Source organism: Erythranthe guttata, chromosome 1 (genome assembly GCF_056151865.1).
Source record: "Erythranthe guttata isolate IM_541 chromosome 1, IM_541, whole genome shotgun sequence".
NCBI lineage: Eukaryota > Viridiplantae > Streptophyta > Magnoliopsida > Lamiales > Phrymaceae > Erythranthe > Erythranthe guttata.
The window spans coordinates 9385360-9440963 of NC_142533.1; the positions used below are offsets into that span (position 1 = coordinate 9385360).

General features: G+C 33.3%; 3 protein-coding genes and 1 long non-coding RNA gene across 4 annotated transcripts; 2 read left to right on the plus strand and 2 right to left on the minus strand.

The window, feature by feature from the left end:
* Positions 1 to 3947: 3947 nt before the first annotated feature.
* LOC148772800 (uncharacterized) lies at positions 3948 to 4910 on the minus strand. Its single transcript, XM_088819710.1, has 2 exons — positions 4747 to 4910; positions 3948 to 4653 (listed from the first exon to the last, which is right to left on the minus strand). The coding sequence occupies exon 2, from the start codon at positions 4630 to 4632 to the stop codon at positions 4234 to 4236; it is 399 nt and encodes a 132-aa protein (XP_088675836.1). The 5' UTR covers positions 4633 to 4653; positions 4747 to 4910; the 3' UTR covers positions 3948 to 4233.
* Positions 4911 to 14978: 10068 nt separating this feature from the next.
* Positions 14979 to 19358, minus strand: LOC105978099 (putative lysophospholipase BODYGUARD 1). Its single transcript, XM_013003517.2, has 4 exons — positions 18224 to 19358; positions 17817 to 18148; positions 16734 to 16933; positions 14979 to 15475 (listed from the first exon to the last, which is right to left on the minus strand). The coding sequence occupies exons 1-4, from the start codon at positions 18891 to 18893 to the stop codon at positions 15151 to 15153; spliced, it is 1527 nt and encodes a 508-aa protein (XP_012858971.2). The 5' UTR covers positions 18894 to 19358; the 3' UTR covers positions 14979 to 15150.
* Positions 19359 to 25577: 6219 nt separating this feature from the next.
* LOC105978040 (GDSL-like Lipase/Acylhydrolase superfamily protein) lies at positions 25578 to 27559 on the plus strand. Its single transcript, XM_088819726.1, has 5 exons — positions 25578 to 25916; positions 26199 to 26329; positions 26490 to 26717; positions 26835 to 27093; positions 27207 to 27559. Exons 1-5 carry the CDS (start codon positions 25667 to 25669, stop codon positions 27464 to 27466), a joined length of 1128 nt encoding a protein of 375 aa, XP_088675852.1. The 5' UTR covers positions 25578 to 25666; the 3' UTR covers positions 27467 to 27559.
* A 6281-nt stretch (positions 27560 to 33840) lies between these two features.
* Positions 33841 to 36196, plus strand: LOC105948913 (uncharacterized). The gene is made up of 4 exons (XR_001172049.2): positions 33841 to 34145; positions 35119 to 35179; positions 35258 to 35362; positions 35961 to 36196. It is a non-coding gene; the product is annotated as an uncharacterized LOC105948913 (long non-coding RNA).
* The last annotated feature ends 19408 nt before the right edge of the window (positions 36197 to 55604 follow it).

The following is a 55604-nucleotide window of genomic DNA, read 5'->3' on the forward strand; positions in this document are numbered from 1 at the left end:
ATAATTCTCAAGGAAAAAATCTTGAAAACTTTGAACCATCTCGGCATTCTACGTGGTATTAATATTGCTTGTAATTTCATAATGTTCTTCCAAAATTGTTGTAATATTTATTTTTCAAATTGTAATAATATTTTGCATATTATTGTATTGTTAAAATATATTGTATTGTTTAGCAATTAAATTAAAATGTGTCCGTTCCGGCCGCGACACAGCCGCGACGTTGCAGCGGAACTGAAACGACAGTGTCCGCGACAATGCATGGTTCCGTTCCGGCAAACCATAGTTGGTGGTGGTTGAATTGACACCCCCCCCCCCCCCCCCCCCCGGCACTTGCACTGCACAAGAAAAAAATTTAAAACAAAGAAATACCCATATTCTCTACATAAATACATATGCATGAATATGTCTTTTCTTCCATACATTCAATAATCTCTCTTTCTCCGATATATAGATACAGTTTATATATTGTCATCATCGTATGTCACCACATGACTTACTAGTTTTACTATAAACTATTTGCTATAAAAAATGTGACAATTTGCTTTCTTTCTTAAATAAAATTCCACAAGCCAACTTTAATTACTTGGTATTAGGGCTTCTCCAACCCTGACTTTTTACGTTATATATCTCACTTTGTTAATTTATCATTAACATTACACTATAGTTTGACAAATCAAACTTTTTCTTCGTTGAAATTACGAAGCGTCAGTACTCAACAAGATTTTGTTTTTTTTTTGGTGCTAATACTACTAGTATTTCTTCCCGTGCGATGCACGGGATAGTATTTCAAAAGTAAAAAAAAAAAAAATTAAATGACCAATTTAATACGTGACTATAGCAATAATATTATAACAAAGTTTGAATCATTAATTCATACTTTAAAGTTATATAGTCTTCAAAGGGAAGAAGACACACACACATCCCTTTTTCCTCAAGATTACCACGAACACAGGAAGAAAATAATCAGTATTAGTCATGAGAAGTAAGAAGAACGTGAGAATGAGAAGAAAACGCTTTTAAAACAGTGGAAGAAAAGCCAAAACATGCAAACAACAAAAAGAAGAAAAGCGAAAAACATCAATATACAAAATGCATTGCTAATATCAATAGATGGAGAAAACAGATTTACTGCACAAAGGAAAAGGTGGAAATGTAGTAATCTAAGAGGGATGGAGAAAAGAAAACTACCTTGCCAATTAGAAAACATTTGTTATTAATCATTATAGTATGATACCAAGTTGTCTCGTCCTCATGTTCGATTCATCAACAACTAATTCATGTGAGCAGTCCGGAGATTGAATCTTCTTGCTTTTGATTTCTTTCTTGCCATCCACAATTCTCAAGATAGCAGCAATCTTCCAGGATATTTATAAAACACCTCCAAATACAAAACTAATAAAACTCTAAAGCAAAACTGTTAAAAGAAGCAAATGGATATTCTCATCACCAGAACCAAACCTGTAAAAAACAGAGAAAAACAATATTAATATATTTGTTGTGAGATTTCTTATTTTCTGATTATTGCATATATCAGATATTAGAGAAAATAGTAAAACTTTGTTTTTTTTTTTTTGCTGAAAATAATGAGTGTATGGCCATGGTGTGGTGTACCAAAAAGAAATGTTACAGTAACAACAAAATAAAATAGCAACAACTTCAAACATTCTGATTCCTTTTCTTATAGAAAGAACAAATAACTACTCATCAATTGATTCCTCAAATGTCACAGTTGATTCCCCAAATATCATCAACATTTAAAAAAATGAAATTGCTAAAAAGTTGTCTTAAGAAACTTACTAAACAAAACTAATAATTAACCGTTTTCATAGAACACTCCATGGGAATTTGAAGAATTATACAACTACTTTAATAATTATAGCATGTAAGACTGACTGCTGATAAACATCGTTGTTAAAATGAAATTTCAACAAAATAAGAAAGAAATTATATTCCAAACCTATTATTAAGTGTAACTTTCATAAAAGTTCCTAAGATGAAAGATCACTAACCATTTCTTCATTGCAATTAGGTAGTATTAAAATTGCAGGCAACAGTGACAGCGGCGAAGAAATATAAAGAGAATAGGAAAACCGATTATATGAGTGGAAACGCGGGGAGTTATTCTAAGATTTACATATCTGCCGATAATGGCGAGAAATGAGGAAGAATGGGAATTGAAATTGGCGGTTTTAATATCGTGGGATATATATTTTGTCGTAATTTTTCTTTAATATGTAATCTTCTAGTGTAATCTACAAATTGTCCAAAAATATATTTTTTTAATAATAATAACTTTCAAGTAAACGGACAAAAATACCCTTAGAGCAACAAATATTTCACTAAAATGGGATTAGGGTTTCGGGAAAAACCTTTCTTTAATATATAAAGATATTTCAAAAAAAAAACGATGGAGTAATTGTTGTTAGTTATTTATAAAAGCAATGTAAAATTCACACAAATGTATGTATTTACTTTTTTTTTTTTATTATTATTAATAAAAAAATGGCATATATATAATTGTGATAAAGCTAGTGGAACCATTCGCTCGGATTACCCCAAGGTAGCAAAACAACATTAAAAATGAATGTAGACAATTAAAAACAATTTTGCATTTATTATTAGTAGCTTTATTAAGCCACACGACTTCGATCCATAAGGTGCCAGCCAACCTCTCTCAAGTCTGAACACCGTCGTCGTCGTCACCCATTCTTATTAAATATGCTTTGTTCTGATTTCATGATTTACTTTTAACAACAAAATTGTTCTTAATCTAGCAACATATTGGGATAGTGGGTTCCACTTCCGACAAAGCAAAAACAAAATGACATAAAAAACCATCCTTGTTAGACGTTACTATCGCTTATTAATTACATATAACTGATTACCCAGTAGGCAGATTATTAATTTGGGGACTTAAGATATAGATCTCTATTGACAAAACTTATTAGAATTAAATGGCAAGCTAAACTAAACATTTACTACACATTATTTATAAATTTCTTCCAAAATTCTCCATCTACTCACAAATTCAAAATTTGCATTAAGTAAAATTCAAATTACATTTATCATTTTTCAGTCTGCATTTAGTATTTTCATTTTTCCATCCAATATTTAAAAAAAAAGTTTTCTTTTTAAATGAAAACACATTTGTCTTTCTTCATATTAACATTTTTACACTTATAAAAAAAAATTATTTTCCCTTCTTTTTTTCTACATATTATTGAAAATTAAAAAAAAAACATGTTTTTCGTTTTTTTTAATTCAATTTGCATATTCTTTATTTTATTTGTTGTCAATATTATAATAGTACGTGGTATACTATTAGGGGCCTTTTGCTTTTGTTGATAGGATTAAACAACCCATGATTGATAAACATAGATTACACTGTTGGGATTAAGTTAAAAGCTATCAATATGCCATTATGTTTCTTGGATTGTGTCTCTGGATAAGTTTTTAATTCTACCAATCCCATGTTAGGATTTCTATATTAATGGTAGTTCATACATGCCATTACCTTGCTTTTGTTGTGAAAATACGATAATACCCATATTTGTTCATTATATTTTTTGTTAGGCTATTTATTATTATTATTATTATTATTATTATTATTATTATTATTATTATTATTATTATTATTATTATTATTATTATTATTATTATTATTATTATTATTATTATTAATGTTAATGTTACGTTTTTTATTATTATTATTATTGTTACCATTATTATAATAATAATTATTGTATCAACATTATTATTATCACTTCTATTTTTATTATTATTAATACAAAACTCAGAATGTTGTTTTTATTATTTTGATTATTGTTGATTCAATCAGTTATTACTATGTTTATTATTATCTTATGTTTAATACAAGGTCAGTAATAGACCATAACATAGTCATGCAGATCATCATTCCAAACATTACATGCATATAGTATATGAACTGTGGCAAAAAAAGTTGCAGGCAGACAATTGCATATTAACTTAAAGTCAATAACTAATAGTGGTACATTTCAATCCCAATGGTTTGAAAAACAAGCAAAATTACCACATCTATTACCATACTTGATAATAATTAGGACCCACTACAACTCACAAAATGAAACTCGAAAACCACATAAAAACATGAACAACATAGACAATAATGAAACATAGATTACATAGGTCTTAAACAGTAATTTCCCATAACCCAACTCAAACTTCGGCTAACAACACAACAGACATAGATACTCAAACTTGGGTGATATCCGATTCTGCGTCGGACCCCAGGGCAGCACCCTCCTCCGGCTCCCCATCATTTTCATTGGGAACGCCATCATCCCCGACAACAACATCATTAGGTTCGTTAGGAGCGTCCCACCGAGCCGCGGCCGCGTCCCAATCAACTTCCCAAGGGTTCTCATTGGGGAACTGATTGGCCATGAAATTATCGTACGCAAATTGCTCATCATTATACGACTCGTCGGTGGAAGTATCATCAGACAAGTACCCCGCATCAACGAGTATAGGATCTAAGACATGGTTTCCTTGTCCTCCACCGAAATCAATTGGGCCGGCTTCCTTCTCATCAAATATGAGCTCGCAAGTGTCGAAGTACGGAAAACCATTTGCCCGAAAATAGTTGTTCATGAGTTGTTTTCGAGGTTTCTTCTGCATTACAAACAATATAAATAGTAAAAATATGGATTATTAAATACTTATTTCATCCAAAGCGTTGTTATATAAATATAATTTAAATTGTACCCGGTGACTGAGGGGATCATCGAACAATGTCTCAACGGTCACCCGGTTGGTTCTTCGGTTGTACGAGTCTCCCGGCAAGTGTAGAAAATCAACGAAAGCTCGATACCGATTACGTATTATTTGAGTGCGACGCTTAATCTCCTCGTTTGTGAAAACCCGACCATAAGTTCGGGTATTTTAAGTTTCAAACTATAATGTCTAACACCACCGTGAGGTTTCTTACGGCGGCTACGTGTAATTAATTGTACAAATACAGCGTACATTGACATCAACGATTTCATTTGCTCAGATATGTGAGTAACTAGAACTACTATGGCTTCCTCGTTTTCCGTATTGTCTTCCATAGATTGGAAAGCTGTATGTTTGAATTTGTTTTAAAAAATATTGAAATGTTATCTTTAGAAGAAAACAAATGACTATCTACTGTAAATAATTGATACCTACTGGTAAAGGAAAAAAAATTTCACATAGTGCCAAAAAATCAGAGAAACTAAACAACTCAATTATTGTTGTTGTAAAAAAAATCAAATTTAAATGTGGAATTAAAGGCAGTAAACACATACTTAGAAGATTGAATTAATTATATTACATGCGACATTAAACGAGATTACGTTCACATTGCAAACAAAAACTAATTAACAGCATTAACAAAATTGAAAAAATGGACTGAAAATTGACATGAGTAAAACCAGAAAAAGAGAAAAAACAATACAACACCATTACAAATATAACACACACAAGAAGGGGAAAAAAACACTGCATCCCACAAGTCACACAACAACGTAGATCCAAAATCGAAAAACATATATAACTGACTTCGGAGAATCGTACCTTAGAGGATTATGATACACAATAACTGCTTCACACTGAAACCCACAGCTCCGTCTTCGACCAACGACCGCCGAACTAGTACATCCAAAAAACACAATGAACTGCGAGGGACTCCGTCCTCGATTACGAGCAGCTGAACATGACCCATAAATAACAACAGTCAATTAAACAAAGAGAAGGAAGAAAGAGTGGAGAAAATTATGTGGTACCAAACTGCAACTACTAAATTATGTTGACCCACTATTAAGTATTAATAAGTAATTGTTGGTCCAATGTGCAATTATAACACATAAACCAAATTATTACGATTGTTTATTAAAAAAAATCCAGCAACACACAACAATGTTGTAGAATATAAAATTGCTAGACAGCTAGTTCACTATCAGAAGGCATATAAGCCAAATCTATTCACCATTTCACACACAATAATGACCCATTTATACACCACTATATAGATATAAGGTTGAATGACCCACCTTTGCAGTAGTTACGCTAGAATTTGTTTTTACCGTCAACCACATCCTCCTCACTGACCGGCGACAAGAACGCCCTAAGTGAGAAGCTTGAGCGAACGAAAGATGTTGGGGCCGCGTATACAGCTTCAACGATGAACGAGTACAAATAATGGAGCTCTTTTTTATTTAGGGGATGGCGGAGAAATTTTGCAGATGACGATTAGGGCAGAAGATTGGATTTGGGGAAAAAAAAGTCCTATTAATACCTGGTTTTCTTTGTAATTTCAAATAATTGATGAGGACAAAGTCGAAATTTCACATTGGGATGAATCACACAAAAAAACGGGACTACATAATCGCAGGGTAGGAGGTGGGATGGAATTGTCCTTGAATTCGAGGATTGTAACCCGGGCCGTTAATCAGTGACGGGCCTACATCCTATAAACCTAACTACTGATTATGTGGGACTATTTAGTCAATCCTCCCTTTTCATTCAAAGCAAAAGAGCCCTTATAGTCTATGGTATACTATCGGGTATTAAGATATACTACGATGTACTATGGTTTACTACAGCGTACTATATTCCAAATTCTAGCAGAAAAAACTTTTAGTCGTCGCCAAAACCCTAGTAGCTAACAACTCACAGCCACCGTCAACTCCTATCCACCAAATTCTAGCGGCCACCAAAACCTTGTTGCCGTAAAAAAACTCTAGGTTGTTGCAACCGCATCCCACCGTCAATCTAACATCACACCGGCCACCGTCTCCAATGGCCATCTACTACCATAACCATCCCCTCCATAACCATGATCACCAACGCCATCGCCTCCCTCTACCGCCAATTTTGGATAATAATAGGTAGGGCTGAGACTGAGTTGGGTCGGTCGATTACCACCGTAAAAACTGACTCATTTGTCAAACCATTTCAGCTCAAAATTGAAAACCGTTGCCGACCCAACCTTTGTGGGTCGGTTGATGGCTGACAACCAAAGATTTGGTTCCGTAATGGCTCGGTTGATGGTTTATACTCGCAACCCAATTCACTTAAAAAAATTCATGTTTTGGAGTAAAAATATCCAGATTCTGCGTAATGCCACAGTGCGATCATCATTTATCAGTTCAAAATAATTAATAACAATTTAACGAAAAAATATAATTAGGAAATTCAAAGTAATTTCAAACATGCACAAGAAATTTAGTTGAGTTTTGTGGGATTTTTGTTTAGGCTTGGGCATAAAAAAACAGGTGGAAGATTTAGGTCAATTTTTTTGTCTTTGTTAATTGTTTTTAAAATTTAAAATACTAATTATTTTGATAATTTCAATAACCACTTAAGAAAACCTGGCCTTTATTTTATATTTTTGGATGTCCGATAATTATCGGTCAACAAACTTTTGATAATATTGGAAACCACCAATCGAACCATTATAGATGGGCTGGTTGAAATTTTCGACCCGATCCAATGGGTCGGTTAAAAATAGATTATCCGGTTAAACATATGGTCGGTAATGGGTCAATTGGAGGATAAAAACCAACTCAGTCCCAGCCCTAATAATAGGGATGTACGCCATAGTCACCACCACTTCGGAATAAGCTAATAAGTCCATCAATGGATACTTACTCATAAAGGGGTCCAGACAAAATTTGTTTTTACAAAAAAGTCCACACAATAATTGTTACTGTAATATTACTATATTAATCTCTAGCACAGTAATATTAACACAACAAAAATCATTATTATTGTGTAATAGAGTAATATAATATGTTGACCGTTCAACCACAGTAATATTGTTGTGCATACAGTAATATTACAATAATAGAAAATAATATTATTATGTTATTCCGTCAATAACTTAAACAAAACAAAAAAAAATATTGATGTGGTTGACAGTAATATTATTGTATTTACACTTATTTTACTGTCAACGACAGTAATATAATTACGTAGACTTGTCAAAAAATCAAACAAAATGAAAAAAAAATAACCATTATATTGTCGTTGACTCTAATTGTACTGTCAACGACAGTACAATTACGTAAATGTACTGTCAACGACATTACAATTGCGTTAATGTACTGTAAAAGATAGTATAATTACGTTAATTTACTGTCAGTGACAATATAATTACTATTAATGACAGCACAATTACGGTCAACGTTTAGAGACTGGCGTAAAAAAAAAACAATTAAAAAAAGTCAACGCCAGAGACCAGCGGCAGAAAAAACAGACTAAAAAAAAAATCGAAGAGTCAACGCCGGAGTTCGGAAGCAAAAAGATATTCTGAATTGTTTTTTTAAAAGTCAAAATTGGATTTTTATGGTCAAAATTGATTAAATTGGGGTTACAATTAAGAATTATGTGTAAATGGTTTGGGGTAATTAATTGTCATATAAATTATTTTTTCCTTTATTTATAATCTTATATATAAAAGAAAGAAACGATGGACAACCCTAAAAACCCTAATGGTATTTCTGTAATTATTTATTTTTAATATTTTTTCTCTACTAATTTCTAACTATAATTTTTAACAATTATCAAAATTAAAACTAATCCATGAAGAATCCTACCTTATTGCTACTAATTTAATTATTTATTTTTAATATTTTTTCTTGTACTAATTTATTAATTATAATTTTCAACAATTATTGGTCTCCTAATTTTCATCAATATATCTCAAATCTTAAGAGATAAAACTAGAAATTCAATATGAATAATACTACATTATTAAATTTTATTATATTAGTGTACTATATTTTCTTATTGTGTATTAAATTGATTATTTGTTTTCACTATTTAAATAATATCCCGTGCATCGCAAGGGGGGGGGGGGGGGGGGGGGGGGGGGGGATGCTAGTATATACCTAAGGAATAAAATTATTATCGAAAGAGATATAGCCCTGAACCTACAATAATAAAAATGGTTTATGAGAGACTATGCACAAAAAAACCCCTATTTGTAATGGAACCTAAACATAATAATAGATAAGATTAATTAATATTCAAATTTCAAGTGTTTTTTTTATTTTGAACAAGGAGACCATTACATAAGTAATGAAAAAAAAAAAAAAACAAACTCAATAGTTTAAAAGAAAACGTAGAAAAACGCATTAAATTGAAAATTGTTTCAATTGTCACAACAAAATCAAAGAACAAAATAATGTGAGCATGTATGAACGAATATATCAAAATATATTTTAGTTATTTGGTTCTTCTTTTTACATTCCTATTCATTTCAGTTTTTAAAACAAATGTATTTCATCGTTTATAGATGCATAATCAGAACATTATATTATTTGTTGTACTTTCTTGATTTTATTTAATTTTTATTTATTTTTAAATCTTATATCTAAATTTAATGTCAAATTTATATAATAAGTAAAATCATATGTTATCACATGCAATACACGTGGTGCTTGCGGGTCTAAAATAATATTGGAATAGAGTTTGTTTACATCATATATCACTCATCAGTTTTATTGTTCTTTTCGGTACGGTGGTCATGTTTTCATGTTTGTTGAATTCGAATTAATATATCTGTAGCTGCATAATTTCTTAAGGCTGATAAATTTACCACCAATACAAAAAATGTGTGCATTATATTAGGAGGTTGAGAGTGTTGGAAATGAATAAGCTAGATTCATTAATCAAGTTCAAAGTATTAAAGGTTCTAGAATTCATGAATGTGGAAGAATACATGAATGTGTCTTTTGGAGAGATTCATGTATAATGCTATGGAGGAAGAATATTATTAATTATGTGTTCATGTATTTGTTTAGATACATGCTAGGAAAATCCTATAAATAGTCTATGTAGTTTTTCATTTGTAGCAAGTCAAAAAACAAGAAGAAGTATTTTAGAGAGAATCAAAAGAGAGTTCTTGAGTGAGTTTATATATTCGTGTTGATTGAGTGAGTAACATAATTTTATCTCCTCTCCACTACTCCTCCTCTCTATTTTAAGTTATTCCGCTGCGTGTTTTCGATCTATATTATTAAATCGATCCAACAAAGTGGCATCAGAGCCACGTCTTAATAGAAAAGATCGATGGCAACCACAAATGGAGCTTTCCCATTTCAAAAGCTTGCAAAAGAGAACTATGATCGATGGAGCATACAAATGAAAACTTTCCTTGGTGGACAAGACGTTTGGGAAGCCGTTGAAGAAGAGTATATTGAACCGGAGAATTTGGCTTCATTAAGCCAAGCCCAAAGGAAGACATCCAAAGAAGCCAAGGTGAAAGATCAAAGAGCGCTATCCATCATCCAACTCGGTGTAGATGATAGTAACTTTGAGAAAATTTCTCAAGCTACTACGGCGAAGCAAGCATGGGATATTCTTAGCGATGCTTTCAAAGGCATTGATAAGGTGAAGAAGGTACGACTCCAATCACTTTGTGGAGAGTTCGAGTCATTGAAGATGAAAGACTCCGAAGATGTTTCCGACTACGTCTCAAGGGTGGTTTCGATCGTCAACCAACTTGAAAGAAATGGTGAAACAATGGAAGAGAGAAGAGTGGTCGAAAAAATACTTCGATCCCTTGATCCTAAGTTCGACTATATTGTCGTGGCAATTGAAGAGTCAAACGACGTTGAGAGTCTTAAAGTGAACGAGGTATTGGGCAAGTTACAAGTCCATGAGGAGAAGATCAAGAGGCGAAACAAAGGGCCCGAAGTTGAACAAGCCCTTCAAGCAAAGACGAACCTTGCCGACCAACCGAAATATGATGGTGCTCGATTTCGTGGCAGAGGTAGAGGCCGTGGTCGTGGACGCGGTCGTGGTCATGGAAGAGGTCGTGAAGGACAATCCTCGTACGGCAATGATGATACGAAGCAAGAGAATAGACCAACAAGAGGTCGTGGACGAGGAGGATTCAATCGGCGTCAAGACAAGAAAGATGTTGAATGTTACAATTGTCACAAATACGGACACTATGCTTGGGAGTGTCGAAATGAGTCAAATGATGAAAAGACTCATTACGTTGAAGCGACGGAAAAACAAGTTGCCGAGCTATCCCTAATGGCGTGTAAAGAATCGACGGAGGAGAAAGATTGCTCGTGGTACCTTGATTCGGGAGCGAGCAACCACATGTGCGGGAACAAACACATGTTCGTAGAGATCGATGAGACCGTGACGGGAAGTATCTCATTTGGAGATATGTCGAAGATTACCATCAAAGGTAAAGGGAGAATACTCTTCAAATTGAAAAGTGGAGCACACCAATTCATCGAGAATGTTTACTATGTGCCGGGAATGAAGACAAACATCCTAAGTATTGGCCAGCTGCTAGAGAAAGGATACGACGTCCATATGAAGGGTCGTAACCTATACTTAAAGAATAGCCAAGGTACGTTGATAGCTACTATTCCAATGACAAGCAATCGGATGTTCTTATTGAATATCTATCACGATATGGCGAAGTGCTTAAAGGCGTGTTACGAGGATCCATCTTGGCTATGGCATTTGAGGCTAGGCCATATCAACTTTGGTGGACTAAAGATGATGTCAAAGAAGACGGTGGTGAAGGGACTACCATCAATTGATCATCCCGATCAAGTATGTCAAGGATGTATTGCCGGAAAACAATCTCGACTAAGTTTTCCAAAGGAGTCTTTGTCAAGAGCAACGCAACCGTTGGAGCTGATCCATACGGATATATGCGGTCCGATTGAACCTACATCACTAGGGGAGAATCGCTATTTTCTGACTTTCATTGATGATTACAGTCGAAAAACATGGGTTTATTTTTTGAAGCAAAAATCGGAGGCATTCTCAACCTTCAAAAGGTTCAAAGCTCTTGTCGAGAAGCAAAGCGGCTATCACATTAAGGCGATGAGATCCGACCGTGGAGGTGAATTCACTTCAAGTGAGTTCAAGAAGTTTTGTGATTAGCACGGTATTCGTAGACCTCTCACTGTTGCCTACTCACCCCAGCAAAACGGTGTCGCAGAGAGGAAGAATCGATCCATTATGAACATGGTTCGATGCATGTTGAAGTCCAAACAATTGCCGAAGGAGTTTTGGGCAGAAGCCGTTGATTGTGCTGTTTATCTATCAAATCGGAGTTCGACGAGGAGTGTTTTTGAGAAAACACCACAAGAGGCTTGGAGTGGATTCAAGCCTAGCATAGCACATTTGAGAGTGTTTGGGAGTATTGCCCATATGCATGTTCCGGACCAACAACGAAAGAAACTTGACGACAAAAGCCAAAAGTATATTTTTGTGGGCTATGATCAAGCTGCGAAAGGATACAAGTTGTATGATCCTGTTGAGAAGAAGAGTAAAATCAGTCGAGACGTTGTGTTCGATGAGAAGAGTTCGTGGGATTGGAATGCTCAAGAAAAGGAGCATTACACATTCTACCCGTTTGAGGCAGCAACTTAAGGAAGTTGAAGAGGAGCCCGTAGATGAAGTAACTCCACCATCATCACCTGCATCTTCTTCCGAGGGTGAAAGTTCGAGTAGTGAAGGACCTCGAAAGACAAGGCCTCTACATGAGATTTATGATCAACTCAATCAGAATTCAAACTTATTCTGTTTGTTTGTTGATACGGAGCCTATCAATTTTGAGGAGGCATCAAAAATCAAGAAGTGGAGAAAGGCCATGAATGAAGAGATTGAAGCTATCAAGAAGAATGATACTTGGGAACTCACTTCCTTACCATCGGGGCATAAACCTATCGGAGTCAAATGGGTTTACAAGGTGAAAAAGAATTCAAAAGGCGAGGTGGAAAGATACAAGGCGAGGCTTGTTGTCAAAGGGTACAAGCAAAAGGCGGGAATTGACTATGACGAAGTCTTTGCTCCCGTTGCCCGATTGGAGACCATTAGATTGCTAATCTCATTAGCAGCTCAAAAGAAGTGGAACATCTATCAAATGGATGTGAAATCGGCATTTTTAAATGGAGTGCTTGAAGAAGAGGTGTACGTTGACCAACCCGAAGGTTACTTGGTTCGTGGTCAAGAAAATAAAGTGCTAAAATTGAAAAAAGCACTTTATGGGTTAAAGCAAGCACCAAGGGCGTGGAACAGCCGCATTGATCAATATTTTTTGGAAAAGGGATTCAAAAAATGCCCACATGAGCATGCGCTATATATGAAGGTCGATAAAGGTGATATGCTAATTGTATGCTTGTATGTTGATGATTTAATATTTACAGGGAACAATGTGAAATTGTTTGATGAGTTCAAAAAGGAGATGGCCAAGGAGTTCGAAATGACAGACATTGGGTTGATGTCTTATTATCTTGGCATTGAAGTGAAGCAACAAGATGATGGCATTTTCATCTCACAAGAAGGCTATGCAAAAGATGTGCTAAAGAAATTCAAAATGGAGAAATGCAAGGAAATTAGCACTCCAATTGACATTGGAGACAAATTGTCGAAACACGTTGAAGGAGAGCCCGTTGATCCAACCTTATTCAAAAGCTTGGTTGGAAGTTTGAGGTATCTTACATGCACAAGACCCGATATTCTATTTGCAGTAGGTCTTGTTAGCCGATACATGGAAGATCCAAAGGACTACCATTTCAAAGTAGCAAAGAGGATACTCCGCTACATCAAAAGAACTACTAATTTGGGTATGTTCTACCCAACAAATGGAGATTTGAAGCTAGCCGGATATAGCGACAGCGATTGGGCCGGAGATCCCGATGATCGAAAGAGTACAAGTGGTTTTGTATTCTACTTTGGAGATTCAGCATTCACTTGGGTATCGAAGAAGCAACCAATAGTTACTCTATCAACTTGTGAAGCTGAATATGTGGCAGCGACATCGAGTGTATGTCATGCAATATGGCTAAGGAGCTTATTAAAGGAGCTCAATTTTGCTCAAGAAGATTCGACACAAGTTTTTGTCGATAACAAATCAGCGATTGCACTAGCGAAAAATCCAGTGTTTCATGATCGAAGCAAACACATTGATACTCGATATCATTTCATCCGAGAGTGCATTGCAAAGAAAGAAGTTCAAGTGAAGTTCGTGAAGTCCGAAGATCAAATTGCCGATATCTTCACGAAACCCCTCAAGAGAGAATCGTTCGAGAAGTTGAGGAGTCAACTTGGAATGCGTGAATCAAGCTTAGGGGGGCGTGTTGGAAATGAATAAGCTAGATTCATTAATCAAGTTCAAAGTATTAAAGGTTCTAGAATTCATGAATGTGGAAGAATACATGAATGTGTCTTTTGGAGAGATTCATGTATAATGCTATGGAGGAAGAATATTATTAATTATGTGTTCATGTATTTGTTTAGATACATGCTAGGAAAATCCTATAAATAGTCTATGTAGTTTTTCATTTGTAACAACTCAAAAAACAAGAAGAAGTATTTTAGAGAGAATCAAAAGAGAGTTCTTGAGTGAGTTTATATATTCGTGTTGATTGAGTGAGTAACATAATTTTATCTCCTCTCCACTACTCCTCCTCTCTATTTTAAGTTATTCCGCTGCGTGTTTTTGATCTATATTATTAAATCGATCCAACAGAGAGAAGCCCAATTGTTGAGGCTGACATGAAATGCAGTACTTTTAACATGACAAATATTTATTATTTATTGCAATTTGGCAGAGGTGTGTTGCCATTGTAGTTGAAAGAATTATAAGTAGTACTGTACCTAGTCAAACCAAAGAAATAATTACTGTACCTGCTGCAACTTCATTTGACCAGACAATAATAAGAGATAATAAGTATCGTGTAGTTTTATGTCAAGTCATTGCACAAATAATATTATTAATGGAAGAAAGGTGCATGCATGGTAAAAAAGTTTTTAACTTATATTGTAAACTGCTATAGGAGTATATATATTCATTACTTGTGTAATTTTCACAACTTCCCATGATGGATGTAGTTTCAGAAATAAATACTTTTAACACCTCAACATTAACAATATATAGTTGATGATATATATTTGAACAACTCCTAGCTAACAAAACAAACAAATTAAAGAAATTTTAAAGAAGAAGATGCAAATATTAATTAATACTCAAATTTTTTCATGTACCCTAATCTTGATTTTCATAGAGTTTTTTTTTTCTTTTTTTTTTTTTTGAGAGAGGAATGCTATTGATTAACATTTATTTATATGATTATGGGATCGGATATACAACGCGTAGTCGATCAATTAGCCACTAGCATTGTCCCAAATAGCCTCAAGCTCCCGAGCGAAAGCCTCCTTCCGTCCGACAACAATAGTAATGTGATCTTTGTTCTGGACAACCTTAACTTTTGCTCTAGGAATTTTTGACTGCATATTGTAACTGCATTCAACAGGGATTAGTTCATCATCTTCCCCATGAAATATGGTGACGTCACACTTGGATCTATTCTTCAACTCCTCCAAATACTCTTCCATTTTTGCAGCTGTCCCACATATTATATTGTGCAGTGTATGCCACGCAGAGTTGTGCGTGTGTTGGAAAAAACCCTCCATCAAATATGTTCTCATCCTATATCCAAAATTAAATGTAAAATGAATATTATTCTTTCAACAAAAATCAGTGAATTTAAGATTGTAAAATAGATTTACTGAAAACAATAAAGACTCCAACTATATTTGATCACTTTATAAAGCAAAGCAATAAATGAATAATTTCCAACATTGGGTTATATTGTGGGTCCTACTAATAATAATGTGGTATTATATCATAGCCAAAATAATAGGTGCAAACGTAGTTTTCAGTGATTAATGAATGTTATAACGTTATATATTTCAAAAAGAATAAACTGTAAAAAGAACAATTAATGTTACTTTCAACAACTTTATAGAGTAGATGCAGCAGTTACACCATTAATTAATTAATTAAACAAGCTAATTAAGTGTGATAAAATTTCATTATTTATTTCTACCGCTTTTTCCATCAAAACTAGGACACATACCAGAATTCATGGTATATATATATTCCACCAAGTCATACGTACCCTTATTTTCTGGTTTTGTCGAAAAAAAAATCGTAACAAAATTTTTAGAGGACGATATACTCGAATCCCCAAAAAATTAAGGCTACATGTAACAAATACTTGCTAAGATTTTTGCACTCACCACTATCTTAAATATATCGGGTCCAATATCAAATATACTAGCTAAAAACAAGATAGATGTTCAATATACTCCCTTTGTCCCATATTATATGTCGTTATTCGTGCTTACGCGTATATTAAGATATTCAATAAATATGCGTAAATTATACAAAATATAACATTGTAAATACTAAAATACCATTGTCATTAGTTATTTTTTAATTAACTAATTAATAATGATAAGGGGTAAAATTGATAAAAATACAATCAATACTTTATTGAAACTTTAAAATGATAAATAATTTGGGAAAAAAAACACCTAAAAAAGATATATAATAAGGAACAGTATAATATTATATAATATTATTAGATTACTCGGTACTTTTCAACTTCAGTATTGTTAAGGTTACACTTATATGGATCTTAAAAATAAATATAAAATAACTAAAATATTTTTAGTAATTATGTCTATTCAATAAATTATTACTTTTTTGTTTGTTTGAGGTGTCAATGTTTACAATAATTTACGACTAAAACGTTAAAATATTATTTTATTTGTTTTTTAATTAAAACCAATTATCAGTTTTTCCAACATAAAATTAAGAAAATGTCATGCAATAATTGGAAGAGATCGAAAAACGTTACTGAAAAACAAGTATTAATAATTAGAAATGGAGTAAAAGAGACCTGTTTCTGATGAGTAATTTGGTGAGAAATTCCCAGAAGCGGTGGTTCTTGCATATCACTAAGCAGAGGGTCCGGCCGATGTGCTCATACCAGCAAGCTACTGACGCGCCAAATGCCATTGGTGGCCACACGCGCCGTGGGGCAACTCTTCTCATCATATACTGTGTCGCTTGTTCCCCCCTTGGTGCTGGAAAATATGGCTGTCCATTTTTTCTTTTTTTTATTAAACTTTATTTATTTCTTTTTAATAAACTTTTTTACCTAAACAAACCAAATTTCTGTACCACTTTCAAAATGATGAATGTTTGTTTTTTTTTCCTGTACTTGGTAAATTTATCATGCCAAAATTATGCAATATATTATTCACTGGTCCCCAATTACTTTATGAATTTAGTTCTTAATTTTCACAATAATACAATTTATATCCAGACTTATATTTTCTAAAAACAATGATAATTTTAAAGGCTTCAAAAAAGTTCGAGGAATACTTTTATTTTGTTAAAGAGTGAATTGTAAAAAATAAAATCCCTAAGTCATTTCAAGTCGTTAAAAAATCTCGTGTTATTAATATTAACAGTACTAATTACTGCATTTTTAGTAGTTAAATAGAATTAAATTCATAATGCATAGAATTGAATAACCCATTTTTAGACATAGTAGCATTTTTTAGTAGTTCAAGAAAATTAAATTCATAGAGAGCGAAAATCCAAGTGTAGATCTTGATTGTAAAATGACAAATTGGACCCTGTTCATAAATGGGTGCGGAACTAATTAATACTCCATCCGTTCTATAATATTTGTCCCTTTAGAGAATTTTTTCTATTTCATATTATCTGTCACTATAAATTTCCAACACTTCATTAATTACTTAATTTCCAGTATATACCCTTATTTACTCTTTTCACTACTCTTTTTTAAACTAATTTATCTCTCTTATTAATTATAAGTCAAGGTCATTTTAGTCTAAATGCATACATTTTCCTAAAATCAAGACACATTTAATACAATTCTTAATTTTTGTGCAAAGCTAAAAAACGACAGTTAAAGCGAAACGGAGGGAGTACTAAAACATGAACTACTTACAGGTGCAAGTAACGTCAAGGACTTAACGGAGTCGGGATACTTAACGGCAAGAGCAAGAGCCAAAATGCAGCCAAGAGAATGCGCGACTATGTGGAATGATTTCACTTTGTATGCATCCATAATAGATTTTTCAATCATCTCCAAATGGTCCGTCAGTGTGTAGAGTGAATCTATTGGTTTAGGGCTTCTCCCAAATCCAAGCAGATCAACCGCAAGTAATCTGTACTTTGATTTGCATGCTTCAGACATGTTCGGATAAATTGTTTCCGTCCAAAATGCCGACGACGAAATGAACCCGTGTATGAACAACACATCTTCTTTCACGTCATCGTCTGCTTCAGGAACAAAATTATCTTATTTAATTGAATAATATATAGTATAATTTTGTCTTTTTGTTAATTACGTACCTTTAGCTCCATCAGCTTTGACGAAGAGCGTTTCTTTGGAAGAAGAGCAAGTCCATGCGGTGCAAGTCTCGCAATCGCACTCCGACCACCTCGGAATCGGCAGAGTACTTGTTTGCTGTTGTCGTCCCTTTATTTTGCCTTGCAGCATTTCGACTATTGTTGGATTAACTGTGAACGTGGGACGTCGTTGGATTATTTTGGTGGCGGTTGCCGTTGATTTGGACACCTCAGACACGAAAGAAGGGCGCGTGTACAGAGTGTCCGAGATTTCTTCGAGCTGCAGTACTTTATTACTGCAGCTTAACCGGACAATCTTCTTCTTATTGGAATATTCTCCATGCTCGGAAACTAGGATATCGCCGCTGCATGAGCTGGTGATTAGTGCTTCTTCTTTTGCCGACGAAGAACAATAACATGGCTTCCACTCTGCTTCGACACAAAAATCGGCGATTTTGTACGAATAGCAGAGAATGAAATCGAGGATATCTAACAGGGTGAAAACAAAGAAACTCAAGATATGGTTGAGGAATCTCCCTGCCATTGTTAGAATACATACAATCTGATCTTTATAAACTGCCATTCTTTTTTGTGAGAAAAAACAAACTGCCCGGAAAAAAACACCACCGGAGTTTGGTTGGCAGCAAAAATGGGGAGAAGTGACGAAATTCATTAATCTCAACACAAAGGGCTAATATAATTATGATTTAGTTATGAGAGGGTTTGTCTTTATATAATAATATAATATTGAATGGGAGAATGGAGTTTTCAGTATCTTTTTTCCTTAAGCAATGCTTTTGACTGCTTGATGTTTATTTTTGGAAAGGGGTATGAAAATGTGAGAGATTTTCTTGTAATTAATTAAGATTGATCAAAGAGAGAGAAAGAAGAGAGAGAGAGAGAGAAAGGGGAAAGGGAGATCGATGAAAACAGGTAAGAGATAAATGAATTAATTGTGACATTAAAATCGGTTAGCTGGACAAGGCAGAAAAAGGGTTGGTGGTGGTTGAATTGAACCCCCTCCCCTGCACTTGCACTTTTGCACTGCACAAGAAAAAAAAATTATAAGAATTAAATACCCATATTCTCTACATACATACATATACATATGCATGAATATGTCTTTTCTTCCATACATCCAATAATCTCTCTTTCTACGATATATCAATACAGTTTATATATTGTCATCATCGTATGTCATTACATGACTTGCTAGTTTTACGATAAACTATTTGCCATAAAAAATGTGACAATTTGCTTTCTTTCTTAAATAAAATTCCATGCACAAGCCAACTTTAATTGCTTGGTATTAGGGCTTTTCCAACCGTCAATTTTTACGTTATATTTCTCACTTCGTTAATTTATCATTAACATTACCCTATAGTTTGACAAATTAAATCAAACTTTTTCTACGTTGAAATTACGAAGCATCAGTACTCAACATGATTTTTTTTTTCTAATACGATATTTCAAAAAAAGAAACGGATGGAGTAATTGTTGTTACTTATTCAAAAAAACAATGTAAAATTAACACAAATATATGTATTTACTACTTTTTTTTTATAAATATAAAAATGGCATGTATAATTGTGATAAAGCTAGTGGAACCATTATATTCGCTCAGATTACCCAATGGTAGTAGCAAAACAACATTAATAATGAATGTAGACAATTAAAAACAATTTTGGATTTATTATTAGTAGATTTAGAAGGCACATGACTTCCATAAGGTGCCAGCCAACCTCTCTCAAGTCTCAACACCGTCGTCGTCGTCACCCATTCTTATTTAATAAGCTCTGATTTCATGATTCTGTTTTAAGTTTAACAGCAAAATTGTTCTTAATCTAGCAACATATTAGGTTAATGGGTTCCGACAAATAAAAAGCAAATGACATAAAAAACATCCTTGTTAGACGTTACTATCGCTTATTAATCAGAGATAACTGATTAGTGATTACCCATTTGGCAAATTATTAATTTTCAGGGACTTCAAATATAAATCCGTGGTAACAAAACTTATTAGAACTAAATGACAAGTTCAACTAAATATTTGTTATACATCATTATAAATTTCATTCCAAAAATATCCTTCACAAACAAAAAATGAAATTTCCACCAAGTAATATTTAAACTGTAATTATAATTTTTCATTATGCATTTAACATTTCATTTTAAATCAAGCATTCTTGTTATTATTATTTTTTTATGTAGAACATGTGTTTTTACTTATTTATTTATTTTAGTATTTTTTCGTTATTATGAAAATCTATTTTTTTCCTTTTTTTGTTCTACATAATATTTAGTATTATGAATTTTCTTCGGCCGTATCTACTATAGACACCCATACGAAACTGTAGTAATTTGTATCCTCCTACAGTCATCTGCGGTTACATATTCTTGAAACCCTAACTCTTTATTTGAAATCTAGCCTTCAGACACCAATAATCACTCACACACATCTGTACCATCAAATCGAAAAATCTTAAATTTGCCCCATCAAACCCTAGATCCGCCCCACCAAATTCTAGATCTGCGACGTCAAGCCCACCGACTCCCACGATGCTAAGAATGCCACCCACCCCGCCGCCATCGCCATCTCCTTCCCCCCACATCACCGCGCCGCCAGCGCTATCCCTCAACCCCCAAGCACCGCCATCCGACCAGCCGCATCCTCCATATTGCCACCTCCTGCTTCCTTATCTTCATAACTACCCTCCGTTTACCGCCGTCTCCATCACCATAACCACCTTCCTCAACCATGGGGTAGAGTAGTGGAGAGAGAATAACTACCCTCCGTTTACCGCCGTCTCCATCGCCATAACCACCTTCCTTAACCATGGGGTAGAGTAGCAGTAGAGAGAGAGAGAGAGAGAGAGAGAGAGAGAGAGAGAGAGAGAGAGAGAGAGAGAGAGAGAGAGAGAGAGAGAGAGAGAGAGAGAGAGAGAGAGAGAGAGAGAGAGAGAGACTTTCTTTCTTCTTCCTTCTTTCTCTCCATTTCTCCCCCATCTTATTTTTTTGTTCATCGAAACTTGAATAGTTGGGATTCCATTTAGAATACCGGAATCTCGATCTTAATCTGGATATCGATATAGTTAACTGGTGAAAAAATGATAGTTGACTATCGAATTTTTATAATTAACATCTGAAAATTATAGTTGAGTACCAAATTTTTACAGCTGAAAATGAAAATTTGTGTGTGTTTATGCGATATTACTTCTCTGATCTGAGGCATAACTTTGGAACTAGTGATCGAAATTTGATGGTTCAAACAACGCACCCCGATTTCTTGTTTGTCTTCCATTGTTGGTTTTCTTCCAGTAAGGTTGGTGTTTTTTATTTTTAAAAGGAAGATAATTACTGTTCTCCAATTTCTCTTCAGGTGTTTCGAACCGATAACCATTTGGTCATGGATGCAAGGTGCTTACCAACAGGCTAACTTATGTTTATTTACTTTTTTATTTTTTGAAAAATTAAGGAACCAAGAATTGCTCATAAATTCTTGATGCGTAAAAAATAAGGATAGTTTAGATAGTGTGAAATTAGAGGGGATTTGACTTATTAAAATGGAGGGGGATTAGTTCTAATATTTTTCTTAATGAGGAGTTCTGTCTTATTAATCCTATTTTCCTTAATGCTAATTAATATGATTAGGTCATACTTATTAGAAAACTGATTACCCATATTAAGCAGATTATTAATTTTTATACTAATGCTAATTAATATGATTAGTTCATGATTATTATACAACTGATTACCCATTAGGCAGATTACTAATTTTTATGTTAATGCTAATTAATATGATTAGGTCATGCTTATTAGACGATATATATGTTTTCCTGAGTTGTACCAGCGTAGCCTATTTAAGTATGTTGGATATATAATTCATTTGCAAAACTTATAAGCTATTCTCATTATAAGCTATTCTCAGGGATTATTTACCATTCGCATAGTTCAAGAATGTTGATTTCTTTCGATAAATATTTTTCACCATATAAATGATGCATCTACCCCTCATCTAGAATCTCACTCATTTGAATACTCAAAACATAATACACTATTTAAATTTGTACGTTAAATATATATAGAGTATATATAGAATAAGAGACTTAGTAATTATATTTTTAATAACAAGATATAAAGAACCAACAAAATATTAAAAAATACAAATGTGTCAATTATGAATATTTACTATCAAATATTTATTTCATTACATTGATTTTTTTTCCCTCTTAAAATGACTATATAAACTATAAACAGTAACTATAAACGTATTATTAATTATAATAAAAAGTTAATACTAAATTAATTCATTTTGTTAAGCAAATAATATGACGCAACATCAGATTATTAATATTTCTTTTGAAATAATAAATATTAAAAAAATAGTTTTTATTTTATATACTTTGGTTTTTTTTAATTAAATTATTAATAATAGTCGTAGCAACAGTGGAATAAAATATAATACTTCCGTAAAACATAAAGAACATGTTGTTGGAGTGAATTGTTAAAAGCAGTGTTTCAAAAACTTCATTTCTTATGTTATAGATATAAGGGTAACCAATTTTGACCTTCACCGCTGGTCAGCGGCAGTTGGCCGCCGGTCTTCGACGTTGCATTTTTTTTTTGAATTTTTTTTTTCCGGCAGGTCAACCGTTGTTGACCGCCGGTCTCTAACGTTGACTTTTGTTTTTTTTGAAAACTTAAAAAAAATAAACTTTTATTAATATTACTATCTTGCCCTGCAATACTACTGTCTCGGACAGTAATATTGCAGTAAAAGACAATAATACTACTGTCTCAGACAATAATATTAATGTATTAATTAATTTTGTCGTCTTGGTCTGCAAGAGTTGTCTCCAACCGTAATATTACTATCTCCTGCAGTAAAATTACTGTTTGGGGCAATAATATTAGTAATATTACTGTTTGAGACTGTAATATTAGTAATATAACTGATCTGACATTCAATATTACTGTCTCAAACAATAAATATGTTGTCAACACAGTAATTTAGAGATAAATAAGTTTTTTTTTTTAAATCAATGTCGGAGATCCGCGTTCAACGCCGGAATCTAGCCTTAAAATAAAATTCATAAAAAAAATTATTTTCTAAAACAAAAATAAATTAAAAAAATATTAAAATAGGGGTTAATTTGCAATATTGATAAATTATAGTACAATGGATGAAATTATATTATGTGAGAGGTATTTTAGATAAAAGATATAAGAATAGATTTATTTGCGAAACTATTTTTTATTTGACCAAGTGTATTTATGTCCCTTATTATGGGACTATTTGCTAGTTGTCCATATTAAAAACGAGTTAGGAAATTGCAATGATTTTCTCTAGCAATATTCATATTTTACACCACATGTTTGTAATTGTAGATTGCTGACGGTCCATATAATTTTTAGAAACTTTAAATATAATTTTGTTTTTTGTTGAAAATTGTGGGTTAATTTTTTATAGTTAGATGTTATGTTTAACAAAATTTGATTTGATGAATTCTTGAACCACAACCCTGTAAACCCCATTTCTAATTGTTAATTACAATGTAATTATAATTTCATCAATTTGGATCACAAAAATTCTATTTGACTTCTTTTATTCAAGCTTTTTTCTGAATTTCTTTTCACCGTCGGAGACTGACAGTGACTTTTTTATTACTTTTTTTTCTTTATGCTTTTTTTTTTCACCGTTGCTGACCGTTGGTTAAAGACAGTTTCCAGCAGCGTTGATTTTTTTTTTTTAAGATTTTTTTTTTATTCTTTTTTTCTACTTTTTTTTTCTTCGGCCGCTGACCGTTGACAGTAAAATTACTGTAAACACACAAATATTATTATCAATTACATCAATTCTTTTTTATTTTTTTTGTTATTTTGTTGGCTTTGTTGACCGGTCGACGCAGTAATATTATTGAGGTTGACAGTGATATCACTGTCTAGTATTGTAATAGTACTGTGTTTGATAGTCATATTACTATCAACGTCACTAATATTACTGTCAACCACAACAGTATTAATTTTTAGCTTTTAGTTATTTATTTTGTTTGTCTTCGTTGATCAGTCAACATAATAATATTAATTTATTACACAATATTCTATCATGTAACATAGTGATTTGCTGTGTTAACATTATTGTGCTAGAGAGTTATATAACAATACTAGTATCTCACTCGTGTGATGCTCAGAGGTCGAATTCAAAATTAAAATGTCATCCAACAAAACACAATCCAACAAAAAAGTGATAATATAAAACTAATATAATTTAAGATATTGGAACAAAAAAGACATCGACCAACTTCACCTTATTAATCGCCCAAAGCAAATAATTAACATAACACGTTCGAGACGTATTCCATACAAACATCCTACATGTAACTAAAATTAACATAGCACGTTCGAGACATATTACTGTTTTTACCTGAGCCAAAAAATGCTGAAAAAGAAATTTAAAATAAAAATTAACGCCAGAGATCAGTGAGGGGTTAACGGCGACCACGGTCAAAATTGGGTTCGGGATTAAAATTAAATAAATAGTGACATTGGGATTAAATTGAAGTTAAATGGATGAACTTGGAGTACATTAAAATGTGAGGGGCATTTTAGTCATTTACACACCCATGGACTTTATTTGATTTTTTTAAAAAGAGTTTTGGGGTGGACCTAAATATGAATAAGTAGTCTACTATGAACTTATTAGTAATGGCCTCTTAAACATATTAAATTTCAATCCTATCATTTATTCTAAGTTACCAATAATGAGATTAATTTGAGCAAGAACGAAATTTTATCCCATTATACATTGATGATGCCAAACATAGGATATTGTATTATATATTCATTCCTTTTCAAACAATATTCCATTCCATAGGTTATTCCATCCTTACCTCATTCCTCTTCAATATACCAATCATGCAGTATTATTCCCCTTGTGGTCTAGCAACAATTATTTTTATATTAATGAGTCAAACAATTAGTCCTCGTAATTTTATTATTGATTAAAAGTTTAAAACAAATTAAAAGAAAGAATAATCATATAATATTGCTTTTGTTTATTTAATTTCATTCACACGGTTACTAGAAAACAATTAAAGAATCAACTGTAAAGTGTAAATGCATGTTGACACTTTTAATAGGCTAGAATTTAAGCAGCAACACAAAGACTAACAGAAATTTATTACTAGTTACCAATTCATTTTTGTTCCAATTGATAAAGATAAGGGCATAAAAGGAAATTCCAATAAGAAAAAATGGAACTAGTCTTCCCTCAAAGTAAAGAAATATGTCATCTGTACATACAAAAGAATCAGATTAGTTGATGCTTTATTGGACCAAGTTCAACTCCTCCTTTGGACCATTTCAAACTTGTACTGTATTTGCATTATAAAAAAACTTCATTAACACCTCAGTTTTTCGGATGCACGAAAAAAGAAAAAAAAAGACATGGACATCGAAATCCTAAAAACACGTTTTTGCTACACGTTTGTCATGTTTTTATTACACTATCAGTTTGCGCCTTGTTTTTGTTACACTACATATTTGTTCGGAGATTCCCTTGTTGATGCAGGGAATAATAACTATCTGTTTACATTGTCAAAGGCAGATTCTCCTCCTTATGGTATCGATTTCACCCCCTCTGGTGGACAGCCTACTGGAAGATTCACTAACGGCCGTACCATAGCAGACATCGTTGGTATATAATTATTACATTATCACAAATCAATTTTCAGTATACTATAATTTTCGGTCACTATATATACAAGTTGAAAAACACGTTTTTTTTCATTGATCACTCGGCTGACTATTTAAGATAACATAGTTATAACTATACGCGATATTATGTTAGAAGAAACATTTCATGTAAATAAAGGTTAAAACTGTTAGTGATGTGAATCATTTAACAACAGATAACAAATGTATTTAAATATTGTTAACCATTAATTAGTAAAAAAGTTATTTAATATGATTTGTTCAGGTGAAGCTCTAGGAGCGAAATCATTTACTTCACCTTATCTAAAACCGGATTCAGCTGCCGATGCATTTGACAGTGGAATCAATTATGCTTCGGGAGCATCAGGGATCTTGGATGCCACCGGAACTCTTTTTGTTCGTTTTCTTTTCTTTTCTTTCCTTTTTTTTTTTTTTTAATTTATATATATATATTTTTAATATAGTTTGCTATAAGTTTACCATTTTCTTTTATTTGTAAAGAATTATAATAACAACTGATTTGTGAATAATTTGGAACAATATATTTGCTTCACAGATAGGACGATTGCCATTGAATGTGCAGATCAGCAATTTCGAGAAAACGAGAGAGTACATGGTGAATACTGTCGGAGAAAATGGCACAAGTAGTTTCTTAAAGGACGCGATTTTCTCTCTAACAACCGGCTCGAACGATGTTATCAATTATTTCCAATTTTTCAGCGCCAACGTTTCTCGATCTGCTTTCCAGGATTTCATGCTTTATAATTTGACAATGCAGCTTAAGGTAACTTAACTACGCATATTTCTCTTACAATGCAACGGTACATATTCTTGAGGATTAATTTTGCTGATCGTTCATATAGTTCTGTAATTATTGTTTTTTTTTCTTTTTGGCAAAAAGCGATTGCATGGATTAGGGGCACGTAAATTTGTTGTTGTTGGCATCGGACCTCTAGGATGCATTCCCTTTATTCGAGCTACAAATCTTATTCCGAGTGGACAATGCTCTGATAATATTAACGCTTTCGTTATGGGCTACAACCAGAAACTAAAACGGGAGCTCGATCAAATGAACACAAACATGGGTCCGAATGCTGTGTTTGTGTATGCCAATTCATACGACATTTTCATGCAACTCATCCTTAACTACCCCAACTATGGTGATTAATATTAGAGCTACTTTAACTTCTCGATTTTCTTGAGATATTGTTATGAATTAAATACTAACTAAATATATATTTTTTTGTGAATATTATGCAATAATAAAAAACAGGATTTGACAACAGTGATGGGCCTTGCTGTGGAGGATATATCCCACCATTCTTTTGCTATAAAGGGAAAGATGCTGCTGACATCACGAGCTCTTCACTGTGTGGTGATAGAAAAAGATATGTGTTTTGGGATGCATACCATCCTACAGAAGCTGCTAATTTGGCTGTTGCTGATAAATTATTGAATGGTGATCAAACTAACTGCTCCCCTATGAATATTCGCCAGCTCTACACTCATGTCTTCACTACTTTACATGATTAAAACCGATTAGATAAAATGTCATGATTGCTTAGTTGATCAACTTTATTTAGGGTTTGTTTTATTTATTAATTAATTTTTTTTTTTCATGCTTAATGAAGATCATAATATCAAGGGGTAAGTACACTTAACCCTCGGAACTATAGGTTCCGACTCAAAATGCCCTCTCAACTATAAACTGGGATAATTTGTACCTTTCATATCTTAGTCAACGTTAATAACTACCAAAAACATTAACGGCGTTAGATTTTCATAGGTTTTCTGTTAATAACATACACCAGGACCAAAATAGAAAATAAAAAAAAAAATTAAAAAACATAGTTGCGCTCCATCTCTCTCAAGACTTCAAGAAAAAACGATACTTTGGCCCCTCTCTCACCATCACCTGTATCTCTCTTTCTCCACAATTGCAAGAAAAAAACCATCATTTCACTCTCTCTACTTATTCCTCCCCCGATAATTTGGTCGAATTCCTGAAGATTTTTTTAAAGGCCCGACATGTTCTAGTAATTAGACATTTGGAAGGAAGGCCCAACTCGTTTAAAGATTTTGGGGTCGATTAAAGGAAATATACGTTTGAATAGTAATGTGGATGTAGGGTTAAGGGATGTATGTTAATGGGAGAAGATGGTTTTTGATTTGGGGCATAAAGTAATGAAAAATGGTTTTGAATTTGAATTTGGGAGTTTTGAATTTTCAGGGGTTTTAAATAAAATTAAGGGTTTTCACTCAATTAGGGTTTTAATTTGGGGGTTTTAAATTGAATTATGGTTATAAAGTAAAAGTCAAACCTCCACCTCATCATTTGAGGACGGTACATTAACAGAGTGGTACAAATTGTTCCCATTTATAGTTGAGGGGGCATTTTGAGTCGGAGCCTGTAGTTCAGGGGGTTAACTGTACTTAATTACCCATAATACTAATAAACAAGGGTTCACGTAAACAATGAGCATGAGTAATATTCGGTGAAATACATCCTATAAAGAAGAGGTAGCCCAGCGAGCCAAAAAATGTGCAGTCTTATCTTGGTGTGGAAATTGGACGGATCGGGTCGGAAATAGGCGTTCTGGAATTTTTTTTTTTTTCAGAACTCAAATCTCATTTCAGATTCCAATTCCAAAATTTTCAGAATAAAAACCTGAGATCCGATTCCGATATATTCGGAAATTTCGGAATTTTGGATTTTCTCGGAATTTTCAAAATTTTCTTTAAAAAAAAGTGAAGAACAAGAAAATAATCAAAAACACCAAAACCGAGCAACAATCGACGATAAATCTCTCCAAACAATGCAAAACATTCAAGAATTTGCATTCCCTTCATATCAATGGACATATTGCACCAAAATAATTTCTAAAACAATAGAATATTTGAGGTTAGAAACATAGAAAATGCTACTATTTGCAGATCAATGAGCGCGATGTGTAGCTTTTGGGCCAGCACCGCTTTGCCTTCTGGGTGCTCGAAGACATGAGCGTCGCCCTCTGCAATGGAGCTGAATCTTGGAGAAGAAGAGATAATTGTCGAAGAAGCACAACGACGCGGCCAAGAGAAATAGAAAAGGAATTAGTTTTTTTCTTGAGGAATTAAGGGATTAGGTCTGAATGGGGATAGTCCGTAGGTTTTTTGATGGGCCAATAGATCAAACTTATAATATTTGTAAAACAAATAATATTATGGGCCATCCAAAAGAGGTGGCTTAGTTTTGGTACGAAAATATGTATGATATAAAATTTATTTATATATAAAAAATTCGGAAAAAAATCAAAAAATGTTGAAATATTTCGGAATTATTTTCGAATCAGAATTCAGAAATTTCCTAAATTTTTATATCAAATTCCGATTACCATCCTATGTTTTGTTTTTCCATAAAATTCAGAAATCAGAATTTTAAAAATTGGACTACAAAAAAATGTTCCGAAATCGAAAATATTAGGATCGGAATCAGCCGAAATCGTAAAATATTTTCCGATTTCTACCCCTAATCTTATGTGAAGACCTAGAGTAATGAGCTTGAAACACCATTTTGGCCAAAAGGCCCAATTTTTTTGAATCTACAGGAGACTAATCTATGCGGACCAATTTAAGTCAACAATCCTAAAATGAATATGCTTTATTGATTCGAGGCTATTATGTCACTCAATTTATTGAAAAAAGTCGTACATTTTGAGTCTTTTTATTTAGTTGTACAATAACGCCTTCATTAAATTATTTTTTTGAATCTTGTTCAATAGTGTTCAATCCAACTCAATTTGACAATCGAACATTGAACACAATTGATCTAAACTAATATGCAACTAAAGATCAATCGTTAAATCCCAAATTGCATGAAGGAAGAAGAAGATGATGTGAATTGGTTCAACTATCAATTCAGCTTACATCCACTTGAGGGGGAAGAAGATCTTTATTAACTCACAAGAACATAAATTACAAATTACAATCACTACGAGAAGATCTACCATATTCAATTATTCCTTGGTCACAACTCTCCCAATTTTTGTCATTTCTCTCATATTTCATTTTTTCTCTTTCCGGTAAAATGATTTTGTTTCTATCATATGCTCACTGAATAAACTCATTGTTCCTCTGACACTCCATCTCAAGGGATTTCAACTCAGTTCTTCTAAATTGATCAAGATCAAGCAATGCTTAAACTTTGTCACAGTTAATGTCTTAGTCATCATGTCAGTTGGACTATCTTTAGAAGACACCTTCTCCACTTTAAGCAGGCCTCTTGTGATAACATCTCTCACAAACTGCAACAATATGTCTATGATCATAGATTTTTGTGAAACACTTGGTTCTTGATCAAATGTAATGCACTTTGATTATATGCCATCACAAATTGTTGATATATTCACAATTCCCTTGCAATTACATTACCTCTTTGATGGATTTTGTCGTGGCAAGATATTATGCCTCAGTTGTGGACAATGCCACCACATATTATAAATTGGATTTTTAATTTACCGCAGTACCAAAGATGGATACTATTTAGTGTCAAAACATCCTGCAAAGTCTGAATCTACATAGCCAATAATGGGATTATCAGATGCCAGTTGTAACTCAAACTTCAATTCAAGCTTCTATGCTCCTTCAATACATCTAAGCATATCCATTTAAGTGCATCCCAATGAATAGGTTCATGAATGGACATGAACCGACATGGACAAAACCTTCGGGCTGATCCATGTAGATGGTCCCTTCAAGGTAACCATGGAGAAAAGTAGTCTTCACGTAAGCTTGCTTTTGTTAGGATAGTAGACTAAAAGTCTCGCTTTTAGGTACATAATTTTATTATTGAATTACTAAAATAGTGTATTATCGTTTTATGAGAATCTAGACTAGCGCATTCAGTGCATTTAAGAAGATCTTGATTATTGTCAATTAATTAAATGCATAAGTCTAATATTCTAATTGTATTCGAAACAGTGTACACATCTATGAAATATGGGGTTATATGCTAAGAATTATTATGTCAAAATTATTTAATCTCATCGGCATATAATAATCATTAATCTAAGCAAATAAGGCACATAAATCAATTAAGTTAGTAAGGTAAATAAATTCCTAATAATTCCTACGTGACAATTTTCGGGTTATGGAATTTTGGTTAGGGATTAGGGTGTCGAAAATATGGGGTATTACATTAGCACCCATAATACGAACCCCGTAGAACTTGTTACAACACCCAAATACCTTATGCAGGAGCAAAAACACGGAACGTCCAAAACAAATGATTCAAGTTAGCGGAAGCAAGGAATAATGACCCCATAGCTATAAAGTGCTAGAAACCATTATTATCAAGGTGGAATATTGACCCCGTGGTTATAAAGAACCAGAAACCAATATTATGTCGCTAAGAAAATTACAAGAATCCACTTGTAAGATGCCGAAGTTTGTTGTAGAACAACGAATGAGAATTAATCTCACCAATTACTCAAATCTCATTAAAATCCGTCCCCTTAAAATAATCCAAATTGACAATCTATTTATCAGATCTAAAAGACTCTTTTTTCACAAGAAATATGACTCCTACCTAAACTATAATAACGAAACTAATAAATAAGAAAATCCTAATCATAAAGAACTCTAAAACAATAAAATATGACAAATACTAATAAAAAACATAATTTAATAAAATATAAACTCCAAACATCAAGTCGATGACACGAACACTCTTCATAACTCGAGTAGACACTTGGTTGTGCACGTGTGTTGACTTCAAGCTCGATTTATGACCTTTTCCACTCTGAATCTTTCTCGGATCAAAACAGAAAATTTTTAGATCTTTAAGTTGTATTTCCTTATCAATTCGAATCACCTTAATTGGATGTCATATGAGAGAGTTATAACCCGAATGTTAAACTGCCCAAAAATAGAAGAGGATCTCGGGTGCATGGAATTCGATTTGTCCAACAAACTCCCCTCTTTATTTACTTCCAATTACTCACCATGGACATCTCAAACATTCGATTCAAGCCTTTATTCTCCAAGGAAAACTCGGATAGCCTCTTTAAACTCGTACGCTTGCGCTTCTTCCAATTTTTCATCTTAGAGCTTGCTAGGATCGTATCATACTCCCCCTCTTTAAAATGATTCGTCCTCGAACCCGGAAAAATATCAAAAGGAGTATAAATATAATCGATCTCATAAACAATCTCTCTGTTTGGTAGAAAACTTACACATCTCTGCACCATATCGCAGAACACACCATCTTCATCGGCTTGCATTGAAAGAGTTTGCAATTCGTTTAGCTCGGCACTAGCTTCGATGCATGGCTGGAACATATCATTCTCCACCTCTTCAAAAGGATTCGCCCTCGAATGTGAACCTTCTTTTTCTTCCCCATCGAACTTGACCTCAACAATCTCTATTACTTCTTTTTCAACTAACGCATCATCACTTCCTAAATCGGTTCTTTCTTTGGTCTCATATGGAGGATCGAACGTGGCCTCTCTTGGTATTGATTCCCTATATTGGTTTGATGAAGAGCTCTACCGTTATTTTCGACTCGACTATCTCCTTTCTTCTAACTCATTGGCATGGAATGAATGAACTGCAGACTTAGATGATCTAGGATGATCAACCAACTCTCATTCGTAATACTCATAATGACCTTGCACTACAAAAAAAGTCACTTTAAATAACAAAACAATGGTAACAAATCTATTATTTGTCACAAGAACACATCTATTGTAACGAAATTCGTAATTCGTTACAAATACATTTAGTTTTAGTAACGATTAGATAATTTCGTTACGCAACGTACAATTTCGTTACCAAAATTATTGTTTGTAGTAACAAAAATAAAAGTGGGTTACCAAAAGTGAATCCTTGTTACGAAAAGTTCACTATATAGTGACAATGAGAAATGTTGGTTACAATAGTATATAGTTGTTACAAAAAATAATATTCTTTAGTGATGAATGCTATTTTCGTTACAATAGTTCGGTAATTTATTTAAAATATTTACAAAGTTCTTTTTTTTTTTTTTGGTAAATAATGTACAAATTTAGTAGTTAAAACTAAATGTAGGCACTATGTTGATCACACTGCGAATTGATTATTGTAGATGAAAATTGCATTTAATTTGAATTATCTTAACACAAGTTATTTTAAAAAGATCAATTCCACTCTATAACTAAATTGGATACTCGAAACGTGAAATCCCTCATCTTATTTAAGTAATTTTACGATGTATGCTATAATTTTGTACTAGTCTTTTATTTCACGTCACAATTCATTTCTAGTTTTTGTGACTTCAAACAAATTATCATTGTAAGTATATATAAATTTACTCATTAGTAAATTGTTCTTCTAATTATTTGCTTATTATGAATATTGTCATTTGTTTATTTTAGCATATTATCGTATTGTCATTTTTTAATCCATATTTCTTATTATTTGTTAAGGTAATTTTTCACACACACACACACACACACATATATATATATATATATATATATATATATATATATATATATATATATATATATATAAACATAGTTTATTTGACGATTATGATTTCATTTAGAATAAGTAACACCGCCTCACTAATAATCAATAATTAGTTTATTTTTCGGTTTGACTAACTATTTGAGCTTTAAAGTATTAATTTTACTTTATAATTTATATTTTATCTCCTTTTATTTTCCAATATGTATCTTTTTGATTAAAAAATAATTTCTGAAATGAAATTATTTTAATTGAATTAGCTTTATAGCTAGATTTTTTTTAGGCTTGTCTAAATTCGTTTTATAAATTATGTTTCAACAAAAAAAGTTTAATTATGGCAGATTAATTTCTATTTATAAATAAAATAAATTTATTGTAAAGACTATGTTAAATGTCAAGATTAAACGAAAATTGGAGAAAATAATCCCAAAGTGCTGGGCGGTAAAAATAGCGCCATTTTTTTCCCCTTTATTTCACAAGATTACTCAAGCTGCACAAAGAAAATACAGAGACAAAGCTAGCTAGGGTTTTTATTTCTCACCGCACACCATAACCCTTGAACAAGGGCAAATCTGCGATTTTCAATTCCCACCACCGCACACACCATAACTCTTCCCAGTCCCACCACCGCACACCTCTTCACAACATTATCTCAATAATATTTGATTTCTCCAAAGGCGATGGCAGATATAACAACGATTAGGCGAATCGAAAGCTGCGATTTAAGGTAAAACTTGAATTTAAATGCTTTGTAGCGGATGATTTTTATTTTTGTTTTCGTTTAAGTAGAAATTAGGTTACCTTTTTGCAACCTTGCTTCAAGATTAGTGACACTAATCATTAATATTTAATATAGATTCTATTAGATTGATATTAAGAATACTCGGGAGACCAAATTCAGTAGGTTCTTTTAACATAATACAATATATTGTATTATGTTAGATTTACTATTTCAGATTTTGCATTAAGAAGGATATATTTTATCAAATTGTCAAATTTATTTGTTACTGGATTCTAATGGCCCAATGCTGAAAATATCGTATAAAAATGGTCAGTTAGAACTTAGAACTTAGTGAGTGGAGCCTGTGAAACAGTGAGGTTTTGGATTAACTATAATTTATTGATAATAGGCAAATACTTGAAATGTTTTAAATAAGGTGATTAAGAAAAAATTATTACGAGTAATTACAAGAGGGTGAAAAGTAAAAAGATAATGAGAACTTTTTGGTATTATGTTTATATGCTTAGTATTCAGAGCTAGCTAGATTGATATTAATCCAGCAATACAATTGATATTATGTTTATACGATTTTTCTTAATCCAGAGATATGTTTATTCTTAGTGCGACGAGTACCAAGAACTTGAGGTTACCTGGTGGGGAATCAATGGAGAAATTTCCAGTGATACATTTTTTTCAAATACCTAAATATTTAAGGGACCAAAGACTAGAATTTGATCTTTGGATGTTCTGAAGAGCAACATATATCTTTTTATGAATTTAATCTAAGTATGTAGAAGTTTTTAGTTTTTTTAAATTGAGGTTAAACAGAGATATTTGACCATGGTTCTTGAACTTGAGGTGATGGGGGCAAAAATTCTACAAATGTTTGACTGTGTAATTGGTTCGTCTTCTGAATGACTCATCTTGCATGCTTGCTTTGACGTTTTAAATACTTATTACGTTTATTTGTAATTTTTAGGAAACAACTGCCAAAGTATTTGGAGCTTCGGATGCTATTAACCCACGGCTTCGATTTCTAGGTTTCTAGTTAAATATATTTTCTCTACTTTTAAGTTCACGTTTGAGATATTTAAATGCAGTCTTCATTTGGTATGCAGGAATGAAGGCCTAAGCTATAGTTGAAGAGGGAAAATATTCAACCTCGCCTGGTTCTATGAATGTTCTCTTAACTCAACCTCTATCACAGATAAATATTCCTCAAGGTTAGGTTTTTTTTTAGTTACTTATTTTAGTTGTCCAACTCTGGTTTGTTTTAATGATTATCTTATGATAGACAAGTATTTCGAATATTATGCCTTAGAGCTGAGCAGAATGAGATTACATGTGTGGTTAGTAGAATGAGATTACATGTGTGGTTAGCAGAATGAGATTACATAAGCTATAAAAACATAGGCAATATCACAATGCTTTGAAAGACGATGCATTATGTATATATATGGGGTTATTTAATTTGAAGTTCTGAAATATACTATTGAACTCGATTTTCTGATCACGTGTTGCTGTTTTCTGTTGAAATTGGTTATGGGTGTTGAGAAATAGTTATGTCGGCTGATTAGTGTAAGATTTTAAACATCACCAATCTTATGTTCTAGGTGCCATGTCTCATCCATTTCATTTAACATGTCTCATTATGAGTGAAGTATCCATCGGCTATGATTTAAAACTGTCATTTTTATGAGCATTGCCAACTAGTGTTGTAAATGCTCAGATGAATTATGTGCATACTAGGAAGTATTACTTATTAATGGTGTTGCATTCTTCATGTAATAAATTTTTAGTTACACTTGTGTGTGTATGCAGGTCTTAGGAGTACATACAATGGTGAATTGTGCAATATTATGTGTTGCAAACATTAGCTTGTACTTGGATCAAACAATCCTCGTTTTAGAAACATTATTTATTTTAGTTTTGAAGAATGTATATGGAGGTACATTAGTTACTCACAATATTCTTTTGCAATAGAAATCATTATAAATAGTTTTGGTTGTGTATATATATATTTTAATTATAAATGATTGTTCTTGTATTTCTTTTCAGATTGTTCTTACAATATCATATTATGTAATATAGGTCCACAAGCTATAATGAATTCTTTATATTAAAAGAATATTTAAAAAAAGGCTATTCGTGAGGATTTCTTTGTCATATTCAGTATTTGTAACGCATTTAGAATAATAATAATAATAATAATAATAATAATAATAATAATAATAATACAAAAAAAAAACCACTAATGAGTATTGGTGAGGACAAAAGTTGTCATAATAGGTATTTGTAACGACTATTGTTATTATCATTATATATTAAATAATATTCTAAAATTCAACTTTTTGTAACGAATTGTGTATTGTAACGACAGGAGATAGTAGTGGTGAGGACAGTGGTTGTTACCATAAACAACATATTGTAACCAAATTTGTTTTTGTTACCAATACAATAGTAACGAAACATAAAAATTTGTCGCCAAAACTTTTAGCGTCGAGCTTTAGAGGACAAAAAAAGGTAACGAATGTTGTCGTTACAAAAGGTTTTAGTGACAAATATAGCACTTATGGTAACGAATCTTTTCCTCGCCAGAAGTGCATTTTCTTGTAGTGTTGTCTTGATCGATCCAACTAAGCCCCTCGCCACATATTAACATTTCTTGGTGTTGCAGCTGTCGCGCCATATCTTTCATCACTTTATACCTCCTTATTACGATGAGGTATAATAGGTTGGTGAAGATCACGTCGTACATATGGCCCTCAAACATGTTGATCTTTGCGTAGTTTCTTTAGTTGAGTAACAAGTCCTTCCATCCGATCTTGGAGTTCCTCAAGTCCTTTTGAATAGTGGTTGATAGCAATATCTGGATGCCGAGATGATCGAGCGAGCTATGGCACGATTGTGGCCGATATACATAGTAACGTTGGTTCTTTCGAATACGTTTTGTTTCGGCACATCAGGAGATACATGAATAGAGCATCGCGTAAAGTGGCTCGTCTTTCCTTTGATGGCCCTTATATGTCAACAATATTACCTATTTCGATTCTGAGTATTGTATCGTTTGAGGCGGAGTTTTAATAGAATTTATTTTCTTTCTAAAAAAAATAAAAAAAAATCTAACATATATTTAAATGAATATACAATGAATTGATTAAGTAATCCTCTTCGATCCGAGCTTTTATGGCACATTCTAGAAAGATGGCATTTTGATATCTCGATTTGTATTGAGGCCACGAAAGATGGAAAAAAATATTTAATAGTCCAACCTTAATTAGGAAAACATTTCATTGCGGTAGAAATTTGTACCCACTAAAATGTTATATATCCCATCAGTCTCCGACTCGGAAATTAACCAGTAAGCCATTATCTTCTTTACATCGGCTCTCTTTCTTTCTCCCAAATTTGTTAATTACTAAGTAGTTTGAAATGGCAGATCTGAAGAAAGAAGAGAGGAAATACGTAGGAGTACGGAAGAGAAACTCAAAATATACAGCAGAAATAAGGGATTTCAGACAAAAGAAGCGTATTTGGCTTGGCACTTTCAACACCCCCGAGGAGGCTTCATTCGTTTATCTTTCCAAGAAACGTGAGATTGACGAATCTAAGGCTAAGCTGCTTGCCCAAAATATTCCCTCTCAAAATCCATCCGAAACCCTAGATTCTCCATCTCACGTTCTCCACAAACACCACGTATCCGACAAATACGAGGTTTCTGATGAAGCCAGCAGCCGTGGCGCCGCCGCCGCTGTCAGAGAGGAAGTTTCCGACAAAAACGACGTCTCTGATGAAACCAGCAGCCGTAGCGCCGCCCCCTTGGAAGAGCAAGTTTTCGGCAAAAACGTGATTTCTGATGAAACCCGTAGTCGTAGCGCCGCCACAATGGAAGAACAAGTTTCCGGCAAGGAAGAACAAGTTTCCGGCAAAAAAGAGGTTTCTGATGAAACCAGCAGCCGTAGCACCGCCGCCCTGGAAGAGCAGGTTTCCGACAAAAATGAGGTTTTTGATGAAACCCGCAGCCGTAGCGCCGCCGCCGTGGAAGAGAAAGACGAGGTTTGTGGATATCAAGATGACAAATTCGGGTTCATCAACGGTGTGCAAGTGTTCGATGAGTATGGGATTTTGTTGGGGGAATTCAGTCATATTGATGATCTTAGCATCATCTGCGAACCCGAAGATTCCGCTTCTATTTTTTGATATTCAGTCAGATTCTTACATATCACTTAATTAGTTTTCAGGGTTCTTCAACAATATCTTTTCATCTTCAGTAGATTTTACTTTATCAGGCTTTTTCTTGGAATTGTAAGGCATTTCCCTGGATATGGCATAAATCTATCTCTCTCTTGTTTTGAATTTAATTTTGTTCTCTATCCTTTAACCTTTTATGTTTTTTTTTTTCAAAATCAACTATATTACAATTGTTAAATTAACGTATTCAAATAATGAATTTGAATTTCACAGTCAACTACTCCCTCTTTACCATTTTATTTGTGGAGAATTTTTTTCATTTCAAAATAATTGTCACTTTATGATTCCAATGAAATATTCATTGTGTTTTCTCAATTATGTCTTTATTACTATTAAAAGAATTAATGGTTAAACATATAATAAAAGTAGTTTTTTAATCATTTTATTATAATTTTTCTAAAATCCATGCACATTTATTAATTTTTTTAATATGTGTGAATTAGCCCAAAAAGACAATTAAATGGAATGGAGGGAGTATAACATTATGCTAGTTAGCTTTAAAATTGTGGTAGTCAATTATAACATTTTGCTAGTTAGCTATAAAATTGTGGTCGTCAACTACAACATAATGATAGTGAACTACGATTTTTTCGTAATTACCTATAAAATTGTGATAGTAAACTACATAAATATAGTTTTATTATTAAAAAAAGGGGCAAATTACGACCACCTCTGAGATAAGGTTAAATTACGAAAAAAATCCGTCATGTTTGCATACGTAAATAGAAGCACCCCTCAAATATATATATATATATATATATATATATATATATATATATATATATATATATATATATAAAATAAAATAAAGCTTAATACCACACCGAATTAACAGTACGGTAATCGGCATGTACGAATTTTCATTCCATTCCATTCGATCGGCTTACCGACCGGAAGAACATCCCCTAGGTAAATTTGATATTGTAAGGGTGGATGTGTAAGAAAATATATAGTTGAGAGATGGTTGTAATTATGCAAACAAGAGGGGTTTTTTTCATAATTATATCTTACCCAGCGAGGTGGCCGTAATTTGCCCAAACAAAAAAAGTTACAAAATTATAGTAGTCACCTACTGTTATATCTCATTTTTGGCACACCTAGGGATGACAATGGGTAAGGGTTTGCTGGAACCGACCCATTTGTGGCGCGTCTGAGTAAATTAAATGATTATGGGTCGGGTAATGACTTTAAGTAGGGCTGGGACTTTGGGATCGGGATTCGGGATCCCGTCCCGTCCCGATTAGAATTTTACTATTTGGGATTAAAACTTCGGGAATTCGGGATTACGGGATTCGGGATTGGGATTAGGAACAAATACGGGATAGGGATTCGGGAATTGGTTCAATCCCGATCGGGATATTTTAATCCCGAATTAGGAAAAAATAAAAGAAAAACTAATAAACACACGCACACACACACACACACACACACACACACACACACACACACATATATATATATATATATATATATATATATATATATATATATATATATATATATATATATATATATATATATATATATATATATATATATTTCAATATTTGTCAAGGAGATGAGAAATACAATATAATATATCGTTTCAACTTATTTTTAAATTTTTCAAATTTCATTTGTTCCAAGTTTTGTGGTAAAAATAAATAGTGCAATAATAATAGTATGTATATAATATATTCAAGTTGGTTTAATGTATAAAATAATACTAATGGAAAAAAAAAACAATATTTCTTAGTTTTTAGCCAAAATATGGGATTCCCGATCCCAATCCCGAATTCCCGAAATATTTAGGGATACCGATATCACCGGGATTTAATATTATGGGACGGGATTGGGATTTAAAATTTCTATCCCGAATCCCGAAATCCCGATCCCGAAAATCCCGAATTCCCGAAATCCCGTCCCGAACTCATCCTAACTTTAAGTTTCTAGAACCGAATGATTGTGGGTCGGGTTACGGGTCTTATTGGAACCGACCCAGAGCTGACCCGTATAAAAATATTATATTTAGTAGTATATATATATATATATATATATATATATATATATATATATATATATATATATATATATATATTAAACTTCTAATTTTCATCGTATCTATTCTCATTTGCTAAGTTTTCACGGTTTCATTTTTTTGAATCTTATTTGTTTCTCTGTCAAACATGTCGATCACCGCTAGCCGTCTTGCATTTTGAAATATTTATTGTAGAAGTTAAATAAAATCAATTATATAATTTTATTATTCACTTTATATCACTTGTACAAGTTTTAGTATTTTAATTTTGAATTTATTTTTAAATATACAAGCAAAATATATGAAAGTTCAAAAATACTAAAAGAAAAATTTATGTTAACAGGTCTAGCGGGTCAACACTGTTTAATTCGGGTGTGAATTGGGGCGGATCCATGTCTAAGCTAAAATGGATTGGGTATGATAATCACTAAATGAGTGGAAGAAATAAAACACATATAAGCAAGTGAAATTTGATTTTGAATTTGAGTAAAAAAAAGATTCTGAAATAAAATTGCACATCAACCCATTTCCCACATGAACTCTAATCCCATCTGTTAAGTCAAAGAAAAAAAACACTTTGCCCATTTTTCACAAATCTACCTGCTTCTTCCCCTTAAAACCGCCGCCGCTGTCACTAAACATGTCGCTGTTGTGGGGTTGATTCTAGCCAAGAGTCACGATCCTAGTTTCGTAGGTGTGTGGGAGGAGGGAATACATGAGAGAGAAGAGATAATTGAAAATATATTATATAGAAAACAACGTGTCGATAGTTTGATAGGACGATAAAATAGGTTTATAATAAGGGATTATTTTGTAGACTCTCATTTCTAAATTATATTGAACTAATTATTAAGTGGATTACACTCTAGGGGAAACCCCCCTCATTTCGAAAATATTTTGACATAACTCCCTAGGCCACCCTGAAGTCCCTATAATACCCTTTTAAAATCAGTTTTAAACCCTAGCCACTACAATCGTCTATCTCTTCCTCTCCCAGATTCAAAATTCCGCCTCCACAATCGTCCCACCGGCGAAATTGCTTCCCGGAGTCATAACTCTCTCTCCGGTGGTCGGAATTCGATGGTTTAACTACCGTTGAATTTCTCTCGTCGAGCTCTTCGTTTTGGTGGTGATTTCATTCAGTTTGGAGCGCTGATCTGTTTCTGCAATTATTTTTCATTCGACGACGGTGGTCTTGCCAGAGGTGTATTTTATGTTCTGACGGGCTACCCGCCTTGGATTCCTCTCGTCGAGATCTATATTTTTATGGTAATTTTGTTTATTTTTATGTTTTCAGATTTATTTCTATATATTTTTTGCATTAGTGGCCGCATGGAACCGTTGGTGGTTATTAGCGGCGACCAGGGTTTTGGTAGGAGGCGAGTGGGTGAGGAGTCACTGTCTGTTTGATTTAAAATTTGTAGCATTTCCCAGCAATAACCTCTCTCTCTATCTCTCGATCTCTTAGTGTTTGTTTATTTTTTAGCGTTTTGATATTTCTTCAAATTTTGTTGACTTGCACTAAAATATTTTTTTTTGTTGTTGTTTTGATTTTGCAATTGCAGCGTAATGGAGCCATTGATCCTCTCATTGAAGGTGTAAAAAAAATTGGTTGAAGTTATATATGCTTCAAGGTTACAGTTTTCTGCAGACTATATACATTACTATACATTACTATGCATGCATTACTATACATATAGTAACATGTAGTTACATATACATATATTTGTGTATTTTCGATTTGTATTTTATTGGTTCTTAGGTGATTTATAATAAAAATATTGAAATCTGTAAATTTTTGGTGGTGTTTATGAATTTCTTTTGTATAAGACAATATTCGTGTATGTATACAATTGATCGACTAAAAATATGGGGTAAAAAACAAACATAACTATGAATTACTATAGATACTATAGTTACATGTAGTTATTTTCAGTGTAGTATACATATTGTTTTGAAAATTAAAAAAAGATATTTAAAAAAAATAAAAAAAATTATTTTTTTGTAAATTAAAAAAAATTAAAAAATTAAAGAAAATAATATATATATATATATATATATATATATATATATATATATATATATATATATATATATATATTGAACAAACATAATAATAAATAAATCAGCGAAAATGATATATGCAGGACCAGAAATGTTGAATGCAGTTTGGCCGAAAATTGCATATAAGGGTAGTATAGTACTTTCGCTTCTCCAGAGGTATGTCAAATGATGATTTGAGCTTGAGTTTATCCCTAGTTTATTTGGTGGCTAGGGGTATGTAAAATAACCCCTTATAATAATTTAGGGGTAGGTCAATTTGAAATATTATATTAGGATTTTATAAAAAAAGGAAGAAATTAGGCTTAGTGCAGATGAAAAGTGCTAATGAAGGGAGTAACTCTAATTTTCCTTTTAATTATACTAGTGACCGTATTCCTGTGTCGCACTGGGTAGCATAACCATAGAGGAAACAATCAGTAACAAACACCTGAATGAGATAGGAGAAATATAAGAAAATTCTTGCACATAATAAAAGTCATTTAATTCATGTTTTATTGCTATATGTAAAGTTACTTGTGCAATGCATGGGAAATGTATATTTACAATTGGCGATTTTATGAAAATATTTAAATAAATATATTAAGACAAAAATAAATAAACAAAAGTTGAATTCGATGAGAAATTTAGTAAGAACCTCCAGTCTAGGAAATGTAGTGAAGAAAAATCTCCAAAAATAATTAGAGAAAACCCCCTTATCTAATATTCCACTTAAATGTTATTTTCATAATTCTAAAACTACCATTAATTGTCCAATGTACTCTTTCAAATCCCTAATCTCATTTTCCATGTATCCCATTCTCCTTTATCGCTTCTTTTTTTATCTTCTCTGCTTTTTTTTCTTTCGTTTCTTCGCCAACAGCCTCGACGCACCGCTGTTGTCGGAGAGGACGTCTCTTTGGAGGCGCTGTTGCCGCTAAAAATAAAAACGTTGGTGGTGGTGATGGAGAAAAAGAAAAGTTGCAGAGAGATGAAGAAGAAGCCCTAGGGGAGGTGGTCGGCAAAGATACGCGAGCACATATAACAGTGCCGACACTGGCTAAGCGTCGATGGTGGGAGGTGGCGACTGGGGTGACGATGGGGAGCATATCTAGGGTTTCTTTTTGGGTAGATTGTGCGGCGTGGATGGTGCAGACGTAGGAAGTTCGCGCAGATTGTATCCTTAATCGACTATGTTCCAGTTGTCGATTAATGTTAATCGACTATGTTATAGTAGTCGATTAAGGTTGTCCACCACATTTTTAATTGATTTTTGGATTTTGTTTATTGTTTCTTTATTTTGGCAACATTGTTGGACTTGAGGACATCACATAGTGCATTTTTTTTCTATCATTATCGACCCATCATTCCATTCGTATAAATCAATTACAATTTCTTATATTTTTTGTTGTGTAAAGATAGTTGATTTAATCTTTCTTAGTTGTTTTTGTTACTCATTTCGGTTGGTTATTGTTTGAATTCTTTTTCTTGAATCATGTTGGGTTTCATTGATGGCATTCGTTTTTGTTACTTCCTCAATTGACTTAAGTTTGCTAGTCGATTAATACACCTGACAACGTAAAAAAAGTTTTAAATTCTTTTTTAAAAAATTAAAAATAAAATAGAAAAATAAAATTAATTTAAAAAAGAAAAAGAAAGTCATTGTTCGCTCCATTTTTAGCATTAACATATCATGCCCATAAAGATGCTCGTTTAAAAATTGACCACATAAGCTTGCCTTGTAGACAGACCATCACTTGTTTGAGATTTCTAATCCTTTGTTGATCTATGATTCAACTTATGAAATATATGATCAAGAGAAGAAAAAGTTCCAATGGAGAAAATTGCACGCTGAGAAAGAAATTTGGAGTTACCTTGTGAGGCAAACTTCTCATACAAGTTTCCTAGTCCATTCAGTTTCTGTTGCAAAAGGAATCTTTCCTTATCATTGAAGGAGCTACAAGGAAGCTTGTAGATGCTATATAAACCTTGAGGGATGTGTAAAGGAGGAGAGATCGAGACAAATAGAATCACAAAGAAAGATACATACTTGAAGAGAGAAAAACAATTTAGGGTTTTCTTTAGTGTGTGTTCTTGTTGTACTGCGTGAATTAGTCTTACATTATTGTGGATTGATTGTAATATGTAACTCTCTTGATAAATATATGTTGGGAAAATTGGTTAAAAATTGAGTCATGAACAATTTTTTATCAATGTTATTGTACGGTCTAATTGAGTATATAAATGAATTTTGGATTAGAACCAATTTTGTGGTGAATGAAAAAAATTACTAGTCCAAAATATAAGGAAAGTGGGATTTTGAGTTATCCCACATTGGAAAAGTAGAGAAGAACTGAGCTGTATATATATAAAATTTTGGGACAAAGGGTCACGCCCTTTGGGCATTCAACTTTGTTCGGGAGAAAGGCCTATATGTTATGTGTTTCAAATCGTGCCCACACGGGCGCGCCGCCGCCGACCGGCCGGCTGGCTCGCTCGCTAGTTCGATCGGATCGGATTTGGATTTGGGCTCGGGCCCAAATCACTACATTATTTTTTTGGGCCAAAAACATTAGGTCATGGGCCTTTAACCCATTGGGCCCTTATTAGAAGCCCATCTCGATTGGTCTGACTGGTTTGAATTGGTGCGGCCGAACCAATGCAAACCATTCGGCTCAACTCCAAATGGTGCAACCATTCAACCAAAATGTACCTTTTTGCTCCAAAGGACACTACTTTTCGAACCTTATAAATAGACCCTAACTTTCCCAGAATTCTTCACTTCAATCCAAAAGAAGCCTACCTACTGCATATTAAGCCTAACCTTCACAGATTATCTCGAAAAGTTCTACACAAAGTACAGTTCGTCGTACTTGGGATTTGGAGTGCTCCTATTCCAAGTTTTGCCATTGTATCTTGGGAGACGATTTCCATTTAATCCGTTAGCACCGTTGCGGGGAAATTTCGTCTTAAGGACAGAGTCAACTCGCCTCGGCAAATTTTCGTTCATAGCAGATAAATTCCAACAATCTTAAGACGAAAACTCTGCAAGATGGCCAAAGGAGACAACAACAACCTGCCAGAAAACCAAGATGTTGATCCACCAACCCAAGGAGTGCAGCCGCTAAATGTTACTGTTCCTCCCCCAAACGGTGTTGTTCCACCTCCGGTTCTTCCACCAACGTTTCGTCCAGCCCCATACCCTCCTGTCGTCGCTCATGGAAAAAAACCGGAGAAGTTTAAAGGTATCGATTTCAAACGTTGGCAACAGAAATTGCTCTTTTACCTCACCACTATCAACTTGGCTGTTTTCGTTACGGAAACACCTCCCGCTGTGCCTGATGCCAACGCTACCTTGGAAACGAGAGTTGCGTGGGATGCTTGGTTTCATTCCGACTTCTTGTGTCGGAACCACATCTTGAATGCTCTAGATGATTCACTATACAATGTGTATAGTGCAATCAATACCGCTAAGGAACTGGGGGAGTCCTTAGAAAAGAAGTACAAAACAGAAGATGCCGGGTTGAAGAAATTCATCGTCGGGAAGTTTTTGAACTTCAAAATGGTGGACATCAAGACTCTTATGAGCCAAGTCCAAGAGTTGCAACTCATCATGCATGATATTCATGCCGAAGGAATGAGGTTGAGTGAATCCTTTCACGTTGCTGCAATGATCGAAAAGCTACCACGGCTTTGGAAGGATTTCAAGAATTATCTCAAGCACAAACGCAAGGAAATGGGGCTTGAAGATCTTATCGTGAGGCTAAGGATTGAAGAAGACAATCGAAAGACCGAGTCCAAAACCGGCAAGCAACAAATGGAGGCTAAAGCACACCTTATGGAACCAAACATGCAGGTTAGCAAGAAAAGGAAGGCTCAAGGAAGTGCTAGTGGCGGTGGAAATGGAAGCAACAACGGCAAAGGAAAGTGGAAGCCAAAGAAGTTCAAGTTCAATGGAACGTGTCACAATTGCGGCAAGCCAAATCCCATGGCAAAGGACTGTCGTCAACCCAAGAGGCAAGCTAACATGGTCGAAGACAAAAGTGTTCCTATCGACATGTCCGATCTCAATCTATGTGCCGTAGTCTTTGAAGCTAACTTGGTGGACAATCCCAAGCAATGGTGGCTCGATACGGGTGCAATTCGCCACATATGCTCCAACAAGGAGCCGTTCTCCTCCTACACTCCAATCAACGGTCAAAAGGTGTTCATGGGAAACTCTGCCACCTCGGACATTGTAGGCATAGGAAAGGTTATTTTGAAGCTCACCTCCGGGAAGGAGCTCACTTTGGTTAATGTACTGCACGTTTCGGATATCCGTAAAAAATTAATTTCCGGAACGCTACTCACTAAGGCTGGGTTTTAAGTTAGTTCTTGAGGCTGAGAAATTAATTCTCACCAAGAATGGCTGTTTTATAGGGAAAGGCTATGTTGATAACGGCCTTGTTAAGATGAATGTAATGACGCTTGTTCACAAGCTTGATGATAATAAAATTACTAATTCTATGTACTTGATAGAGTGTTCTAAATTATGGCATGTTAGACTAGGACATGTGAATTTTAAAACACTCAAAAAGTTAGTAGATTTAGAACTACTACCTCATCTTAAATTCGATTCTCAAAAGAAATGTGAAACTTGTGTAGAAGCAAAAATGACTAAATTGTCATTTAATTCTGTTGAAAGAACAACAGAACCTCGAGATTTAATTCACAGTGATATTTGTGATTTAAAATTTGTGCAAACTAGAGGAGGAAAGAAATATTTTATTACGTTTATTGACGATTGCACTAAATATTGTTATGTGTTTTTGCTAAGGAGCAAAGACGAGGCCTTGGAAGCTTTTAAAAGCTATAAAGTTGAAGTGGAAAATCAACTCGGAAGAAAAATCAAAATGATTCGAAGTGATAGAGGTGGAGAATATGGTGCTCCATTTGATGAATTTTGTTCTCAAACAGGCATTATTCATCAAACTATGGCACCTTACTCTCCCCAATCAAATGGTGTTGCTGAACGCAAAAATCGGACTCTTAAAGAAATGATGAATGCAATGTTGATAAATTCGGGTTTACCTCAGAATTTGTGGGGGGAAGCACTCCTCTCGGCAAATCATATTCTTAATAAGATTCCGCACCGAGAAAAGAAAGAAACCCCTTATGAATTATGGAAAGGTCACAAGCCGTCCTATAAATATTTAAAAGTGTGGGGGTATTTGGTTAAGGTACAAGTACCCAAACCAAAACAAATAAAAATTGGGCCTAAAACTGTTGATTGCATCTTTAATGGCTACGCAAACAACAGTAGTGCATATCGATGTTTAATACACAAGTCTGATGTTCTTGATATGAATGAAGGCACAATCATTGAATCAAGAAATGTTGCATTTTTTGAGGATATATTTCCCTATAAAGAAAAATCAGCAACGGGTTCTCACAAAAGAACATATGAAACTGCTAATGATGGGTTTCAAAGTGATGAAGAACCTAGACGAAGTACTAGGGCTAAAATTGCTAAGTCCTTTGGACCGGAATTCCTAACATATACTATGGAAAATGATCCAAGGACCATAAAAGAAGCTTTATCCACTCCCGAAGCTCCGCTTTGGAAAGAAGCAATCAATAGTGAAATTGATTCGATTATGCAAAATCATACGTGGGTATTGGTTGATCTACCCCCGGGAAATAAACCGTTGGACTGTAAATGGATTCTCAAAAGAAAGTATAAAGCCGATGGCTCGATTGATAAATACAAGGCAAGATTAGTAGTCAAAGGATTTAGACAAAATGAAGGTCTAGATTTCTTTGATACTTATTCGCCCGTAACGAGAATCACATCCATTAGAGTACTTCTAGCAATTGCTGCTTTGCACAATCTAGAAGTTCACCAAATGGACGTAAATACAGCGTTTTTAAATGGTGAATTAGAAGAAGAAATATACATGGAACAACCCGAAGGGTTTGTTGCTCATGGACAAGAGTCCAAAGTATGTAAACTTGTGAAGTCACTTTATGGACTAAAACAAGCTCCCAAGCAATTGTTAAGTGTATATTTTTTCACTTTATCGTACCTTTTTATTTGAGATTTTGGTGTGTTTTAACGATAATTGGTGCTTAAAAAGTTGATTTATTGTATTTTAGGTACAAATTGAAGAATTGGAAAAGTATAGGGTCAAAACTGCAATTTTGGAGAAAATATGGGCCAAAAGTGAAAAAATCAAAATTCTGAAGATTTAAAGCTCGGACCCCCGTCCGAGTTTTAGTTCAAATTGTGGGACCCACGTCTGAGAACCAGAAGCAGTCTCTGGTTGTGAGACGGCCGTCCGAGGTTTAGTACAAAATTCGGGACGACCGTCCGAGATGATGAAAAAACGCAGTAAAGGAATCCTAATTGCACAAGGAAACTACCTTCTTCCCCAAGTTTTCCACCCTATATAAGACCAAGTCAAGCACACAATTAGGGATCCATCTTAGGACGCGAATTCAAGATCAAAGAAGATCAACGAAGATTCAAGCATAGTTTTTCTTATTTAATTTATTTATTTTATTTTATTTATCGTAAGAATTACGAGTAGCTAAGTCTTTACTTCTAGGATTTTATTTGGAACCCTATGTGGGATTTATGAACCCTATTCTATGATTTTATGCAAGTTTTAATTCCGGATTATTTCTTCTACTTGTTTTATTAAGTTCATGAAACTGGCCACTTTATGCGCTTTTATGTTATTGTTAATCGCATGAATCGGAAGATCGGGTTAATAATTAGAACTGTGGTAGAAGAGCCTTTTGTGGTATTAACATAGGAATATAGTTAATCTCTTAGGTAGCCATTATTGAGATTTGTGCTTAATGCTATGTTCTAGAATTAATTGCATAGGAATATAGAATTGAATCTAGAGTGTTAGAATTGTAATACACGCGGAAGCGGGTTGTGATTATTTTAGCATCTCAGGTTAATAATCCGGGTTAATTGCTTGCGTAATTGAAGGAAGTGGGGGAGTAATAATCACATAGGGGGAAGAATAAAATCCTAGGCTTGCTTATCTTGATTAAATCTTCGTTTTAAATTGCTTTCTTGTTTTTGCTTGCTTTTAATTTAGTTTAATTTAGTTAATTCTCTCTAAAATTCGACTGTGTAGGGTGGGCTTGATAATAATTGGTAGAATTTAGCGTCTAGGATTAGATAATTAAATATTCCGTGTGGGTTCGATAACCGGACTTTTAGTCCACTATATTACTTGTACGATACGTGCACTTGCGTGTAGGTTTTCGGCCAACAGCAATGGCGTGAAAAAATTGATAGAACAATACTAGCAAATGGGTTTAAAATAAATGAGTGTGATAAATGTGTATACATTAAAAACACACCATATGAATTTGTGCTTATATGTCTCTACGTGGATGACATGTTAATTATGGGCAGTAATCACGAGATAATCGTGAAAACTAAGAAAATGTTATCGACACATTTTGACATGAAAGATATGGGTCTAGCCGATCTAATTTTGGGAGTAAAAATTATCAAAAATGATAATGGACTAGTTCTTACTCAATCGCATTATATTGAGAAAGTACTACGAAAATTTAAAATGTTTGATAGTCCACCTGCTACGACCCCAATCGATTTGAAAATTCACTTAGCCAAAAATCGTGGAGAACCAGTGGATCAATTGAAATATTCTCAAATCATAGGCAGTCTAATGTACGTCATGAACTGCACTCGTCCGGATATTGCTCATTCGGTTAGTAAATTAAGTAGATTTACAAGCAATCCCGGAAATGACCATTGGAATGCATTAACTAGAGTACTTAGATACTTAAAATATACTCTAGATTTTGGTTTGCATTTTACAAGATATCCATCTGTACTAGAAGGATACAGTGATGCGAATTGGATATCAGATACTAAAGATTCTAAATCCACAAGTGGTTATGTTTTCACTATAGGTGGAGCTGCTGTGTCATGGAAATCTACAAAGCAAACATGTATAGCTCGATCCACAATGGAATCGGAGTTCATAGCTTTAGATAAAACTGGAGAAGAAGCGGAATGGCTTCGTAATTTCCTAGAAGATATTCCGTGTTGGAATAAACCAGTGCCGGCAATATTGATTCATTGCGATAGTCAATCAGCAATTGGAAGGGCACAAAGCATCATGTATAATGGTAAGTCTAGACACATTCGTCGCCGACATAATACCATAAGGCAATTGATCTCAAATGGAATAATTTCTATAGACTATGTAAAGTCTTAAGACAACTTAGCGGATCCGTTGACTAAAGGTTTACCAAGAGATCAACTACAATGCCTATCTAGGGGAATGGGATTAAAACCCATAAATTAAGGACAATCTTAGTGGTAACCCAACCATGCTGACTGGAGATCCCAAGAACTGGTTCAAAATGGACAAATAAGCTAAGAAAGTTCAGTTGAGCACTAAGGAACTCATTCCTAACTCATTCCCGCGAAAGATAATAGTGCTACCTGCAGAAAGGGTAAAGGATAAGCTAACGCTTTTAATGATTCCAAAACCTTATAACAAAAGGTGAGGTATTGGCAGGATACCTTTAATAGGAGATCACCTATGTAAGTGTATGAAGTGAGGGACGCTTCAAAAACTTGACAAACGCTTATGAATCCAAGATGTGTGTCCATGGCCAAAACGGACACAATCATGAGAACTAAGGAAATGTGAGAATAGTATTGTGTGGGTTGCATTGTCTTGGTTTACACGAACGGCTGACAGTTCAAGACATCGCGTTCACTACTCAGCCTAGTAAATCCGATGTAACTCCACTACGGAAGGTTCAAAGCTATATGCTACCTATCCCGATGCAATACTATTAGTGGGAACTCTAGAGAGAATCGACGCCCTCGTTTTCATTCATGTGGGGGATTGTTGGGAAAATTGGTTAAAAATTGAGTCATGAACAATTTTTTATCAATGTTATTGTACGGTCTAATTGAGTATATAAATGAATTTTGGATTAGAACCAATTTTGTGGTGAATGAAACAAATTACTAGTCCAAAATATAAGGAAATTGGGATTTTGAGTTATCCCACATTGGAAAAGTAGAGAAGTACTGAGCTGTATATATATCAAAATATTGGGACAAAGGGTCACGCCCTTTGGGCATTCAACTTTGTTTGGGAGAAAGGCCTATATGTTATGTGTTTCAAATCGTGCCCACACGCGCGCGCCGCCGCCGACCGGCCGGCTCGCTAGTTCGATCGGATCGGATTTGGATTTGGGCTCGGGCCCAAATCACTACATTATTTTTTTGGGCCAAAAACATTAGGTCATGGGCCTTTAACCCATTGGGCCCTTATTAGAAGCCCATCTCGATTGGTGTGACTGGTTTGAATTGGTGCGGCCGAACCAATGCAAACCATTCGGCTCAACTCCAAATGGTGCAACCATTCAACCAAAATGTACCTTTTTGCTCCAAAGGACACTACTTTTCGAACCTTATAAATAGACCCTAACTTTCCCAGAATTCTTCACTTCAATCCAAAAGAAGCCTACCTACTGCATATTAAGCCTAACCTTCACAGATTCTCTCGAAAAGTTCTACACAAAGTACAGTTCGTCGTACTTGGGATTTGGAGTGCTCCTATTCCAAGTTTTGCCGTTGTATCTTGGGAGACGATTTCCATTTAATCCATTAGCACCGTTGCGGGGAAATTTCGTCTTAAGGACAGAGTCAACTCGCCTCGGCAAATTTTCGTTCATAGCAGATAAATTCCAACAATATATAGTTCTTAGATCATTTGGTGGATGTAGGCTCTCATTAAGTCGAACCACGGTAATTCGTAAATCGTAAGATTTTGAATCAATTAAGCTCATGTGTTTTCAAATCGAAAAGAGTATTCAAAGATTTGAACGATTAACCTCAAGTCATTTTAATTCGAAGACAATATTCAAATATTTGTATCGGTTAAACTCAACAATTTACAATAATGTATTAATCGATGTAACTATGTATAGTTAAAGTTTAGTATATTTTTTCATTGAATTTTATCGTAAAAAATAATAAAATTTAATTTGTAAAAATCGTAAGATTTAATCGATTTAAATATTATAAGTTAGATTAAATCTTACGATTTACGATTACGATTTTTAAGAATTAATTTAATTACGATTTATTTTTATTTTTTGTTAAAATTGAATTAAAACGATATTAGACTTTAATTATAAATAGTTACTTCAAGTAATACATTCTTGTCAATTATTAAGCTTAATTGATTTACATATTTGATTAACATTCTAACTGAAAGAATTTGAGCTTGATCAATTGAAATCTTAGTATTTGATTAAACTATATATTAAAAGAAAAATCACAATATAGTATTTTAAGTATATAGTTTTATTTTAAAGTAACAAAACTAATTTCAACGAGTTATAATCTATTTTTATCTTCTAAATAAACATCTTATTTTATTTTTTATTCGGATTTGCAACACTATCGATTTAGTAACCTAAGTGGGCTTGTATTAATTTGTTTATATTTAATTGAGTATTCTTTATATTTTTCAATAGTACAGTTTATTAATTTATATAATTAATTATAGATGTTTGGGGATATTGAACCGCAATTCTTTATATTTTTTAAACTTTATTATATTAAATTTGTTAATAATTTATTTAACATTATTTAACAATAACGAATGTCGCATTTAATATTCCATTTAACATTATTTAAATACTTACATTTATTATCACTTTATATTGTGCCTTACCAATATATAAAATGATTGTTAGATGTATTTTTGTAAGTTAATGTGCCCCAATGGTTTGCAGCGTTGAATGCATCAAAATGTCTCAAGTTCAACTCTTCCATTAATAAAAGTAAGGTGAATGCATCAAAATGTCTCAAGTTCAACTCTTCCATTAATAAAAGTAAGGTTGTTCCTGCTCAATCTAGAGTTTTATTCACTCCTATTATTAATATCATTGGTATATTTTATTTATGAAATTATTTTTTTGAATTCTTTTGATTGCTCGAGAGTAGGAAAAATATAAAAAAAATTAGCAATTTTATTGACTCCTATTATTAATTTTTGGATATATTTTATTTTTAAAATTAATTTTTTTAATTTTAATTGAGAAAATATAAAAAAAAATTAACGATTTTATGGGATTTACTGATCTCTCTTGTGATTCATTGGCTATTGAATTAATTAGGCTAATTAAATTTCAACCATTTAAATTGGCCGCATCACAAGGCAAATGAATCAGCATATATCTTCAAAATTATATTCGACAATTCAAAAAATAAGGTTGAGCAAATCAACGCATATCTTCAAATCTAAATCTCCATACCCACGTAACTTATGTTAAGGATTTTTCTTTGCAACTCCAGAACCTTGCACTTGAGCCAGCAATCTTTAGAATCAACCATTTGCATATCCCAGTTGTGATGTTTCTCTCCCTATTGAATTTGACGGGTGTTATATTAGGAGACATGAGTTTTGGCCATCTTCTGATTAAAATGAATATATGATGTTTCAAATGATGCCAACAATTGATTATTATTTATATATTTGATTCTTACCATTTATTTTTTAACATGCTTATTATTTTTGCATACTATTCACTGACATGTTTCAGTACTTGGATTGATGAAACTGATTGTATGTGGATAAATATATGTAACTATATAAGAAATCACTTTGTGGACGTTATTTATGTTCGCATTCTAAGAAATTGTCCGAGATGCTTCTTTTGTCTATTTGTAACCCAAAAATCCGTTACATGTTCTACATTTGATCAATCCAAACAATATATTTTGTTGTTTGATATATATTTCTTCTTCTCTCTTGTTAATTGTCCACTATTTGTTATGTTTGGAGGCCAAAAAAAGCTTACTATTTGTTTCCTTTTGTTGTTTGAAGCAAATTTATTTTTAAAATATTTATGTATGTGTTATTTGTATTTTTGGCTTGCTGATTTTTGACTATATATGACATTTAACTTAGGGGTTTGGACTTTGGAGAAGTTATCGAGAAATATGATCGGTAATGCTCTTATATATATATATATATATATATATATATATATATATATATATATATATATATATATATATATATATATATATATATATATATATATATATAATGTTGCAATCATTTGAAAATACATATTATTATGCCACTGTATAATTTAATGGTACGTCCGTTTTATATTTTATTAAAATTCACTTAGTTTATCGCTATTGAAGGGGATTAATTTGATTAAGTAATTACATTCTACGAAGATGGTTTGGTGCCTTGCTTCCCCCTTGTGATGCCGGCGGTACTTTTTTCTTATTTGCTAAGTTCATACACATGCAAACATTGATATAATTATTTGTATATTGTAAATTTTTCCTGTGACTAGAATTAGTGGAGCTATTTTCCAAGTAATTTATGCTCGGATTGCGGTTCTCTCAATATTTTTTTTTCTCTCTCTTCAAATTTTCTTATAATCTAATTTTCTATTAAATTGGAATGTTTATTTATACTTAACAGTTAGAAAATTTGATTACAGTATTCCCTCTACTAGAAGTTTGTGGTTCCCCTATCTCTTGGTGTTTAAGTATTAAGTGTTAATTGTTCCCTTCACTTTGTATGATGTGTTCACATTTTTTAATTTATCATATGCATGCACATTTTTTTTCCTCCTTTCTAATGTTTATAATTTAGCGTATATATGTACATAATTTAATACATTTACTAAGCGAAAATATATATGTCGTGCATTTCATGGGAGGAGTTACTAATTAAAACACGATGTTTACATAAAACTTTTAGATGTCTTTAATTTGAAGTCTAATGGATTTTTTTAGTAAAATGACTTCACTTTTGCATTATTTTTTTTTCAATCTCGTGCATCGCGGGTGAAGTTACTAATTATTCACTAAAATATAGTTAGGGGTAATTAGACAATTTGATGTTAATTAATCTATTTTATATTTGTTTCATAAAACAAATTAATCGAAAGCTACTTTAGTAAATAATTCATTATTTATAACACCACCCATGCTATTTGTCGAAATCTTATAAAAGTAACAATAATTGGAGCATATCTCATATGAGTTTAGAACGTAGGGTATCTCACCCTCGAATAATGCAAAAAATAAAGATGAAAATAAAATAGAAAGTGCGTTTTGGGCATTG

Excerpts from the sequence above, each read along its gene's own strand:
- LOC148772800 (XM_088819710.1), bottom strand. The coding sequence starts at position 4,632 with ATGAACAACTATTTTCGGGCAAATGGTTTTCCGTACTTCGACACTTGC.
- LOC105978099 (XM_013003517.2), bottom strand. The coding sequence starts at position 18,893 with ATGAATTTCGTCACTTCTCCCCATTTTTGCTGCCAACCAAACTCCGGT. Across the intron at positions 18,149-18,223 it reads CAAAGCTGATGGAGCTAAAG|ACGATGACGTGAAAGAAGAT; the intron begins GTACGTAATTAA and ends TTCCTGAAGCAG. Across the intron at positions 15,476-16,733 it reads AAATTACTCATCAGAAACAG|GATGAGAACATATTTGATGG; the intron begins GTCTCTTTTACT and ends TTTTGGATATAG.
- LOC105978040 (XM_088819726.1), top strand. The coding sequence starts at position 25,667 with ATGGACATCGAAATCCTAAAAACACGTTTTTGCTACACGTTTGTCATG. Across the intron at positions 25,917-26,198 it reads TACCATAGCAGACATCGTTG|GTGAAGCTCTAGGAGCGAAA; the intron begins GTATATAATTAT and ends TGATTTGTTCAG. Across the intron at positions 27,094-27,206 it reads CCTTAACTACCCCAACTATG|GATTTGACAACAGTGATGGG; the intron begins GTGATTAATATT and ends AATAAAAAACAG.